Source organism: Papio anubis, chromosome 2 (genome assembly GCF_008728515.1).
Source record: "Papio anubis isolate 15944 chromosome 2, Panubis1.0, whole genome shotgun sequence".
NCBI lineage: Eukaryota > Metazoa > Chordata > Mammalia > Primates > Cercopithecidae > Papio > Papio anubis.
The window spans coordinates 18321726-18393814 of record NC_044977.1 but is presented as its reverse complement, the minus strand read 5'-3'; the positions used below and the strand labels follow the sequence as shown (position 1 = coordinate 18393814).

Here is a 72089-nt window from a genome sequence, read left to right as displayed (position 1 = left end):
CCCAAATATGTTTTCCAAACTCTTAGCTTTCTCTTCTTCCTCAGGAATACCAATTATTCTTAGGTTTGGTCATTTGACGTAATTCCAGACTTCCTGGAGGCTTTGTTCATATTTTCTTATTCTTTTTTCTTTTTCTTTGTTGGATTGGGTTAATTCAAAGAACTTTTCTTTGATCTCCGAATTTCTTTCTTCTACTTGTTTGATTATATTGCTGAGACTTTCCACGGCATTTTGCATTTCCCTAAGTGTGTCCATTGTTTCCTAAAGTTTTGATTGTTTTTTATTTATGCTATCTATTTTATTGAATATTTCTCTCTTCACTTCTGATATCTTTTTTTTCCCCTTACATTGGCCTTCATCTTTCTCTGGTGTCTCCCTGATTAGCTTAATAACTAACCTCCTGAATTCCTTTTCAGGTAAATCAGGGATTTCTTCTTGGTTTGGATCCATTCATGGTGAGCTAGTACAATTTTTTTCGGGGCAGCGGCGGCAGGGGGCGGGGGGGGGTGGGGTGGCGGCTAAAGAACCTTGTTTTGTCATATTACCAGAGTTGGTTTTCTGGTTCCTTCTCATTTGAGTAGGCTCTATCAGAGGAAAGGTCTAGGGCTGAAGGTTGTTGTTCAGATTCTTTTGTCCCCTGGCATGTTCCCTTGATATAGTACTCTCCTCCTTTTCCTATGGATGTGGCTTTCTGAGAGCTGAGCTGTAGTGATTGTTGTCTCTCTTCTGGATCTAGCCATCCAGCAAGTCTACCAGGCTCCAGGCTGGTACTGGGGGTTGTCTGCACAGTCCTTGATGTGAACTGTCTATGGGTCTCTCAGTCATGGATACCAGCACTCATTCCAGTGGAGGTGGCATGGGGGTGAAATGAACTCTGTAAGAGTTCTTAGCTTTGGTGGTTTAATGCCCTATTTTTGTGCTGGTTGGCTTCCTGCCAGGAAGTGACACTTTCCAGAGACCGTCAGCTGTAGTAGTATGGGGAGGAACAGATGGTGGGTGGGTCCCTAGAATTCCCAAGAGTATATGCCCTTTGTCTTCAGTTACCAGGGTAGGAAGGGAAGGATCATGGGTGGGAGCAGGGCTAGGCATGTCTGAGCTCAGATTCTTCTTGGGTGGGTCTTGTTGCGGCTGCTGTGGGGGATAGGGGTGAGGTTCCCAGGTCAATTGAGTTATGTTCCTAGGAGAATTATGGCTGTCTCTACTGTGTCATACTCGTTGTCAGGGAAGTGGGGGAAAGCAGTCAGTCACACGCCTCATCCAGCTCCCACGCAATCCAAAGGGCCAGTCTCCCTCCCTCTGTGTCCCCACCAATAGCACCAAGTCTGTTTCCAGGCAGTGGGTAAGCAGGCCTGAAAACTTGCTCCAGGCTACCTGCCTTCCAGCTGCAAAAGCAAGTATGGCTTACCTTCTTCCTCTGCCTGTGGAGTCTACACACCAGATTCATGCCCTCCCCTGAGTTCTGGTCAGGAGACTTCTTGATCAGTACAAATTGTTCCAAAGTTCAGTGGAGATTTTCTTCTCCCAGTGGCCTTTTCCCAGTACCTCTGACTACCCTTCCAAAGGACCCCTGTGAGGTCAGGCAGAAATGGTTTGCTAGGGGACCCAACAAGGTCACAGGGCTTTTCCTGCTGCTTCCGCTACCTCTGTATTTTGCTCAGCTCTCTAAATTGATTCAGTTCCAGTTAAGGTCAGAATCTCCTCCTGTAATCTAGACCTTTGGTTTCCCCAGTGGGGGTGTGTGTTCTGGGGTGGACAATCTTCCTTCCCACTTTTACGGCTTGGGCACTCACAGAATTTGGGGTGTCTCCTGAGTCCTGCAGGAGCAATCCACTTCCTTCAGAGGGTCTGTGGGTCCTCTCAGATTTCCTGATTTATTCCTGCAGTCGTTCTGGAGCAAAAATTCATGATGCGAGTCTCCACACGCTGCTCTGTCTTTCTGAGTCAGAGCTGCAATCTAGTCCTGCCTCCCATCCACCACGATCCTATGATCTTCCCACATTTTCTTTATTCATCCATTGATGGGCACACAGGTTGATACAATAGCTTCGCTTTTGTGAATAGTGCTGCAATAAACATACAAGTGCAAGACATTCTTTACAAAAATAGTATAGACAATCCTAAAATGAGTATATCCCTTTGATACACTCTTTTCTTTTCCTTTGTGTAAATGTCGAGTAGTGAGATTGTTGGAACACATGGTAATCAGATTTTTAGGATTTGAGAAACCTTCATACTGTTTTCTATAATGGCTGTATTAATTTACATTTCCCCTAGCAATAAGTAAGAGTTCCCATTTCTCCACACTTTTATCTGCACGTATTATTTCTTGTCTTTTTGATAACAACCATCCTAACTGGGATTAGATGATATCTCGTAGTTTTTATTTGCATTTCCCTGATAGCTAGTTATATTGATACTTTTTCATACACCTGTTGGCCATTTGGATGTCTTCTTTTGAGAAATGTTTGTTAAAATCTTTTCCCTACTTTTTAATGAGATTATTGGTTTTTACTGTATTTTTGTTTGAGTTCTTTGTATATGCAGGATATTGGTCTTCTGTTGGATATATAGTTTGCAAATACTTCCTCCCATTCCACAGATGTCTCTTCACTTGGTAGGTTATGCCCTTTCCTTTGCTGTGCAGAAGATTTTCAGCTTTTCTGTACCATTTCTTTATTTTTTTAACTATGTGTGCATTTGAGGTCTTAGCCATAAAATCTTTGTAAATATCCCGAAGTGCTTTTCCCTATGCTTTCTTCTAGTTTTTAAAAAATAAATTTGAGCGTTACATTTTCATTGTTCACATATTTAGAGCTGATTTTTGTATATGATGAGAGTATGGGGTCTAGGTTTATTTTTCTGCATATGGATATCCAGTTTTCCTAGCAATATTTATTCAAGAGGATATCTTTTCCCCAGTGTATGTTCTTGGCACCTTTGTCAAATATCGGTTGGTTGTCAATATGTGGATTTATTTTAATTTCTTTATTCGGTTTCATTGGTTTATTTGTCTGTTTTTATACCAATGCCATGATGTCTTGGTTACTAAAGATTTGTAGTATATTTTAAAGTCAGGTAGTGTAATGCCTAAAGCTTTGTTCTTTTTAATCAAGTTGCCTTGGCTATTCAAGTTATTTTGTGGTTCCATACAAATTTTCGGATTGTCTGTACTATTTTTGTAAACAATATCTTTTGTATTTTGATAGGGATTGCATTGAATCTGTAGACTACTTTGGGTAGTTTGGTTGTGTTAACAATATTAATTTTTCCAACCCATGAGCATGGAATGTCTTTCCATTTGTTTATATCCTATTCAACTTTCATCAATGTTTTCTAGTTTTTCTTTTTTTTTTTTTGAGACGGAGTCTCGCTCTGTCACCCAGGCTGGAGTGCAGTGGCCGGATCTCAGCTCACTGCAAGCTCCGCCTCCCGGGTTTACGCCATTCTCCTGCCTCAGCCTCCCGAGTAGCTGGGACTACAGGCGCCCGCCACCTCGCCCGGCTAAGTTTTTGTATTTTTAGTAGAGACGGGGTTTCACTGTGTTAGCCAGGATGGTCTCGATCTCCTGACCTCGTGATCCGCCCGTCTCGGCCTCCCAAAGTGCTGGGATTACAGGCTTGAGCCACCGCGCCCGGCCTCTAGTTTTTCTTATAGGGAATTTTCACCTCCTTGTTTACATTTATTCTTACTTTTTGAAGCTATTGTAAATGGGATTTCTTTCTTGATTTCTCTTTCATCTAGTTAATTACTGATGAAGACATGCTACTAATTTTTTCTTTTAAATTTGTATCCTGAGACTTTACTGATTTTTTTCACAGATTTAAGAGTTTTGTTGTGAAGTTTTAGATTTTTCTATATATAAGATCATGCTACCTGCAGAGAGGAACAATTTGACTCCCGCTTTTCCAATTTAAATACCTGTTATTTCTTTCTCTTTTCTCATTGCCTTTGCTGGACTTGCAGTGCCGTGTTGAATTAGAATGGGAAGAGTGGTGATCCTTGTTTTTGTTCTTAAGGAAGGGCTCCAGCTTTTCCTCATTCAGTATGGTGCTAGAAGTGGGTTTATCACATATAGCCTTTATTATGTTAAAGTATATTCCTTCTATGTATAATTTGTAGAGAGTTTTAATCACAAAGGGAATTTTATTAAATGCTTTTCCTGAATCAAGTCATATGATCAGTTGTTCTTTAGTTGTTGGTGTGATGCATCACATTTATTGATTTGTCTATGTTGAATCGTCCTTGTATCCCTGAGATAAATTCCACTTGATCTTAGTGCATTATCTTTTTGATATGTTATTGGATTTAGTTTGGTGACTTTTTAACTGCATTTTGTACTTATGTTCAGCAGGGATATTGGCCTGTAGGGGCCTTTGTATTTGTTTTATTTTGCCTTGTTTTGGTGGTGCTGTGTTCTTATCTGAGTTGTTATTAGGGTACTGCTTGATTCATAGACAAATGTATAAAGCATTCCCTATCCTTCACATTTTGGGGACTACTTTGAGAAGTATATACATGTCAGTTCTTCTATATATATTTGGTAGAATTCAGAAGTAAAGCCATCTGGTCTTGACCTTTTTGGTGGGGGAGTTTTTTTTATTGATTTGATCTCCATACTCATTATTGATTTCTTCAGGTTTTCTATTTCTTCCTGATTCAATCCTTGTAGTTTGTATGTATCCTGTAATTTATCCATTTCCTCAAGAGTTTTCAGTGTGTTAAGATATGTTTGTTTGTAATTATCTCTAACAATCCTTTGTAGTTCTGTGATATCAGTTGTAATGTCACCTTTTTCACTTCTGATTTTATTTATTTGAGTCTTCTCTATTTATTCTTGGTTAGTATAGCTAATAGTATATTAATTTTGTTTATCTTTTCCAAAAATATACTTTTCATTTTGTTTTCTATTTTGTTTAGTGTACTTTGCCCTTTATTATTTCTTTTCTTCTACTATTTTGGTTTTGCTCTTCTAGCTCTTGAAGTATGTTGTTGGTGTGTTTATTTGAAACATTTCAATTGTTTCAGTGTTGTAATTTATTGGTATAAACTTCCCTCAAAATTCTGCATTGATTGTATCCCCCTAGTTTCAATATATTGTGGTTTTTATTCAGCTTTTATTATAGGTTTGGGAGCACATGTGCAGGTTTGTTACAAAGGTATATTGCTTGCATGATGCTGAGGTTTGGAGTAAGAATGAATGCATCTCCCAGTACCCAAGATGAAGTTTCTCAGCCCTTGTTCTCTCCCTCTCTTCTCCCCTCTTGTATTCCTCGGTGTTTATTGTTCTCATCTTTATGTCTATGTGTACTCAATGTTTAGCTCCCACTTATAAGTGAGAATATGGGGTATTTTATTTTCTGTTTCTGCATTTTCATTTGCATTTGTTGCTAACATGTTTTTGATTTCCTTTGTAATTTCCTCTTTGACTCAGTGGTCATTTAGGAACATGTTGTTTAATTTCTATGTATTTGTTCAGTTTCCAGAGTTCCTCTTGTTAATATTGAATTTTATTCTACTATATTCTCAAAGTTACTTGATATGATTTTTATTTAACAATTTTTGTTGAAGTTTGTTTTGTGGCCTAACATATTGCCTAGCCTGAAAAGTGTTCCATGTGATCAAGAGAAAAATGTGTATGCTGTAGCTATTGGGAGAAATATTCTGTAAATATTTGTTAGGTTCATTTGGTCTAAAGTGAACTTTAAATCCAATTTTTTTTGTCAATTTTCTGTCTAGATGATCTGTCCAATATTGCAAGTTGGATGTTGAAATCTCCAACTATTATTTTATTGGAGTCTCTCTCAGTAGTTCTAATTATATTTGTTTTGTATATCTGGGTTCTGCAATTTTGGGTGCATATATATTTGAATTATTATATATCTCTGATGAATTCATTTTTTATCATAATATAGTGACCTCTGTCTCTTTTTATGTTTTTTTCTGACTGAATTACAATTTTGTCTGTTCTAGCTTCTCTTGCATGCTTTCTGTTTCCATTTGCATGAACTATTTTTCTCATCCCTTCACTTTCAGCATTTGTATATCTTTGCAGGTGAAGTGAGTTTCTTAAAGGCAGGATAAAATTTTTTTCCCCATCTATATTAGTTCATTCTTGCACTGCTGTAAAAAAATACCTGAGACTGGGTAATTTAAAAGAAAAGAGGTTTAATTCTCTCATGATTCTGAAGGCTTACAGGAAGCATAATGCCGGCACCTGCTTCTGGGGGGTCTCAGGAAGCTTGCAATCATGGCAGAAGGTGAAGGGGGAGCAGGCATCTCTCATGGTGGGAGCAGAAGCAAGAGAGCGGGCGGGGGGAGGGGAGATGCTACCCACTTTTAAATGATCAGATTTCATGAGAACTCACTCACTGTCATGAAGACAGTACAAAGAGGGATGCTAATAAAGCATTCATGAGAAATTTTCCCCCAAGATTCAAACACCCCCTACCAGAACCCACATTCAACATTAGGGGTTACATTTCAACATAAGATTTACTTGGGGACACCTTTCCAAACTGTCACCATGCATTTGGCCAGCCTATATCTTTTAATTTGGGAATATAAATTGTTCACATTCAAGATTTCTAATGATAGATGAGATCTTACTTCTGTCATTTTGTTCATTACTTTCTGATCATTTTGTATATTCTTTGTTCCTTTTTCTTTTTTATTGTTTACCTCTATAAAATCATGTTTATTTGTAGTGAAAACATTGCACAGAGGTACTTAGAAGGTGCTGGCAGGTATCTCCCGTTGTAGTTAGACTGAATCAATTCCCAGGCCCTCAGACAACATGTGTAGGTGGCAGCAGCAGTGGCAAGCTGGGCAGGTCTGTCAGGACCCCAGATGGAACATGATGGCATTAATGGTAGTGGGTGGGGTGGACCTGTCCTCAGGCACCTAGATGATATGCAGACAGGCCCATCCCCAGGCCTCCTAAAGGTGCATGGAGGTGCAAGGCAGCTCTGCTGCTGGCGGTGGGATTTTACAACAGCTGCTTGGTCTTGAGGGGTGTGTGAAATCTATCATGAATGCACTTTCTGAAACAATACTTGATAGTATTGTTGGACTGCCATGGACTCAAGCAACTCCTGATACTAGTCTCAGAGCCCATGAGGGCTGAGGAGTGCTATCATCAATGATAGACTGAATAAACAAAATGTGGTACATGTATACTATGGAATACTATACAGCCATAAAAAGGAATGAGATCTTGTTCTTTGCCAGAACATGGATGGAGCTGAAGGCCATTATCCTTAGCAAGCTAACGCAGGAACAGAACACCCAATACCACATGTTCTCACTTATAAGAGGGAGCTAAATGATGAGTACACATGGACACATGGGGGAAAGAACACACACTGGGGCCTGTCAGAGGGTGGGGGGTGGGAGGAGGGAGAGGATCAGGAAGAATAGCTAGTGGATACTAGGCTTAATACCTGGGTGATGGGGATAATCTGGTCAGCAAACCACAATGACACATATTTACCTATTTAACAAACCTGCACATCCTGCGCATGTACCCCTAAACTTAAAATAAAAGTTGAACATTAAAAAAAAGAAGCAGACTGGGTGCGGTGGCTCATGCCTGTAATCCCAGCACTTTGGGAGGCCGAGGCGGGTGAATCACAAGGTTAAGAGTTTGAGACAAACTTGGCCAACATGGTGAAACCCCGTTTCTACTAAACATACAAAAAATTAGCTGGGCGTAGTGGTGGGCGTCTGTAATCCCAGCTACTCGGGAGGCTGTGGCAGGAGAATCGCTTGAACCCAGGAGGTGGAAATTGCAGCGAGCTGAGATTGTGCCACTGCACTGCAGCCTGGGTCTAAAAAAACTAAACCAAAACAAAACAAAAAAGAAGCATAAATAAACTACAAATTGTTTCAAATGAGTGAACATTCCTATATTCTTCTAGATAATCAGGAAAAGCTTCATGGGATGGGTAACATTTCATATACACCTTGAAAAAAGATATCATTTCAGGAGTCTACAGTGGGAATGTGGACTGCTGGGGATCTCTCATTTATCTTTTCTCCACAGTCGAGAATTCCTCCTGGCTCCAAGTGGAGCTCAGCTGGGCTGACTGCTTTGATTCCCTCTACTTCTACTTTCTTCTATCATTGATGGAAATTTAGGTTGATTCCACATCTTCGCTGTTGTGAACAGTGCTACAGTGAACATACGTGTGCATGTTTATAATAGAACAATTTATATCACTTTGGGTATATACTCAGTATTGGGATTGCTGAGTCAAATGGTATTTCTGCCTCTAGGTCTTTGATGAATTGTCACACTGTCTTCCACAATGGTTGAACTAATTTACACTCCCACCAACAGTGTCAAAGCATTCTTTATTCTCTACAACCTTGCCAGAATCTGTTGGTTTTTTTGACTTTTTAATAATAGCCATTCTGACTGGTATGAGATGGTATCTCATTGAGGTTTTGATTTGTAGTTTTCTAATGACCAGTGATGTTGAGCTTTTTTTCCTATGATTTTTGGCCACATGTGTCTTCTTTTGAGAAGTGTCTATTTATGTCTTTTGCCCACTTTTTAATGTTTTTTGTTTTGTAAATTTGTTTAAGTTCCTTATAGATACTGTATATTAGACCTTTGTCAGATGTATAGATTGCAAAAATTTTCTCCCATTTTGTAGGTTGTCTGCTTACTCTGTTGATAGTTTTTTTTTTTTTTTGCTGTGCAGAAGCTCTTTTAATTAGATACCATTTGTCAATTTTTGCTTTAGTTGCAATTGCTTTCAGTGTCTTCATCAGGAAACCTTTGCCCATTCCTATATCCTGAATGGTACTGCCTAAGTTGTCTTCCAGAATTTTTATAGTTTTGGGTTTTACATTTAAGTTTTTAATCCATATTAAGTTAATTTTTTATGTGTTGTGAGGAAGGGGCCCAGCCTCAATTTTCTGTACATGGTTACCCAGTTATCCTGGCACCATTTACTGAATAAGGAATCCTTTCCCTGTTGCCTGTTTTTGTCAAATCTGTCAAAGATCAGATGGTTGTAGATGTGTGGTCTAATTCAGGCATTCATTGTTCTGTTCCATTGGTCTGTGTTTCTGGTCTTGTACCAGTACCATGCTGTTTTGGTTACTGAAGCCCTGTAGTATAGTTTGAAGTTGGATAGTGTGAAGCCTCTAATTTTTTAATAGAATTGCCTTTGCTAGTCAGGCGTTTTTGCAGTTCCCTATGAATTTGAAAATATTTTCTTCTAGTTCTGTGAAGAATCAAATGATAGGAATAGCATTGAATCTATAAATAGCTTTGGGCCATATGATCATTTTTATGATGTTGATTCTTCCTATCTATGAGCATGGAATGCCTTTCTATTCATTTGTGTCATCTCTGATTTCTTTGAGAAGTGTTTTTTAGTTCTTATAGAGATCTTTTACCTTCTGTTTAGATTCATTGCTAGGTATTGTGTTCTTTTTGTGACAATTTTGAATGAGATTACATTCCTGATTTGGCTCTTGAATTGACTGTTGTTTGGTGTATAGGAATGCTTATGATTTTTGTATGTTGATTTTGTATCCTGAGACTTTGCTGAAGTTATTTATCAGCTAGGATTTTTGCATCAATGTTCATCAAGAATATTAGCCTGAAGTTTTCTTTTCTCTTTTTTTGTATCTCCACCAAGTTTTGTTTTCAGGTTGATGCTGGCCTCATAGAATGAGTTAGGGAGTAGTCCCTCCTCCTCAAATTTTTGCACTGGTTTCAGCAGGAATGATACCAGCTCTTCTTTGTACATCTGGTAGAATTCACCTGTGAATCCATCTAGTCCTAGTCTTTTTTTTGATTGGCAGGCTATTTATTACTGACTCAATTTTTGACCTTGTTATTGGTCTCTTCAGAGATTCAGTTTCTTCCTGGGTCATTCTTGAGAGGGTGTATATGTCCAGGAATTTATCCATTTCTTCTATAGTTTCTAGTTTATGTGCATGGAGGTGTTCATAATATTCACTGATGTTTGTGTGTATTTCTGTGATGTCAGTAGTAATATCCCCCTTGTCATTTCTCATTGTGTTTGAGTCCTCTCTTTTTTTCTTTATTAATTGAGCTAGCAGTCTATCTTATTAATTTTTTTCAAAAAATCACCTCCTGGATTCATTGGGTTTTTTTTGAATGACTTTTTTGTGTGTGTGTCTAAATTTCCTTCAGTTCAGCTCTGATTTTGTTTATTTCTTATCTTCTGCTAGCTTTGGGATTTGTTTGCTCTTGGTTCTCTAGTTCTTTTAGTGGTAATGATAGGTTGTTAACTTGAGATCTTTCTAACTTTTGATATTGTCATTTAGTGCTATAAATTTATCTCTTAACACTGCCTTAGCAGTGTTCCAGAGATTTGGCACATTGTCTCTTTGTTCTCATTGGTTTTGAATGACTTTTGGACTTCTGCCTTAATTTATTGTCCCCAGAGTACTTCAAGAGCAGCTTATTCAACTTCCATGTAACTATATCATTTTAAGTGAATTTCTTAGTCTTGATTTCTAATTTGATTGCACTATGGTCCAAGAAATTGTTTGTTATGATTTTAGTTCTTTTGTATTTGCTGAGGAGATTTTTACTTCTGATTATGTTATCAATTTTAGAGTATGTGCCATGTGGTGATGAGAAAAATGCATATTCTCTTGTTTTGGGGTGGAAAATTCTGTATATATATATATATACACACACACACACACACACACACATACAGAATATATATTTGATTTAGTGCTGAGTTCAGGTCCTGAATATTTTTGTTAATTTTCTTTCTTGATGATTTTTAATTTTCTGTTTCAATGATCTATATAATATTGTCAATGGGGTGTTAATGTCTCCCATAATTATTATGTGAGAATCTAAGTCTCTTTGAAGGCCTCCAAGCACTTGCTTTATAAATCTGTGCTCCTGTGTTTAGTCTATACATATTTAGGTTAGTTAGATAATCTTGTTTAATTGAAACTTTACCATTACGTAATGCCGTTTTTTGTCTTTTTTGATATTTATTGGTTTAATGTCTGTTTTGTCAGAAATTAGGATTGCAACCCTTCCTTTTTTTCTGTTTTCCATTGGCTTGGTAGATTTTCCTCCCTTTATTTTGAGCCTATGTGTGTTATTGCATATAAGATCGGTCTCTTGAAGACAGCATAACAATAGATCTTGGTTCTTTATCCAGCTTGCCACTGTGTGTCTTTTAATTGGGACATTTCATGTGTTTACATTCAAGGTTAGTATGGATACGTGTGGATTAGATCTTGCCATCATGATGTTAGCTGATTATTTTGCAGACTTGTTAATGTTATTGCTTTATAGTGTCACTGATTTCTGTATTTCAGTGTGTTTTTGTAGTAGGTGGTAATGGTCTTTCCTTTCCATATTTAATGCTTCCTTCAGGGGCTCTTGTAAGGGAGGTCTAGTGGTAAACAATTCCCTCAAAATTTGTTTATCTGAAAAGGATCTTATTTTTCCTTCTCTTATGAAGCTTAGTTTGGCTAGATATCAAATTCTGAATTGGAATTTCTTCTTTTAAAGAATGTTGATATTGGCCTCCAATCTCTTCTAGCCTGCAGGGTTTCAACTGAGATGTCCACTGTCAGTCTGAAGGGCTTCCCTTTGTAGGTGATCTGGCCTTTGTCTCCAGTTGCCTTTAATATATTTTCTTTCATTTTGACTTTAGAGATGAGTATGTGTCTTTGGGGTGATCTTATTGTAAAGCATTTTACTGGGCTTGTCTGCATTTCCTGAATTTGAATATTGGCCTCTCTAGCTGGATTGGAGAATTTCTCATGGATGATATCCTGGAATATGTTTTGCAAGTTACATGCATTCTCCTCCTCTGTTTTAGGGACATCAATGAGTTATTCTTTTTTCTCTATTTTTGTCTGACTTTCTTATTTCAGAAAGCCAGTCTTCAATTTCTAAGATTCTTTCCTCTGCTTGGTCTATTCTGTTATTAATACTTGTGATTGTGTTATAAAATTCTTGTAATGTGTTTTTCAGTTCTATGAGGCCAGTTACATTTTTTCTGTACTATCTATTTCTTCTGTCACCTCCTGCATTGTTTTATCATGATTTTACAGCTTCCTTGCATTGGGTTTTAATGCACTCCTGTAGCTCAATGATCTTCTTTCCTATCCATATTCTGAATTCTATTTCTGTCATTTCAGCCATCTCATTCTGGTTCAGAACCCTTGCTGGAGAGGTGATGTGATCATTTGGAGAAAAGAAGACACTGTGGCTTTTTGAAAGTTGAGCATTTTTGTGCTGATTCTTTTTCATCTTTGTGGGCTTATCCACCTTTAATCTTTGAAATTGCTGGCCTTTGGATGTTTGTTTTTCCTTTTATGCTATTTGAAAACCTTGAAGGTTGGATTGTGGTATAAGGTGGATTCAGCCAACTGGCTTCATTTTTGGGTGATTTTAGGGGGCCAATGCTCAGCTCCCAACTCCTGAACTGTGTGCTCTAACTCTGAAGGACTAGTATTTGGCCCCAACTTTGGCTCCTCAAGGTTTGGATCCACTGCAGTTGGTGGGGGGTTGCTGAAGTACAGCTGTGACAGAGTAATAGTGGGTGCTGGGGTCCCTGCTTCCCTGCAGGTACTTACCACAGTGGCAGAGGACATGCAACTTGGGGGGAAGGTGGGGAGCCTCCCTCTAACTTTACAGTGTATGTAGTTCCATTGAAGGTGGTGTTGGTTTGGGGGCAGGGTGCGTGTGGGTGCAGGTCTGGGTGCTTTCTCTGTGCCTCAAAAGCAGGAGTGATCACTCAGGTTGGGGGAGGATCTGCTGTTCTCTTTGCAGTGTTAGTACAAGTGCAGGGTGCTGACAAGGCAATGGTTGCTGCCTCTGGGCCTGCCAAGGCTCCATCTGCAATGGTGGTTGGTAGCGGAGAGGCAAACTGCATTTCCATGTGCCAGTGGGGCAATGAGGTAAAACCCACCTGTGCAGACATGTGCCAGTAAAGTGATGTGGGGAGTTGCTGTGGGCCTGGAAGAAGCTGCAGTATAGGAAGGGAGTGGGCAGATTAATGTGTGGCTATAGTGGCCACCTCATTGGGGCTTGACACTAATCAGGCACAGTCCACCAGCAGAGAAGCTATAATATAGGCCCCCAGTACACCCGAGACTGTCCTGTAAGCAGACACGGCCAGGCTGTGGCCCTGGGAGAAGCCAGCAGACCAAGGGGCACTCGCGTCAGACCAGTCTCATCTGATGGGCAAGACTGCCCTGTGGATATCAGGTCTGACAATTCCCCTAGGTCTAAAGTCTCCTATGGGAGCAAGTCTAGCCTAAGGGCATGGACCTCCCTGACTATGCTTTGCTACAGATACTACTGAACCAAACCCTCTGGGCTTTACCTCTGCTGGCTTGCTGCCCTTGCCACTTTTTAAGGGGTCTCCTCCTGCTGGGGTTCCAGAGGCCCATGGTGAGGACAGGCTGCTCCTTGCCAGTTCATCTCACCCATTCCCCCAGAGCTGCTGTGGTCAAATAATGCAGTCCTCATTTTGGCAATGAGTATTTGTCTCTACATTTATCTAGTTGTCACTAAGTCCAATATAAAGCCTCTTAGCCACTATAGAGTCCCAGGATATCCATAATGTAAATGGAAATGTTCTCATTACCCCTCCCAGCCTAATTTCCCTGACCCAAGCCAATAGCATGTAGACCACATCCAATAAGCCCTTTCTACTCCCTCAAAATTTGTATCCTATTGTCACTCTCAGATGTCAGATAATTATTTTTATGAACATTTGCTAGCTCCTGATGTTTCTTATTTTGTCTGTGGAATTTATGCTTATTGTCTTTTACTGACCTACTGAACCAGATCTTCTTTTCTTACCAATTTTACTAATCTCTTTATGTTGCTTGATTTTCTACAATTTTCTTCTTTTATTGAACTATCACCCATCTTCTCCAGTTTACCTAATTCTCACTGTTGGAACAATAATAGGGTTTTCAGAATCTCAGAGGTATTTTTGTAGCTGATTTCAGTTCCTAAGGAGATAATTTAGGAAAAACAGCTATAGAAAAAGGCCAAGTTCCTTTCATGATCTCATTACATTTTCAGAAAGTTTTGCCACCATTTGGGTACCATTTCTAGGAATCTACCACCTGGCTGAAAAAGTTAGACTCAACAATAGCATCATTTAGTCATTACTTATGCAATTTATCATGGCCATGGACAACATCACAGCTGCTCTCAAATCAATGGCTGACCAATTCTGAGTAAGTCCCTTCTACTAGGTTGGTGCAAAAGTAAATTGTGTTTTTTTGCCATTACTTTTAATGGCAAAACAGCAATTACCTTTTGCAGCAAGCTGATATAACTACTTTTTTATCATAAAGGAATGCTGGATCTGATTGAATGCTTTTTCTGCATCTATTGAGATGATCACATGATTTTTGTTTTTAATTGCATTTATGTGATGTATCACATTTCTTGATTTCTGTATGTTAAACCATCTCTTCACCCCTGGGATGAAGCCCATGTGATCATGAGGTATTATGTTTTTGCTGTGCTGTAGGATTCAGATATTTAGTATTTTGTTGAGAATTTTTGCATCTATGCTCATCTGGGATACTGGTCTGTAGTTTTGTCGTTGTTGTTGTTATGTCCTTTCCTGCTTTGGGTAATACTGGCTTCATACAACGATTTAGGGAGGATTTCCTCTTTCTCCATCTTTTGGAGTAGTTTCTGTAGGATTGGTACCAATCATTCTTTGATTGGTTGGTAGAATTCAGCTGTGAATCCATCTGATTCTTGAATTTTTTTTTTTGTTAGCATTTTTTTAAGTACTGAGTCAATCTTGCTGCTTGTTGTTGATATGTTCAGGGTTTCTATTTCTTCCTAATTTAATTAGGAGGGTTGTATGTTTCCAGGAATTTATTCATTTCCTCTAGATTTTCTAGTTTGTGCACATAAAGGCATTCATAGTGTCTCAAATGATCTTTCATATTTCTGTGGTACTGGTTGTAATGTTTCTAGTTTCATTTCTAATTGAGCTTGTTTGGATCTTCTCTCTTCTTGGTTAATCTGGCCAATTGTCTATCTGTAAATTTTTGTTTCATTTATCTTTTGTACTTTTTTGTTTCAATTTCATCTAGTTCTGCTCTGAACTTTGTTAGTTTCTTCTGTTGCCTTTGGGTTTAATTTGTTCTCCACTTCCTTGAGGTGTGACATTAGGTTGTCAATTTATGCTCTTAAAGACTCTTTGAAGTAGGCATTTAATTCTATGAACTTTCCTCTTAGCACTGCTTTTGCTTTATCCCAGAGGTTTTGATAACTTTTGTCACTATTATTATTTAGTTTAAATAATTTAAAATTTCCATCTTGATTTCATTGTTGATCCAAAAATCATTCAGGAGAAAATTGTTTAGTTTCCAAATATTTGTACAGTTTTGACTATTTCTTTTGGAGTTGATTTCTAGTTTTATTCCCCTGTAATCTGAGAAGATACTTGGTATAATTTCAGTTCTCTTAAATGTATTAGACTTGTTTTGTGCCTATTGTATGATCTCTTTTGGAGAATGTTCCATGTGCTTATGAGAAGAATATATATTCTGCAGTTGTTGGGTAGAATGTACTGTAAATACCTGTTAAGTCCACCTATTCTAGAGTATAGTTGAAGTCCACTGTTTCTTTTTTCTTTTTCTTTTTTTTTGAGATGGAGTCTCACTCTGTCTCCCAGGTTGGAGTGCAGTGGCGTGATATCAGCTCACTACAACCTCTACCTCCCAGGTTCAAGTGATTCTCATACCTCAGCCTCCCAAATAGCTGGGATTACAGGCACCCACTACCACATCCAGCTAATTTTTGTATTATTAGTAGAGGCAGAGTTTCACCATATTGCCCAGGCTGATCTCGAACTCCTGACCTTAGGTGATCTGCCTCTCTCAGCCTCCCAAAGTGCTGGAATTACAAGTGTGAGCCACCATGCCCAGCCTAAGTCCATTGTTTCTTTGTTGACTTTCTATCTCAATGATACGTCTAGTGCTGTCAGTGGAATAGTAATGTCCCACACTATTATTTTGTTGCTGCCAATCTCATGTCTTAGGACTAGTAGTAATTGTTTTATACATCTAGGAGCTCCAGTATTAGGTGCATGTAAATTTATGATTGTAATACCTTCTTGTTGGATTGATCCTTTTATCATTATAAAATAACCTTTTTTGCTTTTTTTAATTTTTTTTTTTTTTATTTTTTTACTGTTGTTGCTTTGAATTCTGTTTTGTTGGATATAAGAATAGCTACTTTTGCTCTCTTTTGGTTTTTATTTGCGTGGAATATCTTTTTCCACCCCTTTACCTTGAGTTTATATGAATCCTTATGTGTTAGGTGAGCCTCTTGAAGACAGCAGATATTTGGTTTGTGATTTCGTATACATTTTGCCATTCTGTTATCTTTTAAGTGGAGCATTTAGGCCATTTATATTTAATGTTAATATTGAGATGTGAGGTACTGATCTATTCATCATGTTCATTGTTATCTACATACTTTTTTTTCTGAGTTTTATGCTTTCAAGAGGTTCTATTTTGGTGCATATCAAGCTTTTGTTTCAAGACTTAGAACTCCTTTTAGCATTTATTGTAGTTCTGGTTTGGTAATAGCAAATTCCCTCAGCATTTGTTTGAAAAATAACTATTTTTCTTTCATTTATGGAGCTAACTTAGTTTTGCTGGATTCAAAAATTCTTGGCTGACAGTTATTCTCTTTAAGGAGACTAAAGATAGAACCCCAATACCTTTTAGCTTGTAAGGTTTCTGCTGAGAAGTCTGCTGTTAGTTTGATAGATTTTCCTCTGTAAGTTACCTGATGCTTTTGTCTCTCAGCTCTTAGTATACTTTCCTTCATATTGACTTTAGATAGCACAATGACTATGTACCTTGGTGATAATCTTTTTCAATTAATTTCCCAGGAGTTCTTTGAACTTGTTGTATTTGGATATCTAAACCTCCAGCAAGGCCAGGGAAGTTTTCCTCAATTATTTCCTCAAATAAGTTTTCTAAATTTTAAGCCTTCTCTTTTCCCTCAGGGACACTGATTATTCTTAGGGTTAGCTATTTTACATATTCCTTTCATTTTCCTTACAGATTGGGTTAATTCAAAATCTTTTTATTTCAGCTTTGAAATTCTTTCTTCCACTTGTTCTAGTCTGTAGTTGAAACTTTCCACTGCATTTTGTAATTCCCTAAATGAGTCTTTCATTTTCAGAAGTTCTGACTGGTTTTTCTTTATATCTATTTCTCCAGAAAATTTTTATTTGTATACTGAATTTTTTAACATTTTCTTTATGTTGGTCTTCACTATTCTGTAGTATCTCCTTGAGTAGCTTAATAATTGACCTTCTGATTTCTTTATCTGGTATTTCAACAATTTCATTTTGGTTTGGATTCATTGCTGGGAGGATATTTTCAGAATGTTATAGAACATTGTTTTGTCATATTTATTACCAGAATTATTTCTCTCATTCTTCTTATTTGGGTAAACTATTTCTTCTAAATGTTCTTGAATTTATTTTTGATTTGGCTTTTTTTTTAAATTTCATTTTTTCTCCCTTAAGGATGTAACTTTAATGTTTATAGATTTTTTATGCTAATTCGGTTCGTGGTGGTGCTTTTAAGGGTGACTCTGTTTGAGTTCCTTGATTATAGTCTTTATATGATGGCTTCCTCAGATATTAGTTGTAGTAGCAACGTACTTGGTGTGCGGGCAAGTTTACTATCTCCTATAGAATTGGAATGGCAGAGGTCTGTTGAAGCTTATCTCATTCCCCCATGGTATGTACTTTTTAATTTATTTAATTTACCCCCAGTATTTTATTTACTTAGTTGATGGTTCAGGCTTCAGGCCAGTAGGGGAGGTGTCCCTGGGTAGAAACTGGTTGTAGCTAAAGCATGTGGGTAAATGCAATACCCAATGGTGTGCAAAGGTCCTAGCCTTGATGAAGGTGGCTGGAGGAGCTCTCAATTAGACACACTGAGGTCTTATCAAGGGGAAGGATGGGAGTCAATTCGGTTCTTCCACCAGGCCAGCAGCAAAGTTATCCACCTCCAAGACTCACTCGTGTCCCAAGAGAGGCACCTCTTTTCATCTGTAAGGATGTTGATATTCCAAATAGAGAGTAACTGTGACTCTGACTCTCATGCAGACCTGAACCTTGGGAGTGCTCCTTCTGTGGGAATGCAGCACCCTGAAGTGTTCTAGGAAGACTTTCTATAGGTGCACCCATGCTGAGCTCCCATAGGAGAGGCCCCAGCTGTGTCTGCAGTGGTGGACAAGGAAGGAAAGAATTCCCCTTCTCTAAGATCTTGCGTGAGCACCAAGGCTACCTGACTGTTGGAGTAGAGTTGCAGAATTTCCCTCCTGAGCCCTGCACCGCAATTGTGTCTCTGCTGAAAGAAACTTCCCACCAGTGGAAAAATCTTGGATTTAAGGCCTGCCATCCAGATGCTTTTGTCTCAGGTATTTTAATAACTCAAGTTAAGGAAATAATAGGATTTTTATAGAGATGCTCCTGATTCCATTGAGAACTTTGTTTTCTTTGCTTCAGGGTCCTTCAAGGTAGGTAGGGACTTCTTTATTATGAAACTAGACAATCAATTCAAAAGTAAGTGTGGGCTGTCTTGGCATTGCATGATTCCAATATGCACAGATTTCATACTAGTTGAACATAGATGAAATTACAGAAAAAAATAGCTGACCAGGGAAATGTTGACGTGGTTGCCTTTCGAGACAGATATTCACCCAGAAGAACTGGATTTTTTTGTCCCATGGTGTGTTCCATTGATACGGTGCTCTCTCCCATACCCTAGGTATGAGTTCCTGAAAGCCAGACTATAGTGATTGTTCTTCTGGGTCTAGCCACCCCGTGGGGCTGCTACACTCCAGGCTGGCTTTGGGGAAAGTCTGTAAGGGTTCTGGTGATGTTACCTTTCCTCAAAACCACAACAGTTGGCACCAGCACCGGCTGTGATGGGAGCGGCAGGGGAGTGATGTAGACTCTGTGAGATTCCTTGATTTTAGATAGCCTTACTGTGTTGTTTTTCTTGAATGTTGATTATGATGGTAGTGAACTGGACATGTGGACAGACTCAGACCTCCTGGTTGGCCAGTGTGTTGCAGGCAATGGTGGTAGCTGAGGTCAGATACCAGTTTTCTCATTTCCGGGCACAGTCTTATTCTATCTAGAGATGCTGTAATGGACTGTGTTGGCTGGCCTCCAGCCAGGAGGTGGCACTTGCAAAAGAGTACCTGCTCCTGTAATAGTAGAAGGATTTGAACTTGCCCTGCTTTGCCCAGAGGAGATATTCTGGTTTCTCATGTGATAGGCAGGGCCATAAAGCTCCTAAATGTTTCTGTCATTTGTGTTACACTACCAGGGAGGGTGGAGGGGCACAGCCAGGTCGGGGCTGTGCTCTGACTCTCCACATGAGTGGCCAGCTGCAGCCTCTCTGAGGGTCAGAGGGCATTTATCAGGCTGCTGGGGTAATGCTCCAGAGGGGAGTGTAACTGCCTCTGTTGCACAGAAGAGAGTTTGCACAGGGAGTGGAGAGTAGCAGGTGGCAGTAAGCCTCACCCAGATCCCACACAGTTGGCAAAGTTGTTCTGACTCCTGAAGTGTTCTGCTAGCAGCACTGAGCTAAGCTCCAGGAAGCCTTGGCAGTCGGGCTCCTGCACTCATGGCTGCAGTGTACTTCCCACTTGTCCCCTGCGTTCTGGCCAAGGGAGTTTGCTCCCACTCAATATTATCTCCCAGAATTCAACTGGGGTTTTCTTTCAACCTGTGACCACTGCCTGAACTACTTGGCTGACTTCCGTGAGTCCCTGTGAGATATAATAAGGAATGAATGGTTTCCCTCAGTCCATGATAGAGATTGGGAATGCCTGCAAGGTAATTTCCACTACTGCCGCTACTTTTATATTTCTCACTATTCCCTGAATTAGTCCCAGCTCTGGGTAGGGTTAAGGCCTTCTCTGATAGCCTGGATTTCAGGTTCCCTGCTGGGGATGTGTATCCTGGAGGCAGTCTCTCCCCTTCTCACTTTGGGGACTTAAGAGTTTTTTGGCTGTTTCACAGTGTAGGCTGTAGCCTGACGCTTTTTTCGAACAGCCTGTGCTTCTTTCAGTTTTCTTGTTAAGTTCCTGTGTTGCTTCTTGAAAAAAGTTCACAGTATAAATCTCTACATGCTATTCTGTCCTTTCAAGTGGGAGAGGTGTGCTAACACTGCTTCTAATCCTCCTTCTTGGAAGAAAAAAAAACCCAGCAGAGCAGCCTTTAATATTTATCATTCTGTTTTTCTTTATGGGTGTCTTCTCATTCAATGTCTCATCGATCTCACAATACAATTAGCAACCTTCACCAGGTACCAGCAGATGGTTTTGCTGGTCATAAATGAACAAACTGGAGGAGAAATAAACTTAAGGGAAGAATGCCTCTTTTTCCCTTAACAAACCATAGTCAGGCTTCTGAACCTTTTCTTAGGCTCACTTGTGTACTTTCTTGCAAAATCTACTTCTGGTAAATAATGCAGAAAGACAATTTAGCAAGAATCCCCCCATCCTCAATACCTGATGACCTTCTATATCTGATCAAAATTCTTTACTTCCCATTCTTGGTATCCAAATACTCCGGCTTGCCTTCAGCAAAAATCTTGTTAGGATTCAGGTTCTGTGGATTCAGTGGGCTATGATCATACCACTGCACTCCAGCATGGGTGACAAAGTGATTTATTGATCTCAAATATAAATAAATAAAAGAATAAATAAATCCTTTTAGATTGGTTCAACCAGAATTCCCCCTAGACTTGATGTCTCCTGTTAATAATTTTTCATCCGCTGGCCACCTCCTGCTTCTTGGCTATAAGACCTCCCTTTTCCCTACTGCATTTGAAATGAAGCCCAGTCCTACGCTGAGGTTTTTCTGCCCCTATGGCAATAGTCCTGAATAAACTTTATATTTAGCATTCTAACTTCTGTCCTGCTCTGGTTTTCTTTGACACTAGCTTAGTGCATAGCAAGATAGCAATTTCTCAGTCAATTTTTTTTTCATATTTGTGTATTTAATAAATAAATATTGTTTAGATGCTTGGAATCCCTATTTTTTGCATCATTTATGCAAAAAATACAGCATCTTAGTGCTTTGTTATTGCCATAAGCCCAACAATAATTTACAATTAAAGTAGTTCAGGTTGGTGGAACTGCTAATAACAAGCCAATGCCCTATTTAGATGTTTTATTACAAAATGTATCTATGTATATATGTATTAAGTATATATATGTATTGTATGTATATATTTATGTGTATATGTATTATTTGTTTAAATATCCATATGGACACGTAATATATATGTACATTTGTATTACATTAATGTATGTATGTATTATAAGTATGTATATAGGTATTATATACCTATATACACATTTGGTGATAGGCAAGTATTGTAAAATGTTAACAATTGTTTGATTGTTTAATTGGCTGGCCAAAAGAAGTATATGAATATTAATCATATACTTTTTTCAACTTTTCTGTAGGTTTGAAATGTTTCAAAATAAATTTGGAGATAAATGTCTTTGATCCATATCTCTTTTGAATCTCTGCCCTATTTCTCTGCCCACTTCACAGCTTAGATTTGTAAAATGTTTCCTCTCCTGATGCTTTTAGTTTGTGCTATATACAGTATGACTTAGTGGGTAAGACCATGGATTCTGGAGCCAGATAGCCTGGGTTTGGTTCCTGAGCTCTACTATTATATTTCTGTAGACAAGAAATTTCTCTGTCCCTCAATTTTTTTAAAGTAAGGTGATTAGAAATTAAAATAGTAATAAGAGTAAAAAATCTAATAAATTTGGTGAACAGTAAAGTGGATACCACTGAAAAGTCTTTTGAAAACTAAAAGATCACCTGAGGATTAATTTAAAATAGAATATAAAGAGACAAATATGAGTGATAGTCAATAAGCATGAATGTATCTGTTAGTATGTATTCAGTCATGAATAAAACATCTTTGCCAAATAAGCTTAAAAGATAAAAAGGTCTATTGCATTCTACAGTCAGAAGAGATGGTTTACTCCAGAGATTTTGGGTCTATTTCTGTGTGATTTCCTCAGCTACGCCCTCATTTGAGTATTGACTACATCCCCAGGCTGGTTTCCCTCTTGATGGTGAAATGGAATTGGCTCTGCTAGATTTCATATCCACATACCATAACATTCAGAGAGAGAAAAACTATTTTTTATGGATCTCTTTTCAAATAAGAAAACTTATTTTTTCAGGGAAAAAAATAACCTTTTCTGTCTCACTGGCTCCATGTAAGTCACAAACTCTTCCATCAGTAGATGTCTGGGATTCAGTGTTACTAAGAGTTGAGAGTGAATGACACAGAAACACACTATTTATTTATTTATTTATTTATTTATTTAATTTATTTTGAGGCAGAGTCTCACTGTGACACCAAAGCTAGAGTGCAGTGGCCTGATCTCACCTCACTGCAACCTCCACTTCCAGGGTTCAAGCGATTCTCCTGCTTCAGCCTCCTGGGTAGTTGAGATTACAGGGACCCACCACGTCTGGCTAATTTTAAAAATATTTTTAGTAGAGATGGGGTTTCACCATGTTGGCCAGGCTGATTTCAAACTCCTGACCTCAGGTGATCCACCCACCTTGGCCTCTGAAAGTGCTAGGATTACAGGCACAAGCCCAGATTACCGCGCCAAGCCCAGAAATACATTTTTTAAATTATGGCATTACAGAAAGGGAAAAGAAATCAATGCAGGTACTCTGTTTCATAGAACTTGAGAATGTAAAATGACTAATGACTAGCACTAAATATGAAAATACTATTGATTAGAGAATACATATTCTGCATAAATAATTTTTCAAGCAATCTCCTGAAAGAACTCAAAGAAAGTTAGAATCAAATTCAAACAAACAATTTACTTCTCAAAGATGATTCTGCTTAAAAAGGGACTAATGTTTGAGAACTTGGAAAGTGCCTGAGTTTGTAAAATTATGCTTTAGGATTCCAGAAATTTGCCAACAATAGTAAATGCACACTACTGTTATACGTACTGACACTTATTCCTAGTATTTGTTGGATTTGCTGAAAATTGTAACTAATTACACTCTGACACAATCTGAGACTTCATGAATAATTTAGTTCACTTTTGATGAATGCTAGTAGCTTAGATTTTGAAGTATATTTTACAGGAATTTCTCCTTTCTGAACATTTTGAACTCATATATCATTATTTTAAAATAATTTAATATTTTATATTCGAATTGGCCTTGTCTACTTCCTCACTATCCCTTGGTTTAAAATAAAGTATTATCAAGTTGAAATCAGTTTTCCAGAGGGGATGACACTTGTTTCAGAATGTTACAAAATTTTCTCTTCTTCACAATTTTTTTCATAACATTTATTACTTCCTTATTTCTTAGACTATAAATAAAAGGATTTAATAAAGGAATAACTGAAGTATAAAATATAGCAACAGGTATATCTTTATCTCCTTCATTAACTGCACCTGGTCGAGCATACATGAAGAGAAGGGAACCATAGAATATTGACACAGAGAGAAAGTGAGATGCACAAGTAGATAAAGCTTTGCCTCTTCCCTCCTTGGATTTCATTGTAAATATTGTGAAAAGGATGTAGAAATAAGAGACTAGGACTATAGTAATAGTAAAGATTTGAATTGACCCTGCCAAGATAAATAACACCAATTCATTGATGTAAGGGTCAACACAAGAAAGTCTATATAATGGAAGAACATCACAGAAAAAGTGATTGATTTGATGAGAACCACAGAAAGTTAACCTCAACAGAAACCCTACTTCAATCATGGGATGCAGGTTTCCAGCTATGTAGGCTCCTGCAGTCATCTGAATGCAGAGTGGCTTGGACATCATGGTGTGGTACTGCAGTGGGTGGCATATGGCCACATAGCGGTCATAGGCCATTGCCGCCAGAAGAAAGCAGTCTGTGGTTTCAGCAAGACAGAGAAAATAAAATTGTGCCATACATTCATACAGGGAAATAATTCTATCCTCAGAAAAGAAGTTCTCTAACATCTTGGGAGTAATAGCAGAGGAACAGCAGGAATCCATCAGAGCCAGGTTGCCAAGAAAGATGTACATTGGTGTGTGAAGACGATGCTCTATATAAATCAATGCAACCAAACCAATGTTCCCCACCATGGTGATCAGATAGATGGCAAAGAATACCACAAACAGAAGGGTCTTCAGCTTTGGATGATGTGTAAATCCTGTGAGGATGAACTCAGCTGTCAAGGAATGATTTTTCTCATTCATCTCCACCTTGTCTGTTGAGAGATGAATGAGGGGTTATGATATTGTAATTGATTGTAATTGAGAGCATATTACTGTTCCTTCAATTTTTTTTTTCCTTTTTACAACAGGTAGAGGAATTTCATTGTCATATTTCCCCTGCTGTTTCTAAATACATCCTCATGTACTTCTAGGGGACGTTTGTTCTTCTAAAGTGTCAGTGTCTATGACCTCAAGCTCTGACCCTTACGATTCACAAGGATATTTTGATAATTCCAGGGAAGATGCTTAAAGTGGAAATGGTTCATCTTTATAAATTTATGCAAGGATAGCATGAAAGACTAGGGGACCCATATCTGGTTCATTGTTCTCAAATAATCTCACTGTCAGTTTTGTATGGAAGATCCTCCTTAAAACAAATTTATGATACATATATAATATATATCATATAATATAGAATATATATTATATGGGACCATATATATACACACACACATATATATATCTCCAAGAAAATAATTTTTATATATTCTTCCAGTAGACTGAATGTCTAAAAAAAGCATATAACAGATATGTTAAATTTGAATCTTAGGAACTGCATAAAACTCACTAAAACTGAGGAGGAAAATATTTATCTTTAAAGAAAATTATCTTGGAAATTTAAAGAAATAAACATCCATAGATTATCACTTCTCTCATGCCTTTCCCCAGTGTCACACCCATTTTCATAAATATTGACTCTGTCCATTCTGTTATTCCTGTTGATTTTCTCTTAAATGCCTAAATCCTTCCTCCTTTTGATAAGGAATACTTTTTATATAATGCTACTTAAAGATTTAACCAATTGCTACAGGCCACACAGATTTCCATTTTCTGAATGGTAGAGCCTCTCTTATATACTTAACACAATTCAGAATTTCTTGCCTGTGTATACATTGCTTTTTAAAAATAAAAGTCTATACAATTTTCTTATATTGTAAGCATTTTGAGATTAGTTGTGATTTACACTTCTGTGAAAAGAGCTGTAAAATACTATGGGGGAAAACGTAGTATTAATTTCAATATTAGCTCCACCCTGATGACTTGGAATGAGTAAAGTTGCTGTATGAATTCTACCAATGTTCCTTAAGGATTCTTTGGTTTCTGCAGACTATTAACTTTAAAGAAAAGTCTATAAAGAAATATATAAAATCATTACATAAAAATTTAGATGTCTTTTATCTAAATTGACTCTTTTCTACCATTTTTCTGTTTCTTCAGAAAATTATATAAGATTTTCTGAAGTATACTATAGCAGATTAAAAGCTACTAAGTAAAAGCGAGCTTATGTTTATACTATAGCTTTCTAACACTTAGGAACAAAAAGAAAATACTTTAAATCTTAATAGGATTTTCGAAGTCAAATTTTGTTTTGCTTTGAAAGGCTATTTCCTATCCCTACATAGTGATTCATTAGGACGTACTGACTGATAATTCAAATCATATAAGTTCTATGGTCAAAATAGACTTATATTTTTATAATCAAAATATTAAAAGCATGGGCTATTTTATTAATTTGTTTTGAAATAATAAATGTAAGCCATGTAGTCAGTTAAGTTAGCAATCATTTTCAATGTACATGCCTAAATTATTTACCAGAATTTCTTTGTAACTTTACCTATGTGTTTTGAAATTCTATCTTACAATCAGAAAGTCAGACAAATTGCAGTATTGTGTTTCATCCTAGTTCTTCATAGCATTCAATTTTGAAAAGCACTAGAAAGATTAGAAAAAAGCTGAAATTTAAGAACAATACAAGATACTAAATAATTCAGAGGTACTAAATAATTCAGAGATGTATGGTTGCTAAAATTAGAAGTAAAAACAAGTTAGCACTTACCTAGATTTTCCTGAGAAGAGCTTTGTAAAAGTGCATTGTTTCCTTTGTGATGTAGTTTTCATAAAATTAAAGAATATATACCTTGGCCTCTAAAACATTTGGTATTAAAAGCATGAAAATCTGGGAGACCACTAGTAGGTCAGTGTTGATGATTATATCTGTTACACTGCAAAGTTAAAGTTTTCCACCAAATCCTAAAGGGATTTCTCTGCACTGACATCAGTGTATTTCTGTGGACTAAGTCCTAGAAATTAATTAAAGATGCCCTGTGAGATAATGAGGTAAAAACAAATGACCTTCACTAAAGTCTGTTTGATGATCATCTTGCTGATTCATATGAAACCGATCTCATTTTTACAATTTTATTCACTGTTCTGAACATACAAGATAAAACAGGCAGAAAATACTCTCAGGCTGGTTTGACCTGTTATTGGGGGAAGTGTGACTAATATGCTTTGTAGAAAATAGTTCGTATTTAAAGAGGATCGAAGAAAGTGTAGAAAGTGCAGCCGAGGTCATCAAGTTCTTCACTCTGTGAGGTGAATTTGTTCCCACATCCTACAATGCCCTCAGGCAAACTGATATTATTATGATTTGGCTCTCCATATGAATTACCGAAATTGCTCTACTGTCTTTTCTGCTCATACCAGCTGTCCTTTACCCTGTTGTTTCCTTCTTCACACTTTACTCTTCAATATATTATATATTTGTTAGGACATCTATAATCGGTCACTCCTGTCCCATCACTATCATTAGCATATAGGCTTAAAGGGAAGAGGTTTCTTTGATACATTCAATCCTGTATTTCAAATATCTTGAATAGTGTCTGGAATTCTTTTTTTTTTTTTTTTTTTTTTTTGAGTCTCGCTCTGTCTCCCAGGCTGGAGTGCAGTGGCGCGATCTCGGCTCACTGCCAGCTCCACCTCCTGGGGTCAAGCCCTTCTCCTGCCTCAGCCTCCTGAGTAGCTGGGACTACAGGCGCCCACCACCACGTCTGGCTAATTTTTTGTATTGTTAGTAGAGATGGGGTTTCACCGTGTTAGCCAAGATGGTCTCAATCTCCTGACCTTGTGATCTGCCCCCCTTGGCCTCCCAAAGTGCTGGGATTACAGGCATGAGCTACCGCGCCCGGATGTGTCTGGCACTCTAGTGCTAATTGAGCACTTGTTGAATGAAAGGGAGAAAAAATAATACTGCACTGCTCAAGAATTTGTAAAATTCTCCATTACTTTTCAAACCAAATCAATTTTTCTTATTTTGGTGTTCTAGATATCTCACTGTTTTCTGTATCAACTTGTTTTCTCCTCCTTATCTCAGCAAACTTGGCCATGTGTTCCCTTCCCTGTTCCTTGTGCATTTGCTTCAATTAATTTGCTAGCAATGTTTCTCTTATCTAAAACAGCTTCTCCCTCTTTTCCATCTCAATAGTTGAGTTCAAAGAAGATCTTGCAGCTTTCCTAATTTTTGAAATCAAATTGATTTTTCCTCTTCTTGAAATAGACAATACTTACCTGCTTTACAATATATTTCTCACTTAATAAGGTGTGAGGAGTATGACCCATGATTGTGTAAATCTTGATTAAATATCTTCAAGTCACAGACCAATTTATAAATCTTTCGGGCACTTCGTAGCAAACTGAGCTAGATCCTCAGATCCTCAATTCATACTTACTACCTTGATTGCTAAAATTTCAGTTTTATTTTCCCTTTATTAAGTACTTACAACATACAGTGCACTGGAAAAAAGACAATTGGCATAGGGGGACTAGGGTATGAACAGGGTGGGGATAAGAACTTCTTAGATAAAAATGGCTCCTGACAAGAAGCTCGTAATCTAGTTGGGAAGAAAGACACATAGATTGCTAACTAGAGGATAATTCAGACTGTAATACAAAAAAAGGGTAAATAAGTTTTTTTGTTTGTTTGTTTTTATTTTTATTTTTTTGAGACGAAGCCCTGCTCTGTCTCCCAGGCTGGATTGCTGTGGTGTGATCTCAGCTCACTGCAACCTCTGCCTCCTGGGTTTAAGCAATTCTCCTGCCTCAGCCTCCCAAATAGATGGGACTACAGCCGTATGCCACCACACCCAGCTAATATTTTTGTATTTTTGGTAGAGACAGGGTTTCACCATGTTGGCCAGGCTGTTCTTGAACTCTTGACCTCAAATGATCCACCTGCCTCGGCCTCCCAAAGTGCTGGGATTACAGGTGTGAACCACTGTCCCCCACCAAAAAAAGGGTAAGTAAGTTTTATAAAAATATAAAGAAGAAAGTGCATAGTGACCCAAGGAATAAAGAAAGATTTCTCAATGGAAGTGTCATTTGAGATAAACTTTGCAAAATAAGTAGGATTATAATAGGCAGAGAGAATGAAGAAGAGCAGGAGGTAAGGGAATCATATCACAAAAGTCTGGAATTTTGAAAGCACAAGAGCTAATCAAAAAATGGTTTGTAAACTAGGGTGACTGAATCTTACAAGTATGTTATATAGAAGGACTCATAAGCAATACAAGGGGAATGGGGAGTTAGATTAGAAATTGTTCTACTTAGATCCCTCAAATTTATGGTTTCTGCCCTTACCATTTCACTAAATTTTTCCTCTGAGTAAGGTCGCAATGAACTCTAAATGTCACCTCCAAAGAACATCTACCTATCTTCCTAACCAGGCTGTAGTGTTTAGAGCTATTGAAAGTCCCTTCACCTCTGGCTTTTGTGATCATACTCACTGGTTCTATCTTCCTTACTTTCTCATCTCAGTCTTTGATGCTGGGCCGTATTTCTCTCTTTCCCCTTAATGATACTTCTGTTCCCCTCTGTTGTATTCTTGGCCCACCTCTTTTATTCTAGAATTCTCCCTAGATTGTCTCATTTACTCTTATTTTTTAACTGTTGTATACGCTTGTGGCTTCACTAGAGGGGGGATTTACAACCATTTTTATTGTACATTCATATCAGTAAAATCATTTGGAGTACATCTTAAATATATACATTCTTATGTAAATATTAAATAGATGTCACTGTACTAAATTATTATGTATAGTACAGCACCAAAAATAAAAATTCAGAAAGTACAAGATTAAATAATTAAATTTTAAAATTTTATTTAGTAATGATACAAAATATTGTTTAACAAACACTATTATTAAAGTGATAACTTTATATTCAGCAAAATAAGTGTGATGATATGTGGCTTATTATTCTTAAAATCTTAGTCCAAAAGTGTAATGCAGTAATTTAAGGACTTATTTAAAAATTTTCCAAAACTTTTCTTCATGTCTGACACAGTTGTAAAAATCCTACTCATAGACACATCTGTCTAAATGGGAGAATAATGAGAGTTTTGAGTGGGTTCCAGGACAGAAAAGGGCTCTCCACGGTTCAATCTGTGGCTTAAGCAGTCCTTACATTTGGGCAATATGACTTAGCAGACCTGTGGTAGTAGAGATATATGAGGTCAGAAGAGATGTGGAATTCATGGAAAACTTTAAAAACTTAAATTGAGTCACGTTAGTCCTTTTGAGTCTATTTGAACAAATTGCAATTTATGAATCTGGCATCATCCAACCAAGGATTGTGGTTGGGGCTCTACTGGGGACGCTCAAAAGAAAAGTTTTATAGGATGAATAGAGAAGGAAAGAAAAAAAAAAGATCAGTTTGTTACAGCAATATAATTGCCTTAATTGAATTACCTAGGTGGACAATCCCTAGTTATGTAATTAGAGGTTATTTGATGGTTTCCGATTGGTTGAACTTAAGTTTTCCTTTCTCTAAGTTAGTCACTTAATGACAAACACATTCACATTACATTTTGGTTTGCTTCCCTGGGAACCCAGGTCTCAGGGTCCACCTTAGGCTAAAGGCATCCTATTAAGTTATTTTAATAAGCCCTCCCTTCTGATCAGCCTCTTATTTATTAATGATGGCCAAAACTTGGGTGTGTGTGTGTGACTGTCACAGTCGTGGCTGGTTGGCCTTTGTTTCAGCATGGAATTCATAAGTCATGATGTCAGGTTCATTGAGTAAACTTTTCTTGTGTTGTTTATCTTGTTTCTTGTTCTCACTATAACAAGATAATCTGGTGTATTGTTGATGGTTATGAGCTTGCATTTAATGTTCCTGAGAGGACACAGCATACCAGGGAGATTAGAATGGTTACTATTAGGAGAATAATGCACAGCAACTAAAGCATGTTTCTTAGCCAAGCCCCCAAAGAACCAAACCAACTACAATCAAATACATCAAAGAATGAACTAGAGGAGGATTTAACCTGTCTTAACGACATGGCTTGTTTATTAATTTTTTTTGTAATTGAATTTTTACAAAACCAGATGTGTTTATCCAGGTATAACAAGAAATACCAGACATTGCAGAGACGCCTCCTTGTTTAGCCAACAAGTAATCTAAAGCAACTAAAAAACAACTTGAGCTAGAGACTTTAGAGACTTTTGTTTGTCAGCTATAGCCTTCATTGTGGAATCAGTTGTACTAGCTAATGTGAAAGACAAATTTTATTTATACTACTTGAAGCCGTGGAAACACCCAGCAGGATTGATACCTGCTGATAAGTTCCTTTTTCATCTGTAGGCTAAGTTTAGAGGAGTGGACCAATGCTTACTTTCTGATATGTTATGATGTGACAGTTCACTAGTCTGCGTTGGTTTTTCATTCTCCATTTGTTAAGCCATGGAATGGCCCATGCATATGATTGCTTGTTAAAACTTACACAGATAAAAATGTGTACCCTGAAAGTGCTACTAAGAATTATTTATGGAGCCATTTGTTGGAATAAAGACATCGGCAATTTTTAACCAAGGACTGATACTGAGTTGTTACTCATTGAGAGGCTATCAAAATGTAGCTCAATAGGCATTTTTGCAAAGAGTTTTATTTAAGCTTTCCTTTCTGTTGCCTATCTCCCTTAGACTATTGTCAAAGGATCTGGTATTTCAATTCTGGGTTATGACAACAAGTAAGAGTTCCTCTGGTACCAAAAACAGGCAGACAGTATAAAAAAGTAGAAACGAATACCCCTGACGAAGATAGATTCAAAAATCCTCAACAAAATACTAGCATGCCAAGTCCAACAATACATCAAAAATATAATATACCATGATTAGGTGGGATATAGCCCAGTGATGCAAAGATGTTTAACATATGCACATCATGGAACATGATACATCGTATCAACAGAATAAAAGATAAAAAACATATGATCATTTTAATAGATGCCAAAAAGCATCTCATAAAATTCAACATCTCTTCGAGATAAAAATTCTTAGACATACAAGGGACATTACGTCAACCTAATAAAGGCCATATGTGACAAATTCATAGTTAATACACAGTTAACATTATACTGAATGGGGGAAAGCTGAAAGTCTTTCCTGTAACATCTGGAACAAGATAAGGATGCCCACTTACACCACCCTTATTCAAATGTTGACAAGGATGCAGAGAAAAGTGAACTCTTTTGCACTGTGGTAGAATGTAAATTAGTACATTCACATGAAATGTATGTGAAAAACAGTAGGAAGGCTTCTCAGAAAACAGCATTCCTACTACTGGATATTTCTTTAAAGGAAAAGAAATCAGTATACCAAAGGGATACTTGCACCCCCATGTTTATTGCAGCACTATTCATGATAGCCATGATATGGATTCAACCTAAATGTCCATCAAGGGATGAATGGGTGAAGCAAATGTGGTACATATACACAATGGAATACTATTCAACCACTAAAAAGAAGGAAATCCCATCATTTGCAGCAACATGGATGGAATCAGAGGTCATTATGTTAAGTGAAATAATCCAGGTGCAGAAAGACAAATATCACCTGTTCTCACTGATATGTAGAAGTTTAAAAAGTTCATTTTCATGGAAGTAGAGAGTAGAACGATAGCCACCAGAGACTGGGAAGAGTGGGCTGGAGGATAAAGAGAGGTTGGTTAATAGATACAAACATACAGTTAGACAGAAAAAAATGTTAGTGTTTGTTAGCACAATAGGGTGACTATAGTTAACAATAATTTATGATATATTTCAAAATAGTTAAAAGAGAAGATTTGACATGTTTGAATACAAAGAAATGATAAATACTCAAGGTGTTGGGCACCCAAATACCCTGGATTGATCATTACACAGTCTATGTGTGTAGCAAAATATCATATTTACCGCATAAATATGTACAATTATTAGGTATCAAGAAATTTTTAAAAAGACTTAATGTGTCTTGAACTCTATAAAGCAAATCAGCAGTGCAATCTAAACAGATGGTCAAATTTGGGATTCTGGTAAAATCAGTTACAGAATGGACTAGAACATTCTTTTCCTCGTGTATTGATTTGGATTTGGCATGGCAAACACAACATTCAGTTAAAATCTCTGCTATGAACTATAAAATTCCAATTATAGCATTATTTTGCAACGCACACATGGAAAGAAGTGAGAAGCAAAAGAGACAAGGAGATTGGAGCTTCATGAGGGGCCAGGGAAGAGGTTTTTGATCCATGATCTTTAAAAATCTGTTCACCTCAAGGATGCCATCTTCTTTTGGGGAGAGAGCTCCCTGGTCAGTTTTACTTTGAGATCTCCAGGTGGCATACAGTTCCAACAATCTCAAGGAACCCTTTTGAGCCAAGAGACTGGAACCCAAGTCTTGAGGTCCTGAAGCTTTACCGAAGTATGAGTGATGATAATAACTTGTTATGGTTCATTCCAATGAGACTAAAGAGCAGTCTTTATTTGGTATCATTTGTAAAAGACCCAGTCTTCAGATTCTATATTGTGGAAGGCCTGGTCATCAGTCAATGGTCACAGAAAGCTTCCTTTACTTGGTGGAAATGTTCTTGGCCAAAATGCATCAAGATGTTGCAATACCTAGTCATATAGAGTTTAGAAGTATAAGAGATACATAAGGTTCTATAATTAAGGGCACAGGTCTTCCTGTTACTATTGTATAAGCTGTTAGCATGTGCTTTTCAGTACAGATCTGATTGCAACTAAGGCCAGTGGTAAAAGTTTTGGCCAAGGCAATCCAGATTATTTTGTTAGTTTAGGCAACTTAGATTTAAGATATAATTTTTTCAATCAATTTTTCCAGAAGACTAGGGATGATAAGGACAATGGTAGTGCCATTGTACTTGTAAAACTTTATTTCATTGTTTAATAATTTTTCCAGAAAAAGAGTTCCCTTATTGCTGGAAATTTCTCCAGGAATGCTCCATAAGGGCTATGTATTCCCCAAAGTAATTTAATTTGCTACTGTTATGGAGCTGGTCTTTCTGCATGGAAAGGCTGCAACTCATCCTGAGAACAAAATACAATTAAAAGACTGTATTGATAAACCATTGAGAGTGTCAACTGCATGAAATCTATCTGTAGATGTTCCGCTGGTCTAGTGGGTGGTGGAGATGTTCCATCTGTAACTGGACCTTGGTTATAAACCAATTTTTCAATCGAAAAGCTATTATCACCTCACCAATACTCTTTTCACAATTTTGACCATTTTCTCCACACTATGGAGAGTTAAGGAGTATAGGGCTTTTAATAGCAGTAGTTTTAAAGACTTTGGGAGAACGAAGCAGTGGTTCAGGCTCTCAGTGAGTTCCTATTTAATATTTAAATTTCTTCCTTTTAAGAGCCAGTTTTGTTTGTTTTGCTGATTCAGGTTCATAGCATTGTTTATTAAAGAAATTATCATAGAATTTGGATCAATTTTGTGGAGTTCATTCAAACTGCTTTTCATTCAAACATCTCAGTGGTCTCAGTACTAGTTTATTTAGTACGAAAGACTTCTAGGGCATTTTCTCCTTATTCAGGTTCATTTTATGGGTGTGGCCTTCCATTTTAATAATAGCCATTTATGAAGGCAGCAAAATAGCAGAAAGACACTCATCTACTTGCGGTGCATTTTTGATGGGGGTTCCACCAGAGGTGAGAAACCCTCTTTCTTTTCATAGTATACCAAACTTATAAACCACACCAAAATATATCTCCTATCTGTAGAAATGGTGACTGATTTGCTCTTAGATATTTGACAGGCCCAAGTGAGAACTTACAGCTCTGCTGTTTGGGCTGATTTAAAGTGGGGAGAGAGTTACATTTTCTATTAGTTCATGTTGAGTTGTCACAGCATACCCTGCTTGGTATTTTCCTTTTGCATTTTTGGCATAAGATCCATATTTTGTTTATGGATTAACGCAGGATTGTTTAATAAAATGTCTTGTAAATCAATGCAAGAGGTCAACAACTGCAATACCATATTTATACAATTATGGTCTTCATCATTGTCAGAAAAGGGTAACAAGGTTAAATTGATCACAGTACTGAAACAGATAATAGAAGATGACGGGAGCAAGTTTCATAAGATGTTAGTTTGCTCATAGAAAAATGTCATAAGAGTGTTACTAGTTAACCGTTGTCAACCGAGTCCCTTGCTGGGAAACAGCCTGAGCTGAAGAGAGCTGTCTTATCAAAGTTGTATCTCTTCCTTGGGGACAGCTTGCAACCAATGACTATTCATGGGAGGTATAAATTCCAGGACTCCTAACCCTAATGCAATGGGTCTCTGAAGGGACATCCAAAATCCTCACTTCCCCACAGTAGCGGCTAAGGCTTTTGTTGTGACTACATTCAACTATTCTTTCCTTAATAAATATAGGTCTGAGGATATTTCTCAACAAGTTTTTACATGTACATCTCCATCTCAGAGTCTGTTTCATAGAGACTGCAGATTAAACAATTTGCTACACCCCAAAGAGAAAATTACAAGATCAGAAGATGCAAATTTATAACCCTCATATATAATCCATATATTAAAATATATCAAGTCACTGTACCAGCAAAAGATACTGTCCCAAACTAATAATGGCTTTCAAAATATATTATTCCCTTATCCCTGATAGAATAAGCTATCACTATGATCCTAAGAAAAAAGGCATTTCAAAACAGAAAAATAACAGACTACATCCACACAAAAATAATATTAAAATAGAAAATGAAAATCAAAGCATTCCATTTGATAAAATTTTTTTAAAGAATCTAACCATAGAGAGAAAACCTGACACAATGCCACGACCTGAATTCATTGTACTTAAGCATGTACTTCCTGATATGTAAAATAATCTTTTATGTAAATTAAAAAATTAGAACAGAGATGGACAAGAAGAAATATATAAAATGAGAACTGGCTAAATGTAAAAGATAAGTTGGAGAAACAGATGCAATTATTTTAAAAACTAATACTAAATTTTAAGATTTTTAAGGAGTAAGAGATTCTACAATTTATGTAAGGGTTGTTGAAGAGAGAAAATAAAACTACCAGGGGAATAAAAATAAACACAAAAAGTAGTAAAAATAATTAAAGTCAACCTGATCAGCCTATGAGATTAGCAAGGGCAATACACAACATATAAAACTGGACTTTCCAAAAAAGGAAGAAAATGGAGAAGAAATAATATTTTAAATGATAATCTAAGAAACTTTGGGAAATAACAGAAGACCTGAATCCTCCTATTGAAACACACTTGTCATAAATCATCTACAACAGTGAGCTCAAATATATATCCTAATGAAAGTGTTAGACTTTGAGATAAAGAAAAATCATCTGCACCTTCACATGGAAATACAAACTCACTTCCAAGGAAAGAAAATCAAATTGGTATCTGACTTCCTAACAGTAACATGCAAAGTAAGATAACTGCGGATCAATATTTTCAATAAACTCAAACACAATGTATGTGCCAAGAGTTTTACACCTAGCAAAGCTATACTTTCCAATTTATACATTTGGAAAGAATCAGAGAAATGGAAAATAGCATTAGAGCATCACAGTTATAATTATTGCAAACAAGAGCAGCCAGTGGATAAAACTTTGAGAAACAGGATATCTGTATAGTTTCAATGTATCGCCCCAATATGTTCATTAAATATTCGTGTGCTGTTATAATTTTTTCACAAATTATTTGATAGTTCTGTTTCTAGGTAATAGAGCATAGTTCCTATCTCCTTGAGTGCAGCCTGGATTTAGTGTCTTATATGTAATGAATGAAGTAGCAGACCCTTCTTTAACCAAGTGATACAGGCTAACAACACCGGTAATAAATCATGTTGATATCATGTACCTTCTGATATGGTACAGTGAGAAAGACACTTCCATTCTGTGATATTCTTCCCCTAAATCCCCAGTGAAAGACTAATCATGAACAAATAACAGACAAACCAAAACTAAAGGACATTGTATGAAATATGTAGCCAGTACTCTTCAAAAGTGTCAAAGGCATGAATGACAAGAAAAGACAGAGAAACTGTCATAGTTTGGAGGAATTCAAGAAGAGTTGACAACTTTGGCTTCCTAATAGGATCCCAAAACAGGAAAATGACATTAGTGGAAAAATCTCAAGTTCAAAATAAAGCCTGTATTTTAGTTAATGGTACTACAACAATATTAACATCTTAATTTTGATAAATGTGTCATGATTATGTAAGATGTTCAAATTAAGGAACTTGGATGAAGTCTACATAAAAGCTCTCCATACCATCTTTGTGACTCCTCTGTAAATCTTAAATCTCTGTAAGTCATTCATCATAATAAAAAAGTAAATGAAAAGTAAAAATAAAATAAAAAGAGGTAAAGAGAGGAAGCTAAAATAGAACAATCTCAGTGATTGTCATATAAGTACTAGTGGTAGTCAAAAATATTATTTAAAGCAGAGAAACCAAATATAGCATTATAAGTGCAGACACAGAAGACTGAGTATGTAATAAAGATGTTAATGTAAAGATAACTAAAACAAAAATACCAACTGTCTGAAATACTAGAAGAAATAAAAATCATATAAAACAAGATATAAATAAACAGTAAATATAACATCATTGATAAATATTAAATGAGATAATATGATAGAATTTGGATCAAACATGTCAGTCATTGAAGTTAATAAAAATGAATTCAACTAAACTATTACAAGAAAGATATTTTCAGACTTGCTTGGAAAGAAAAAATCCAGCTGTATACTTTGTACAAGAGATGTGGCTAAAACAAAGGAGAGTCAAAACGTTACAAATAAAGTGATGATTGAGATGTATCAGATAAAGTATTGGAAAGAACCTCTGTATCTATGGATATAAAAACACTTGAATAAATGCACAGTGGAGTACTATGTGAATGTTAAAAGGAAAATATTAATACATACTGATATGTAACAACTTACAGGTTATATTGTAAAGTAAAAAATAAAAATAAAAATAAAGAGCAAAAACCAAAATCAAGGCACGATATATGTTTGGATGCACACACACACACACACACACACACAGTCTTATGAGTAAGAAAGAAGGGGAAATAAGAGTGTATATATTTGTGTTTGGAATGTTTGTTTCTTTTTTAAAAAAAGAAACAGAAATTACAAACCAGAAAACTGTGAAAATTATTACCCATTGGCCTCTGGAAAAATATCTAATATCTCATCGTGAGGCAGAAAAAAAATACACACGAGTAGCCAAGACATTTTTTTCTTTTTTTTTTTTGAGACAGAGTCTCACTTTGTCAGCCTTGACATCTGCACCAGACAACAAGAAATCTATCAGAGACTACTAAGGTCATCTCAGAAGGACTGAGAAACCAACATGGTATTTCGGATTTGAGCTCCTACCGGTCAAAGAATAATAATTATAATTTATTAAGTTGATAACATGTGTTAAAATCTATGAATTCATAGTGATAATTTTGAAAATATTAATAATCTTCATAGGCTATTAGACAACACTTATTATTCTGAAAACTGACAAGTTTATTTATTCTGCTTTTTAATGTGGATTGTATCTATTTGGCACTCTCCGGTTTATATTCATTGAGAAAATAAAACTGAATTTGTAAAGAGTAAGAGAGAAAGAAAGACGGGAGAAAAAGAGGAAAAGAAAAGGAAAGACATGGAAAAGGAAAGAAAGAGTAAAAAAAGTAAAGACAAAACAGGAAAAAGTAGAGCTAGGCAGGGAAGGAGGACAGATGCAAGGAATCCAACACTATCTAGAAAAATTAATTTTTTAAATGCCAAAGATATTCATTCTGAGATGCCATTAAGCCTGGGATAAAGAAAATCTCCTTAATGTTTCCAGAGGGATAATTAAGAACTGGGAATGAGAATAACATGCAATTTCTCGAAAGTAACACAGCATGCTAGACTAGAAAAGTGCCTTCAGAGTGCAGAAGAAAAATTATTTCAAATTTAGATTTCCACACAAATTGAAATATAAATCGTGTGTGAACAAAGGCTGCCAAAGAGCCCATCAAGATTTCTTAGTAAAATGATGGAATGAACCATGAAGAGGAAGGTGGAGAGTTTGGGAACAGAATATCTAACAGGGAAATCAGCAAAAGGGAAGTCTCTGCTGGAAGGCTGAGCATTGGTCTAGAATGCAACCTGTCTGGACTGGAACAGGAGGACTGATAATGAACGAGGGGAGGTAATATTAAGCACCTTTTCTTTTCTTTTCTTTTTTCTCTTTTCTTTCTCTTTTCTTTTCTCCTTTCCTTTTTCTTTCCCCCTTTCTTTTCTATTCCTTTCCCCTTTCCTCCTTGCTTTCTTTCCCTTTCCCCTTCTCTTTCTTTCCTTGTCCCCTTCCCTCCCCTCTCCTCTCCTCCCCTCCCCTCCCTTCCCCTCCTCCTCTCCTCTGCTCCCCTCCCCTTCTTCTCCTCCCCTCCCCTTCCTCTCCTCCCCTCCCCTTCCTCTCCTCCCCTCCCCTTCCTCTCCTCCCCTCCCCTTCCTCTCTCTTCTCCCTCCCCTTCCTCTCCTCCCCCTCCCCTTCCTCTCTTCTTCCCCTCCCCTACCCACCCCTCCCCACACCTCCCCTCCCCACACCTCCCCTCCTCTCCCCTTGCTTTTGACCATGAGAATGCAGGTATTTCTTTATGATTTTGATTTCATTTCCTTTGAGTAAATACCCAGAAGTGGGATTACTGGGTCATTCGGTAGTTCTATTTGTAATGTTGTGAGGAAATTTTTACTGTTCTACATAATGGCTGTACCGATTTTTATTTTCACCAACCATGTGCAAAGGTTCTCCTTTCTCCTCATCTTCATCAACACTTGTTATCTCTTGTCTTTTTTATAATAGCAATTTTAACAGGTGTTAGGTGATGTCTCACTGTGGTTTTGATTTGCATTTCCTGGACAGTTAGTGATATTGACTGACCACCCTTCCCTTCTCCCTTCTCTTTCCTTTCTTTTCCCTTCCCTTCCCATTCCCCTTTCCCTGCCTTTCCTTTTTCCTCCTTTATTCCTTTTCTCTTTCTTTCTTTTCTTTCTTTCTTTCTTTCTTTCTTTCTTTCTTTCTTTCTTTCTTTCTTTCTTTCTTTCTTTCTTTCTTTCTTTTTCTCTCTCTTTCTTTCTCTTTCTTGTTTCTTCTTTCTTTCTCTTTCTTTCTTCTTTTCCTTTCTTGTTGAAATAGGCTCTTGCTCTGTCACCCAGGTTGGAGCAAAGTGGTGTAATTACAACTCATTGAAGCCTCAAACTCCTGGACTCAAGGGATCCTCCTGTCTCAGGCTATTGAATAGCTTGAGTAGCTGGAACTACAGGCACATCCCACCACACGCACTAATTTTTAAAATTTATTGTAGAGATGGGGTCTCACCATGTTGTCCAGGATGATCTTGAACTCCTAGCCTCAAGCAGTGCTCCCCACTTGACCTCCCAAAGTGTTGGGATTATAGGTGTGAACCACCACCCCTTGCCTGAGCACCTTTTCATACATTTGCTGGACATTTGTATGTTCTCTTTGGAAAAATATCTTTGGAGGTCCTTTTTCTGTTTTTAAATGGGCTTGTTTATTTCCCATTGACTCGTATGATTACGTATATATTTTAGACAATCTCTTGCTGAATCACGGTGGGCAAGTATTTTCTTCCACTTGGTAGTTTGCCTTTTCATTTTGTTCATCTTTTCTTTTTCTTTTTTTCCTTTTTTTTTTTTTTTTTTGCTGTGCAGACAGTTTTTAGTTTGATGTATTCTGTTTGTTCACTTTGTTTTCTTGCTTGAGATTTTGGTGTGATTTTTAAAAATAATCAAGGAGCTTATTTGGTATGTTTAAGGAGTTTTACAGTTTCAGGTTTTACATTTAAGTCTTCAATCCATTTTGAGCTGGTTTTTGTGCATGATGTAACCTAAGAGTCCGATTTTATTCTTTTGCATGTGCATATCTACTTTTCCAAGCATTGATCATTGTATAGATTATTCTTTCCCCAGTGCATATTCTTCATGCCCTTGTGAAGATTTTTGATTATATATGCATGGTTTTATCTGTAGGCTTCTATTCTTTTCCATTGGTCTATAAGTCTATTTCTTTAACAATAAAAATAGTGCTAGGGGATTCACATTTCTTGATTTCAAAATGAATAAACATCTATAATAACCAAAACAGTTTGGCACTGGTGTAAGGATGGAAGTGTAAATCCATGGGGAAAGAATAGTCTCCTCAGCTAATTGTGTGGAACAGGAGGGAATCTACATGTAAAAAATGAGTTTGGACCCTTATTTGTGAACACACAAAAATCAAATTTAAAATGGGGTAAAATTCCTAAATGTAAAAGCTAAAACTACAATGTGTTAGAAGAAACACAGATATAAATATCTGTGGCCTTGGATTTTGCAACATTTTCTTAAATATGACACCAAGAGCATAAGTGACATATCAAAAATGGACTAGACTTCATCAAAATTAGAAATTTTACCTCAGAGAATGCCATCAAGAAAATAAAAGACAACCAATGGAATAGGATAAAATATATGAAAATCATACATTTGATAAGGGAATTATACCTATAATTAATAAACAACTCTTACCACTTAATAATAAAATCACAAGTTACTCCTTTATAAAAATGTCAAAGGATCTGAGTAGTTGTCTTGCCAAAGAAGAGATGTGAATAGCCGCTAGTACATGACAAGTTGCTCAACATTATTAGCCATCAAGGAAATGCAAATCAAGACTACAATGAGATACCACTTACATAAACTCTAATGGCTATAATAAGAAAGACAATAACAGATGTCAAAGATGTGGCAAATTGGAAGAATCACATATTGCTATTGGGAATATATAACACTGCAGCTACTTTGGAAAGCAGTGAAACATTTCCTCAAGAAGTAAACTGAGTTGACATATGACCCAGCATTTTCACTCCTAGTATATACCCATGGGAAATGAAAACACTTTCTCATACATAAAATTCTACACAAATGTTCAGAGTAGCATTATTCATAATTAAAAATATTATTCTAAATTTTATATGAGAAAACAAAAGACTAGCAAAGCCAACACAACACTGAAGAAAAACAAGGTTGGAACACTCACACTACCTGATCTCAAGACTTCTATAGAGCTAAGGTAATCAATACAGCATGGTATTATTAAAAGGATATACACAAGTTTAAGATAACAGAATAGACAGACCATAATAGGCCCACATAATTATAGTCAACTAATCTTTGACAAACTAACAAAGGCATTTCAATAAAGGGTGATCTTTACACAAATAATGCTGGAACACTTGGATGTTCATATTCAAATAACATAAGCCTAGACATACACCATACACATTTCACAAGTGCTGACTCAAAGTGGATTATAAGTCTAAAATGTAAAACTAGAACTATAAAACTTCCAGAAGAAAACATAGGAGAAAATTTAGGTGCCCTTCAGTATGCTCATGAATTTTAGATACAACACCAACAGCATAATCTATAAAAGAAAAAAAAGAAAAAAATAGATAAGTTTAAGTTATATTAAAATTTAAAACATCTTATCTGAGAAAGACACTTTTATGAGTATCAAAAGAAAAGCCACAGACTAGGTAAACTTTAACAAACACATTTCTGATGAAGGGTTTGTATACATAATATAAAGTTCAACAATAAGCAAAGAAACAATCCAATAAAAAAAGGGTAAAAGATCTGAAAAACATCTGACCAAGGAAGATATAAAGAAGGCAAATAACATGAAAAGATGTTCAACATTATTTTTCATTAGGTAATTGCAAATTAACACAATAAGTAGATACTTAGAATGGTTACAATAAAAAATTAAATATCAATTATTGTCAAGAATGTGGACCAGCAAGAAGACACATATGCTCACTCTGCCAGCTGAGAGCACCTAGGAGTAATCATACTGTAGGAGGAGACAGCACATCTATCACCCAGATCTTTCTAGTACCATCCTCCAATTACAAAAATCCAGGGCTTCTTAAAGAAATAGCTGATACTGGGAATACTGCAGGAAATATACGAGATATACTAGCAGTCAATAAAAAAGTGCTAAAAATAAACCAACAAAAACACATCCCATATACACAATTATGGGTGTTTGTCAAAAGCACACAGGAGGCGAGGGAAATAGCTTCAGTGGCCAAAGCTGGAATGATTTGAGCTACACAATCAGTAAAGTAAAAGTAGAAGGAGGTAGAGCAAGATGACCAAATAGAGTCCTCCAGTGACTGTCTCTCCACACGAACACTAAATTAAACAACTATCCACATAAGAAAGTACCTTCATAGGAACAAAAAATTGAGGGAGTGACCTTAGTACCTGGTTTAAACATAGTATTAAGAAAGGAGGCACTGAAGAACTTAGGAAGTAAAGACCTGCATTGTCTATACCACCCCTCCCTCAACTGCAGGCAGCATAGCATGGGAGAGAGAATCTGTGTGCTTGGGGGAGGGAGAGGGCAGTGATTGTGGAACTTTGTGCTGGAACTCAGTGCTGCCCTGTCACAGTGGAACACGGCACGGGGCAGAATTCTGCCAGCTCACACAGAAGCAGCATTCCGACAAGCCCTGAACTAGAGGGAGATTCCCTGCTTCAGCGGTAAAAACTAGAGTTTTGGCTTCACCATGTGCTTGCTATGGTGGTCTGGGGCCTGGAAAAATTTGAGTGCTAGTCAGGCCACAAGGTCTACAGTTTAGGGTAAGCTCTGGTGATACACTTGTCTTGGAGGCAGTGGACATATGGTGTAACCAAGTGTGACACCAGCTGTAGTGGTCAAGGGCTCTCCTGTACTACCTCTCCCCAACTCCAGGCAGTGCAGGCTCCAAGACAGACTCCTGCTGGCAGATGGAGAGGAAAAGATGTGGAGGACTATGGCCTACAATGTGGATACCAGCTCAGCTCCAGTGAAATAAAGCACCAGGCAGATTCCTGAAGCTGTGAATTCTAGGTCTTTGCTGCTGAATGACATTTCTAGACCCACCCTAGGCCAGAAGAAAATTCACTGTCCTGATGGGATGAACCCAGTCCTGGTGGAATTCACCACCTGCTGACTAATGTGGTCTAGAGCCTTGAATAAATATCAGTTGAAGGCAGGTAGTAGTGGCTGCAGACCCAGGTGCAACCCTGCACAGTGCCAGCTGTGCTGGCCACAAAGGTGCACCCATCACCCCTCCTCCAACTTTAGGCAGCCCAGTGTGAAGAGATACTCCTTCTGATTGCAGAAATAGAGAGAAGAGAGCAAGAGATGTTTCCTGGTAACCCGGCGGATTCTCCCTTATCTTATCTGCAACCCCCCAAAATGTGAGACAGGTCTCAGTTAATTTAGAAAGTTTATTTTTCCAAGGTTGAGGATGCACCCGTGACACAGCCTCAGGAAGTTCTGACGACATGTCAGATGGTCGGGGCACAGCTTGGTTTTATATATTTTAGGGAGACATGAGACAGCAATCAATATGTAAGAAGTACATTAGTTCCATCCAGTAAGGCTGATACAGCTCAAAGCAAGCCCCCCACCCCCACCCGTGAATATTTTAGTTCTCCATAAGTCCCGACAGTTTTTGGTCCATTCTGATGTCACAATCTCCAAAGTCATCAGAAACCTGCATTTAAGAGCACCTGTTGGAGTTTTATAGCTGATTATAAAACTACCTTCTAAAGAGGACCAAAGCAAGACAATCATGTCAAGAACACTCCAAGAACAATTGTCCATGGATTAAAAAAAGTTGTAAGGCAGCCATAGTCAAAAGACACAATTGACAAGGAAATTTGTTACCTCTGTGGTTCACAATAATTTTAACATAATAATTATGATTATTACTGATAATGTACACTAAGTTATAACAGAATTACAGGAGTTTCCTGTAATTTTGGAACACATACTGATAACATATTTATACAAATACAGCCCAAAGAAAACCAAACACCATTTCATATTTGACAATGCTTCCTGTATGATTTTTATACCCAGTAAGCCAAACTATGTCATTTTTTTGGACTTTAAGGAACCTAATGTCTTAAAAGATTAATTAGGTTACAAAAAGACATAATTTATAATTTTATTTTGGAAAGTTTGTCAAATATAAAAGGTTTTAAACACTGGATATTACAAAATAAGTTTACAGGTCATTGTAAAGTAATTTAACCAAAGTGATAATTCAAGGATTTCCAAAAAAATGAAAACTTTCATTCTTTGAGCAAGAAGGCTTAATTTTCTAACTAAAAATTATAATTAAAAACAGCATGAAGCCAATTACATTTGTTTTTCAAAATTTTGTAAACAATCAATAAAATTTAATTTTGATTATAAAATATAACTTCCATAAGCTTCTTATAACCTTTATTAAGGAGTTGGTTAGTGCTGCAAGAAAACCTTGTTCATCTGACACGGGAGTCCATATACTGGTTTTGCATCAGTGTGCCTTCTATACTAATGATTGATTTGCAGAGAAATGGAACTTATTTTATCTTTCAAAATTGGTCCTTACAATCGTATGCTCCCACTTCCTCTGCAATAGTCCCTGGCCTGGGCCTTGAGGAATTAAATAGCTTAAATTATTTTGCCTTGTGTCTCAGGAATGCAGTTTATTTTGACTGGCGTCTTCTATGGAGCCTGAAGATGAGGCTTTAATTACTGTTAGTGTTTAAGATTTAGCAGGACTCTGTTTCCTTTTTAGACCCAGGAGTTAAAGCCCTGTAACTCAATGTTACAACGGCTTAAAAGCACATGCAGGAAAATACATGGATGTAATAACCTTAATTTTAAAAAATTATCTCAGTTTTTATTTTCCTAAGCAAAGCAAAACTGACCATACAACACTTTTTCTTATATAAAATTATTTTTCCTTAAGCATGCCTATAAGATTAAGAACATAGCCACAAAAGGGTAAATCTAAGAGTTACTGGCCTTAAAGATGATGTAGAGAGAGAGATGGGGTAGAAAGTTTATTTAAAAAATAATAGCGAGAACTTTTCAAACTTAGAGAAAGACATGAATATCTAGGTACAACAAGGTTAAGGAACCTCAAAAGATTCATCCTAAATAAGACTACCTTAAGGCAGATGACAATCAAATTCTCAAAGATCTAGGATAAAGCAAAGACCCTAAAAACAGCAAGAGAAAAGAAGCAAATAAAATATAGAAGAGTTTTGATACATCTGGCATCAAGCTTCTCATAGGAAACCTTACAGACTAGAAAGGAGTGGGATGAAATATTTAAAGTGATGAAAAAAAATTCCAACTTAGAATATTATGTTCATTAAATTATCATTCAAACTGAAGGAGAAAGAAACCCTTTCCTAGACAAACAAAAGCTAAAATATTTTATCAATGCCAGACCTGTCTTATAAGAAAATTTAAAAGGAGTTCTTCAATCTAAACAAAAAGTACATTAACAAGCAACAATAAATCATCTGAAGGTATAAAACTCACTGGTAATAGTAACACATAGAAATACAGAATTCTCTAACACTGTAATTGTAATATGTAAAACTATGTATACCTGTAGTGGGAAGACTAAAAGACAAATCAATAATAAAAAAGAAAAACTACAACAACTTTTAAAGAGATAGACTAGAAAAAAATATATAAATAGAGATAACAAAAAGTCAAAAGGCAGGGGAAATGGAATTGAAGACGAGTTTTTTACTTTTCTTTTTGTTTTTTGTTTGTTTGTTTGTAATCACAGTTAAGTTGTCATGAGTTTGAAATAATTGGTTATAGAATGTTATTTGCAAGCCTCCTGGTAACATCCAAAAATACCTATAAAGGATATGAAAAAAATAAAAGCAAGAAATGTAAACATGTCACCTGAGAAAAATCACTTTCACACAAAGCAAAATAGAAATAAATAAATAAAAATGAGAGGACCATAAAAACCCCTAAAAAACAAATAATAAAATAACGGTGTAATTCTTACTATCAATAATAAAATTGAGTATAAATAGTCTAAATTCTTCCAGAAAAAGATGTGACTGAATAAATAATAAAAACAAAAACCCAAGGCCCAACCATATGCTGCCTACGAGAAATTCACTGCACTTGTAAAGATACACATAGACTAAAATTTAAGAAATGGAAAAAGATATTTTATGAAATAGGATCCAAAAAAGCAGGAGTAGCTATATTTACATCAGATAAAATACATTTGAAGACAAAAACTATAAATAGAGACAAAGAAGGCTATTATTTAATGAGAAAAGGGTTAATTCATCAAGAGGATATAACAAATGTAAATATATGTGCACCCAATGCTGGAGCATTAGAAGCAACAAAGAAGATATCATTCAAGCTAAAGACAGATATAATAATAGCTGGGACTTCAACACCCTACCCGCAGAATTGGACACACCATCTAAACATAAAATTAGCAAAGAAATATCAGATTCAACTGCACTGTAGATCAAAAGGACTTAATGGACATTTACAGAATATTTTATCTAACAGCTTGCAGAATACATATTCTTCTCCTCAGTACATGGAACATTCTCAGCTTAGACCACATGTTAGGCCAAAATACAAGTCTAAATTTTTTTTAAAGAAATCATATTAAGTATATCTTCTGACCACAATGGAATAAGACTAGAAATCAATAACAAGAGGAACTTTGGAAACTATACGAACAAATGAAAATGAAACAATGTGGTCCTAAACAACCATTGAGTGAATGAAGGAATTAAAAGGAAACAACTTAATGATGCATCTTAAAGACCTAGAAAAGCAACAGAAAATCAAACCAAAAATTATTAGAAGAAAAGAAATAAGATTGGAGCAAAATAAATGAATTTGACAATAAAAGAATAAAAAAGATTAATGAAACAAAAATTATCTTTTTTCTAAACTCCCAAGGATGTGAAGAAAAGGCAATATTGACTCAAAGTCTACCTCTATCCAGAAGAGCTGAATGAATTTGGGCAAGATACTCAGAATTTCAAGATATGAGATTTCTACTGAGGAAATGTATAAGAATTAAGGCCCAACTGGTAGTTGATACATATAAAAAGTCTAGTAGTGCCTAGCAGATAGGTGTATAAGTTAGTTTTCTTTCATGTTTGTACTCTTAAGTGATGAATAAATATTTTTGTTTAGCTATTAGGAATTTCACTACTTTCTGCCTCACTTATGCATGGCAAGCATCTCTGTCTTTCTGTGAATGTTTATGAACACAGCAACAACATTCATTGAAATCACTGCATGTTGGTAGAATTTCTAACAAAGAAGACAAGAAATAATACTAGGGTGAAAAACAACTTGATTTAATCAATATAGTCAGAAATGGCACTGTCATATATGATGAGCAATTAAGCAAACTACATGAAAAATTTAAATCCATAAGCATTTCAGCATAAATAGACTTATTTTCAACCAGAGATAGAAAAATCACCATTGTACAGATACTCTATTTCTTAGAACTTGAGAGAAAATTTTTAAAATTTTAATTAAAACATTTAAATTTAAAAATTAAAATTTCCATCACTAAATATAAAAATTTTCTTCATTAGAACATAAAAATCCCATGTGAATCCATATTCAATATAATCTTTTGAATGAATTCAAAGGAAGTTGAGAATAATAGTTAAACATATGATTTACTTCCCACAGATAGTGTTGATTTAAAAGGGATTAATAGTTTCAAACTTAGAATATGACTGATTTTGCAAGATCCCAGAAAATTTTCACAAATTTTGAATGGAATTAACTTATATATACTGACTTCCATTCCAGTATTTGTTGAAAATTATAACTACTTACAATGTGACAACTATTTACTAGGGTAAGTAATTGCACTCTGAATCCATTTGTAACCTCAAAGTAAGTATTTAGAAGCAAGATGGTGGAATAAGAGGCTTCCTCGATCATCATCCTTTCCCAACGACACAAATTTAACAACTATCTAACAAAAAAGCACCTTCATTAGAACAAAAAATCAGGTGAATACACACAGTACCCGGTTTTAACTTCATGCCACTGAAAGAGGCACTGAAGAGATAGAAAAAACACTCTTGAAGTGCCAATGCTACCCCTCCCTCCTCCACACCCCTCTCAAGGCAGTGGCCTGGTACAGAGAACATTGTTGTGTCTTGGGGAGAAGAGCGAAACTATTGGGAGGCATTGAACTCAGTGATGACCTGTTATAATAGAAAGCAAAACCAAATCAACTCAGCTGATGCCTGCCCACAGAGAGAGCATTTAAACGACCACTAGCCAGAGGGGAGTCGTGGATCCCGGTGGTCAGAACTTGAGTTCCCACAAGCCTTGCCACCACAGGCTGAAGTGCTATGGGGACCTTAATAAACTTGAAAGGATGTCTAGGCCACAAGGACTGAAACTTGGAGGCAACTTCTAGTGCTGAACTTGGCCCAGAGCCAGTGGAATGGGGTGGGGGTTACACAACCTGCTCAGACACCAGTCAGGATGGATAAGGGAGTGCTGACATCATCACCCCTCCACTAACCCCAGGCAGCACAGCTCATGGCTCTAAAAGAGATTCTTTTCTTCCACTTGAGGAGAGGAGAGGGAAGAGTAAGGGGGACTTTGTCTTGCATCTTAAATACTAACCCAGCCACAGCAAATTAGTGCACTGGTCAGAGTCATAAGACCCTTTTTCCAGGGCCTGGTTCCTGGATGACATTCCTAGACACATCCTGGGCCAGAAGGGAATCCACTGCCTTTAAAGGAAGGATCCACCCCTGGCAGCATTCATCATCAACAAACTGAAGCGCAGTTGGGCCCTAAATGCCAGCAGCGATACAAAGGTACACATCAAAGGCCTTGGGTGAGACTGTGAGACTTGCAGACTTCAGGTGAGACTCAACACATTTCCAGCTGTGGCAGCTATGGCAAGAGTTTTTCTGCTTGAGAAAAGCTGAGAGAAAAGTAAGGGGATTTGTCTTGCAGCTTAAGTGCCAGCTTGGCCACAGTGGGGCAAAGCATGAAGTGGGCTCTTGGGGTCCCTGATTCTAGAACTTGGTTCTTGAATGGCATTTCTGGACCTGCCCTGGGCCAGAGAGGAGCCCACTGACCAGAAGGGCGAGTCCCAGGCCAAGCAACATTTACCACAAGGTGACTTAAAAGCCCTTGGTCCTTAAGAGAATATCAACAGTAGTCTGGCAGTATTCCCCATCGGCCTGTGGTGGTGGTAGCCACAGGGTGAGGCTCCTCTGCCTTAAAAAGGGGAGGGAAGAGTGAGAAGAACTGTGTGTTGTGATCTGAGTGCCAGTTTAGCATCAGAACAACAGAATACCAGCTAGACTTCTAAAGTTGTTGACTCCAGTCCCTGACTTTTGAACAGCACCTCTCAACCCTCCCGGGGCCAGCACCTCTAAAACTCTCTAAGAGCCTAGGGGAACTCATAACCCTGAAGGGAAAGACACAGGCCTGGCTGGTGCTGCCATCTGCTGATTGTAGAGCCCCAGGACCTTGAGCAAACAAAAGTGGTAGCCAGGGGGTTGTTACATCAGGCCTTGGGTGAGACCCAGGGCTGTGCCGGCTTTAGGTCTGACTCAGCACGGTCCTAGTGGTGATGGTCACAGGGGTTCTTGTGTCACCCTATCCCCAGCTTCAAGTTCAGAACTGAGAAGGAGAGAGACTCCATCTGTTTGAGGAAAGCAAGGGAAGAGAACCAGAGTCTCTGCCTGGTAATTCAGAGAATTCTTCTGGATATTATCCAAGACCATCAAGGTGATATCTCTACAAGTCTGCAAGAACCACAGCATTAGTGGGCTTAGAGTGTTCTCTAAAGCAGATAAAACTTATATCAAAACATCCATGTCCTCGCAGATATCTGTAAAGCCTTTTCAAGGAGTACTGGTACCAAGAAGCCCAGACTTGTAAAGACTACAATATACCTAACTCTTCCATGCTCAGACACTGACAAACATCTAATAGCATAAACACCATCCGGGAAATCATGACCCCACCAAATGAACAAAATAAGTCACCAGGGACCAATCCTGGAGAAACAGATATGTGACCTTTCAGATGAGAATTCAAAGTAGCTGTGTTGAGGAAACGCAAAGATATTCAAGATAATGCAGAGAAGGAATTCAGAATTCTATCAGAAAAATTTAACAAACAGATTCAAATAATTTTAAAAAGCAGAAATTCTGAAGCTGAAAAATGTAATTGGCATGCTAAAAATGCATTAGAGTCCTTTAACAGCAGAATTGATCAAGCAGAAGAAAGAATTAGTGAGCTTGAAGACAGGCCATTTAAAAATGTATGGAGGAGAAAAAAGTAAAAAAAGTAAAAACAATGAAGTACACCAACAAGATCTGGAAAACAACTTCAAAAAGGCAAATCTAAGAGTTATTGACTTAAAAGGGAATAGAGAAAGAGATGGGGTAGTTTATTGAAAAGGATAATAACAGAGAACATCTCAAACCTAGGGGAAAATATCAATATCTAATTACAAGAAGGTTATAGAACACCAGGCAGATTTAAACCAAACAAGACTACCTCAAAGCACTGAATAATCACATTCCCAAAGGTCAAGGATTAAAACAAAAGATCCTTAAAAGCAGCAAGCAAAAAGAAACAAATAACATACAATGGAGATCCCATAGGTGGGGCAACAGACTTTTCAGAGGAAACTTTAGGACCACGAGAGAGTAGCACGACATATTTGAAGTGCTGAAGAAAAAAAAGTTTTACCCTGGAATAGTGTGTCCAGTAAAAATATCCTCCAAACAAGAAGGAGAAATAAAAACTTTTCCAGACAACAAAAGCTGAGTTCATAATGGCAACTTTTAAAGTATTAATGTTTTCACGGTCGTTAGGGAAACACTTATGATTCTGAAAACTGGTAACTTATTTATTCTCCTCCTTCTATGTAAATTGTATCTGTCTTGTACACTCAGAATTGCCTTAATTAAGGAAGTAAAGCTTTGAATTTTTAGAGAGAAAAAAAGGGAGGGAGGAAGGGAGGAAAGAAAAGAGGGAGAGAAGACAAGGCAAGGGAAATGAAAAGACAGCTAAGCAGGGAAGAACGAGTGAAACAAGACTCCACCACTATCTAGAAAAACTGATGACAGCATTGCTGAATTTTTTCATTCTGTTACTTCATAAAGTCAGAGATAAAGAAAATATTCTAAATATTTCCAGGTAAACAATAGAATGGGAATCAGAATAACATGTAATTTCTCCAAAGCAACAGATCATGCTAGAATATAAAGGAAACATAACTTCAGAGTTCAGAAGAAAAAATATTTATAACTTAGAATTTTAAAGAAATCAAATTATTATCATATGTGGAAAACAATTGCCAAAGAACAGTCAGCAAAAAGAGGGAATGAACAATTAAGAGAAAGATGGAGAGCTTGAATACTGAGTTATTTAACACAAGAAATCAAAAAATAAAAGTCTCAGTAGGACGGCTGAACGTTGGGTCTAGAGAGCAAATTGTCCAGACTGGAGCAGGAGGGTGGAGGCTACCAGAAAAGAAGTCTCCAGGGTAAAAAAAGAACTCATGATTATTTAATATGGTTGATCAATTTAATGGATACATAATGGATGTGAATGAGCAAATAGGAATATAAAGTTTTTATTAATTTTAAAAAAATTGACAGGTGTAAAGAAAATGAAATGTAAGCATGGTAAACTAGTTCTTCTATTTGCATGTCTCTCATAAAAAGTGGTTATTGAACTATAAAAGATTTTGTTGGGGCCGGGCACAGTGGCTCACGCCTGTAATGGCACTTTGGGAGGCTGAGGCAGGCAGATCACGAGGTCAGGAGTTCAAGACCAGCTTGGTCAACATGGTGAAACTCCCGTCTCTAGAAACAAACACAAAAAATTAGCTGGGCACAGTGGTGCGTGCCTGTAGTCCCAGCTACTCAGGAGACTGAGGCAGAAGAATCACTTGAACCTGGGAGGCAGAGGTTGCAATGAGCTGATATCAGGCCACTGCACTCCAACCTGGCCAACAGAGCGACATTCCATCTCAAAAAAAAAAAAAAAAAAAAAAAAAATTATGTTATATCATCAAGGCTAAAGGGAATGGGAGGTGTTTAATAAATAACTTAATATTCATTTATCATAATGGGAAATTGATTAATATAACTAAAACTGATACTAAGAAATATAAGGATAAATTTTCAGAGAAATCGTTATAAAAATTAGAAGGTTGTTGTGGATGAAACACCTAAGTCATGGTGGGCAAGAAACTGTAGTTTTTGGAATTCACCTTTTAGTACTATTTTTAAATTGTATTATAAATATATATTAGAAAACAAATATAAAGGAGCAAAAACACAGAGACGAGTTTGAAGCTATTGATATTGTTCAGGTGAGAGATGAAATTATGTACAGGTGGTGTAAGTGGAGAGATTTGGCACATTTAAGATATGCTTCAGAGACTAAGTTGACAGATATCATGAAAGCTTGGTTGTGATAGGAGAGAGAGTTGCATGGGGTTCTCTTAATTTCTGCCTTGCCCGACTGGTTAGAGGATGTAACCATCATAATGGAGAAGACCAGGGGAGGACCACGTTTAGTGGGAAATTCAAGACTTGTGTTTTCATCATGTTGAATTTGAGATGTCTTTGCAACATTCAAGTAATTATGTGAAGTAGGCAGTTGCACATATGAGTCTGGAGAGTAGGGTGGATATCAGAGCTGGAAATATACATTCTGAGCCATCTTCATATTGATGAAATTAAAAGCCAAAAAAAGATGAGGTCACATAGAAAGAAAGAATAGAGTGAATAGATATTTTATATATAAATGTTGTATAACCCTAACAATAGACGTTAGGTAGAAGCAGAAGAGTCTTCCCCAATTATAGCTTATAGCTTTTTAGTTTGGTTGCCTTTAAAATGCCCATCTTCCCTCCTGAGACAGAAGTGTAGGAACTAGAACAGTCTTGTTTTTGTTGTACAAACGGGCTAGAAATAGACCTCTCTGTGTATGCATGTACATGTGAATGTATGAGCGCAAATGTACAAAAAGGAGGGATAAGGAATCAGTAAGAGAAGAGTTTGTCAATAAATGCTTCAGGGACTACCAGTTAGCTATAAATCACATTTTAATTCTCACTTTATAACATTATAAAATAAATCCCAGTTGGATACTGTATATTAAAAATCAAACTATGAAAAATGAAGGAAATACAAATTTTGTCTATAAATATATATCTAAATGACAGGGAGATATAAATTTTAACACAAATGGAAGAGATAGTTACTCAGTTGACCTAGGGCTACTAAACAATCCTTTATTTCCTTGTTACTTGTGATGCTCTTCTTATTTTATATGGGAGTTTACTTTTGAACAATCTGATTTGTTCTTTTGGTTTGTTTATTGATTCTTGATTTAAAACCAAACTGTTGTCATTATTGGAATTTTATCATATATTTTAATGTATAACACACAAAGTCTATTTTTTTATTTTCTAGAAAAATCCAGAATAGGAAAAAATTTTAAATTCATTTTGCCAGGTTCCCAAAGAAGTTCTCCTGAGTGTTTATTTGAATTGAATTACTTTGTAAATAATTTTTAGAGAAATGGCCAAATAAAGTTATACCTTTAATATGCCATATACGAAATAAATTCCAGGAAGAATCGAGTCAAGGTGCAAAAATTTAGAATATCAAAAAAGGAAGGAGGAGGAAAATGAGGAGGAGGAAAATGAGGAGAAGGAGAAGAAGAGAAATAAGAAAAGGAGAAAAAGAGATACTCGTTAATAGTAGACTTTGGATTTAAAAAAAAAATTCTGGATGAAATGCATGAAAGAGATCATAGAAAAAATAAGTAAATATGAGTGTATTAAATTAAAATGTTTATAAATATCAGAAACAAATACTAACACTATCAACCCACAGAGGAATTATTTGCAACAAATAGTTGTGATGACTTTTCTCTGAAAACAATGATATAAATAAGAAATAAAAAAGACAAAGCAAAAATGACAATTCATAAAAGTAAAAATGGTCAATAAACACATAAAATATTGGTACAGTTTACCATTACTCAAAAAGAAAACAATGTCATTATCAATATGTTTTAAAATGTTTGATGAGTGTTTAATATGTAACCTGCAGTTTTATAATACATAGCAAAAAACATAGTTGATGCCTTCAAGAATGAAAAGGACCTTAATTATGTTTCTGGTTAAAGCAGACCTTAGTCTACTCTGTCCAATTTGTTGTAAGTCGCTGTTAATTATTCTGCAAAATAGAATATTTTGTGAGTGAGCCTCTTTGTGTGTGTGTATGTGTGTGTCTGTGTCTGTGTATGCCTGTGTATGTGTGTGTGTGTGTTCCTTTTCATTTTATTTTTTTCATTCTTGGAATCTTATCTAAATAAAACTTCATTACCTTAAATATAAATTACTGCAGGTAGTTTGCTTCTAGTCTTTTCCACTCTAAAGTAATACATATGTGTCTGTCAGGTCAGTTTTGTGAAATAAAACTACTATTTCACTTTTCTGCCAGGAAATTTTAAATGTTTCAAACACTCTACATATGATTGGATATAATGTCTTCCATTAACTAGGAAACATAATCAAAGAAGACTCTTCTACACATTTAAACATTTAACTTTCATGCTATGTTGATTAATTGAGGTTTTGGATAATACTCTCTGACAATTCCATGAGTCATGAAAGGTAGTAATAACACTTACCAGTGAGTTTCCCCTGATTCATTCTGGTTGTGGAATTTGGATAAAGATTTGTCAAACAATTTTGAAATTCCATTGATATATTTTTTAAACAAACATAGCCTAACGATTTAGAGGCTTACATTTTGTGTAAAATAACATATTAATTTTTCTGTGTTCCCTGTTTATGAAAGCATTTTAATAAATTTAAAAATCAATTTGCTATAGAGCAAGTTTGTTCAAGAATGTTATAATTCCTCATAATTTTTTTAAGAACGTTTATCACCTCCTTATTTCTCAGACTATAAATAAAAGGGTTTAGTAATGGGATTACTATTGTATAAAATATTGCCACCGGTATATCTTTATCTCCTTCTTCAAATGGTCGAATATACATGAGAAGACAAATGTAAAATATTGAGACAGAGAGAAAGTGGGATGCACAGGTAGAAAATGCTTTACCTCTTCCCTCCTTGGATTTCATTTTGAAAATAGTCAAAAGGATGCAGAGATAAGAGATCAAGACAGTAGCAATGGTAAAGATTTGAATTGGTATTGAAAAGATATATATCATTAGTTCGTTAATAGAAGGATCAGTACAGGAGAGTCTATACAGTGGAAGAATATCACAAAAAAAGTGGTCAATTTTATTAGACCTGCAGAAAGTTAACCTTATCAGAAGCCCTACATGAATCATGGAATGCAGGTTTCCAGCTATGAAGGCCCCTGTGGTCATTTGAATGCAGAGTGTCTTGGACATCATGGTGTGGTACTGCAGTGGGTGGCATATGGCCACATAGCGGTCATAGGCCATTGCCGCCAGAAGAAAGCATTCTGTGGTTTCAGCAAGACAGAGAAAATAAAATTGTGCCATACATTCATACAGGGAAATAATTCTATCCTCAGAAAAGAAATTCTCTAACATCTTGGGGGTAACAGCACAGGAACAGCAGGAATCCATCAGAGCCAGGTTGCCCAGAAAGATGTACATTGGTGTGTGAAGATGGCGCTCTACATAAATTAATGCCACCAGACCAAGATTCCCCACCATCGTGACCAGATAGATGGCAGAGAACACCACAAACAGAAGTATCTTCAGCTCTGGATAATTGGTAAATCCTATGAGGATAAACTCAGCTGCTAAGGAGTGATTTTCCTTAGCCATTCCTGGCTTCTCTGCAGAGACATAAATTGTAAAGAAATTTAATTGAGATTCTAAAGCAGAATGTTTCCAATTTTCTCCCTATAACTTCCCTGTATACAAAAGGGAAGAAAGTCTCCTTCACATCATCCTGTGCCATCTCCTGAACACTAGCACACTCACTGTAGGTCACATCAAGTGAGAAAAAAATATATCATGGATTGTGCACACAGGGCTTGTCTGAAAATACCTGTGTGAATTCCTAGGGCAGGAAAGCTTTATCTGCATGAATTATCCTATGGTGATGTAAAATTTATGGTCAGTACATATAATTTTCCATTTCCAAAATTAAAAGACATTTTCTTATGGTATCTTTTCCTCCAGGAAAAAAATAAACAAGTTTTAAATCATATCCTATTGGATCAATGTGATGCTTAAAATGAATTACTCTTTAGGCATTTTAAATGTTTACATTTTAAAAACTGCACACAAACACAGTGAGTTTGAAGAATGCTTTTGCTAGCTTAGTAACCCTTTCCAGATAAGGTCACCAATGCATATTTTTAGAAATATCAGGCTGGGCGCAGTGGCTTATGCCTGTAATCCCAGCACTTGGGGAGGCTGAGGCCGGCGGACCATGAGATCAGGAGTTCGGGACAAGCCTGACCAACATGGTGAAATCCCATCTCTATTAAAAATACAAAAATTAGCTGGGTGTGATGGTGCCCACCTGTAATCTCAGCTACTCACAAGGCTGCTGCAGGAGAATCACTTGAACCTTGCATTCAAGGTGGAGCTTGCCGTGAGTCGAGAACTTGCCACTGCACTCCAGCCTGGGCAACAGAGCAAGACTCCGTCTCAAGAAAAAAAAAAGAAGAAGAAAAGAAAAAAAAAAAAAAAGAAATATCTACTCATCCTTTTAGAGAGGATAGGAATATGAAACATCTATAGGTGTTCTTAATAATTGTATTGGATAACATTTTTATGTTCATTTCAACATATTCTAGATACTATTCCAATCTTGGTATGACAAATTTCTCAAGGAGCTACTACTCTTAATTACTCACTTATCCTAATACTTTCTGTATCTAGTTTTAAGAGTTTTATGTGCATGTCTAACATTGTAAGATTTGGTTGCAAAGCTTCCACTCACAGTGTGAATATTCTTCATGGTAAATATCTATTTTGTCTTTTCTCAAACATCTCTCATAGAAACTAATGTCTTCATTTTCAGTGAGTTCCATGGAGGCTCTCCATTTATTTACTTAAGCTTTACATTTATTTAAATTTACAAACTCATTATCTACTCTTAACTGGCTATATATTTATTTGAGTTTATTGATCACCTGAATTTATTATATAGTTATTATAATTTGACAACTATAACATTAAAATATTTCAGTTGCAGAAAAAATATGAGTTTTAAGGAATAATAAAGTTAACTTTCTTTTCTTCTAGAAGTTTCTAAAGGTCTTTAGTCACAGCATACTCCAAATAGACAATTTTGGAGAAAAGCCTACAATAGTTAATTCAAAGTGCATTTTTTTTTTTTTTTTTTGAGATGAAGTTTCACTCTTGTTGCCCAGGCTAGAGTGCAATGGTGCAATCTCAGCTCACTGCAACCTCCACCTCCCGGGTTCGAGCAATTCTCCTGCCTCAGGCTCCTGAGTAGTTGGGATTACAGGTGTGAGCCACCATGCCCGGTTAATTTTGTATTTTTAGTAGAAACGAGGTTTCACCATGTTGGTCAGGCTGGTCTTGAACTCCTGACCTCAGGTGATCCGCCTATCTCGGCCTCCCAAAGTGTTGGGATTCCAGGCATGAGCCACTGTGCCTGGCCAATGCATTGTTTTAGAAACATATTTTGGTTAGGTTTTCTCTGTTTCTTACTTTTGTTTACACCAAATTTAAAATTCTGGTTTTCTATTCACTCACGTAATATAATGAGGTTTTCTGGAGTTTCATCACTAGAGGCTTGTAATCAAAAGAATACAATAAAATGTCCTTTATATTTTAGGTCTGTAACTCTTTTTAAAAATCCTTCAGAATTATATTTTGGAAAAAACTTTGTAAAAATATAAAATACTGCTTTTTATCATTATTTTTGTAATACCTAATGGAAAATCAATAGAAAATATTTATCATGTGGACTACGGAATAATGGATTTTATTATCAATAATTATTATTTTATATAGATGATATATCAGAATATAATGAATAAAAACTCATTTTCTCTTCTCCAATGTAAAATATAATTCTCAACTGCATAAAAAATTAATTCTACTATACATCCCAGAATTATTGTACAGGTCATTGTCAGCTTTATCTGTATATTTGCTGATAAAATTATGGTACTTTGAAGGGGAACATCACACACCGGGGCCTATCATGGGGAGGGGGGAGGGGGGAGGGATTGCATTGGGAGTTATACCTGATGTAAATGACGAGTTGATGGGTGCAGCAGACTAACATGGCACAAGTATACATATGTAACAAACCTGCATGTTATGCACATGTACCCTACAACTTAAAGTATAATAATAATAAATAAATTTAAAAAAAGAAAAAAAAAATATAAATAAATAAAATAAAATTATGGTACTTTGAACAAAGAATAGGTCAGACTTATCCACTTACTGTGCGTCCTGATGGCTTTCTATAATGTCTTCACTTTAGAGACAAAGAAAGTTATTAAGTGGCTAGAATTTAAAAACAATGAAAATAAAAACAATGAAAAATTTTAATACTATAATGTAAGTAAGTTAGAAATCAGTCCTCATATTTTGAGTTCACTGAGAAACATTTTATAGTAGTTGACTGGTCACCTGATGTTTTTTCTTTGTAGGGAAATTAAGAATAAAAATATTGGATTTTAAATCATTAGGGAATAAATTATAAAAATCTGGGACACTCCTACCAATAGGTCTGTGACAATAATTATGTGTCAGGCAAAGTTAAAGTTTTCTATTCTAAAGGGAATTCCTCAGCCTTGGCATCAGAGTGTTTCCGCAGATACTCTAATCTGATGGGCATGGTTCCCCCAGAACCAGTAAATCAAACAGCATGTAAAGATGGATGCATTTTGAGATTCGGAAGTTAAATCAAAATGGCTATCACTAAAAACAGCTTAAGGTTCATCTTGATTTTTCACACACTCGGAATCTCTCTCTTTCTCTTACACACACACACACACACACACACACACACACACACACCCCTACCTTGATTAACTGAAAACTATGATAGAGAGAAAAAGATTTACATTGATCACTTGGGGTAGAAGTTAGAGATTTGAAGAGAAATTTGTATTTGCGGACAAGAGGCAAAACGTGGCAGGAGCATCCAGGGTTGTGTTCCTTTCTTTTGCTCCCAAAATTAATCTGGCTAAATCTTGTATATTCATCCTCTGAAATAAGTCTGACATTATGTTCTTTAGTTTCGCTTATGTGTCATGAGGTAACTTTAAAAAACTTAATTGAGCTATGAATAATGTACAAAAAGCTGTACACATATAATATATACAACTAGATAAATTGGGACATAAAAGCTGTACACATATAATGTATACAACTAGATAAATTGGGACATAAGTATAGATCCATGAAACTATTACCAGAATCAATGCTGTCATCATAAGAACTTACTTGTTAATTGGCCTCCTAGCCCCATCTTTTCTCTAGTGTGTAGATATGCTCTTATGCATTAGAAATGTTTTTGGCTCCTCATTAGTCTTCAAACCAACTTTTTGTCCTTTATCTTGGTACTCCAAGGGCTCCATACATAGGGCTTATATCACTTAAGACTTTATTTTCTACCATTCACCTTTAAAAATCCATCTCCAGAGACATGCCCATCACTTATCTATTCCTTGATGCGCTAGAGTTTAACCTTGACCTCAGAATATTTACTCAGAATCTACTCTTCACATGAAATGCCCTCTTTGATTTCTTCTTCTATCCAAATCCTACTCAATTTTTATGAGATCTGATTCCCATTATGAAGGCATCCTCAACTTTCTGATCTGCAAGATAATGACGGTTTGCGTGATGCAAAGAGCTCTTAATTGTGCTTCACTCCTATGCTCATTCAGCTGTTTTTTCATGTGCAACTTTTGTTTATTCTCAGATAGATTAATTTTTTTTTTTTTTTTTTTTTTTTTGAGACGGAGTGTCGCTTTGTTGCCCAGGCTGGAGTGCAGTGGCCAGATCTCAGCTCACTGCAAGCTCCGCCTCCACCTCGCCCAGCTAATTTTTTTGTATTTTTAGTAGAGACGGGGTTTCACCGTTTTAGCCAGGATGGTCTGGATCTCCTGACCTCATGATCCGCCCACCTCAGCCTCCTAAAGTGCTGGGATTACAGGCGTGAGCCAAGATTAATTTTCTTTTAGGTTTTCCACACTGCAAACCCCTCATAGTTCCAGATAATGTAGGCCCTAGGTGAATGCTTATTGAATTGCTTGCAGAAATTTCAAGTAAATTAACTTCAACATTATAGAGTGACTACAATAGAGAAGTCATGGAGTCAGACATTGGGCAGGAGGGGTATGTGGTAGGAGTGAGGTTGGGCAGAAACCTGAATAGATAGATAAGAAATAATCCTGCCCTCAGGGAGCTCCCAATCTAGAAAGTAAAATCACTTATACAACGATATAATACAGAAACTCAGGCTGAGTTAAGTATTACAAACTTAACTACAAACAAGGTATATGGGAACACAAAGAAGGACTTAGAGAACTGAGGGACGCCCTTATATAAAAATGATATTTCTCATGATTCCTGAAGGATAAATTAAATTTCAATAGGCAAGAAGAATGTGTGGCAAAGAATTACAGGTTGAAGGAGCAGCATGATTAAAAGCAAAAGCATGGAAACTTGAAAGCACAAAGCATATTTAGTGAATGGAGAGTGAACCAGAGTAGCCAGAGTCTGGGCTCATGACAGGAAGGAGTTGGAGGTTCTCATCGCCACTCCCTCACTAGGATCACTACTCAACTTCTAATTACCACACCTAAGCATTTTTTAAATTATTATCTTAATTAATTAATTTTATGATTTGGCACCATTGACCACACTCTGAAGCATATTTGCTTTTCAGGCTTCTGTGATTTAACACGTGTTTATTGCTACATCTCTGGCTATTCTTTCTCCATGTTTTCTCTTAGATCCTCTTTTATTCCTTTCCTCACACACACAAATTCCTTAAAATAAAAGTACACCCTTGGGTACTTTTACAAAATTATGGTACTTTGTTTTAAATACTAGTCACTAATTTAGAAAAGGCTTGCCTGATATTTAGCCAATAAATTACCATATACTCTGATGTCAATCAGTTGTTTTGTAAGCAAATTAAAATGTGCTGAATTTTTAAATTTGAAAAATAAATTCAAATTTATCTTAAAATATGTGGAATATTTTATCTTAAAATATGTGGAACATTTTAATTTTGGAAACATTTTGTTTCCAAATTTTTTAAAAAATAAGCAAACATGAGAGTTTTTACTATGTTATATAATTTTTGCCCAGAGTATTATATGAGGATATATAGAAATATCCTAAACATGTTTTCAAGATTTTATCTGTGTTGCATGATTTCATATTGATAGTAGTTACAGTTCACTTAGTTAAATATCAAACTGACATTAAAGGACAAAATAAAGGTTTTAATCATTTAAAAATATGTGTTGAATAGCTACTTATCATCAGAGAATGGATTAGCACATTTAGAAAACCTATCTTTTATTAGAAGAAAAATATATAATTCATCCTAAATCCAGCAATTCTTTTAAGTGTTGACATGATTCCCAGAGAACCTCTGTGTGGCATGTGGTCACTCATTATAAGATATCATACAGTTTCTAGTATTTTAAAGATCCTATTTATTTTTAAAAACTGATCATATCAGTGACATGCATTTCATACTCTCCTGGTGTCAGTTTCTTTGCTGTAATACCTTGCCTATCAATGATGAAAATAGTTATTTTCAAATGGAGTGATACCTCTACTTGTTCTATTCATTGATTCATCATGAAAGTTTTTTAATAATAAATAAACACATTTTACTTTGTTGCCACATTGCTTTTCTGCATTATTTCCACTATTTTTTAGTCCAGTGCAGGTATTTTTACTGAGTAAGGAGGAATAAGCATTTCTCCAGTAATAATGCTTTAATTTTCACTTTAAATAACATGAGTTGTAACCTTTTTAACTTGAAAATTTTAATTGATACATAATATTTTTACATAGTTATGGGACACATGTGATATTTTCTTACATGCACAAAAAATACCTAATGATCAAGTCAAGATTTTTAGGATAGCCATCACCCTGAGCATTTATTTCAATGTGTTAAGAGCACTTCAAGTCCTCATTTCTAGCTATTTCAAAATATGTAATACATTGTTGTCAACTATAGCCACCCTATTCTACTATTGAACATTAGAGCTTATTCATTCTATCTGACCGTATGTTAGTATCCTTTAATCAATCTCTCTTCATTCCCTGCATTCCCCAATCTTTCCAGACTCTGGTGACTACCATACTCTCTACCTTTATAATATCAATGTTTTTTAGCTCCCATATATGAATAAGCACATACAATGTTTCTTTTTCTGGGTCTGGTTTATTTTACTCAACATAATAAGCTCCAGTTCCATCCGTGTTACTGCAAAGAACAGATTTTCTTTCCCCTTTATGACCAAATAGTATTCCATTGTATAAATATACCACATTTTATGTAACCATTCAGCCATTAATGGACACTTAGGTTGATTCCATAGCTATTGTTAATAGTGCTGCAATACAAATGAGGGCATCGATATCCCTCTGATATACTGATTTTCTTTCCTTTGGAAAAATACCCAGTGGTGGGATTCCTGGATTGTATGGTCATTCTATTGTTAGTTTTTTGAGAAACCTCCATACTGTTATGGAAAACAGTTCTAATGTACATTCCCACTGACAGTGTGTAAGACATCCCTTCCTCTATATTTTTGCCAGTATCTGTTATTTTTGTCTTTTTGATAATGATGATTCTAGCTGGGATAAGATTATATCACACTGTGGTTTTGATTTGAATTTCCTTGATGATCAGTGATGTTGAGTATTTTTTTTATATACCTGTTGGCCATTTGTACATCTTGTTTTAAGGATGTATTCAAATTCTTTGCCCACTTTTTAATGGGATTTTTTTTGTAGGGTTGTTTGAGTTTCTTGAATATTCTGGATATTATTTCTTTGTTGGATAGTTTGCAAATATATTCTCTCATTCAACAGGTTATCTCTTCACTTTGTTGATTTGTTCCTTTGCTATGCAGAAGCTTTTTACTTAGACGTGACCCGTTTGTCTATTTTTGATTTTGCTGTCTGTGCTTTTGGGGTTTTGGTCATAAATCTTAACGTAGACCTATGTCCTGGAGTGTTTTTTCTTTGCTTTCTTCTATGTGTTACCTTTAAATTTTTAATCATTTTGAGTTGGCTTTTGTATATGATCAGAGATAGGGGTCTAGTTTCATTCCTCCGAATGTGAATATCCAGTTTTCCCAGGACCGTTTATTGAAGAGGGTGTCCTTTTCCTAATGTATGTTCTTGGCACCTTTATTGAAAATCAATTAGCTCTAAATACATGAGTTTAATTCTGGTTCTCTAGTTGGTTCCATCCATCTATACATCTGTTTTTTATACCAATACCATGTTCGTTGGTTATGATAGCCTTGTAATATATTTTGAAGTCTGGTAACGTGATGCCTCCAGTTTTTACCTTTTTTCCTCTCAGGATTGCTTTGGCTATTGGGGCTCTCTTTTGGTTCCATACAAACTTTAGAATTTTTTTTTTTCTATTTTTGTGAAAAATGTCATTGGTATTTTGATAGGAATTGCATTTAAGCTATGGATTGCTTTGGTTGTATGGTAATTTTTAACAATATTAGTCTTTTTAACCCATGAGCATGAGGTGTCTTTTCATTTATTTGTGTCCTCTTTAACTTTTTTCATCAGTATTTTTTAGTTTTCTTTGTAGAGATCTTTTGCCTCCTTGGTTAAATGTATTTTTAGGTATTTTATGTTTCTTACAGGTATTGTTTATGAGATTCCCCTCTTGATTTCTTTTTCAGTTAGTTTGTTACTGGTGTATAGAAATGCTGCTAATTTTTGTCTGTTGAGTTTGTATCCTACAACTTTACCAAACTCATTGATCAGATCTAAGTGCTTTTTGGTGAAGTCTTCAGGGTTTTCTAAATATGGCCATCTACAAAGAAGGCCAATTTGACATCCTCTTTACAATATGGATGCCTTTTACCTCCTTCTCTTGCCTTATTGTTCTGGCTAGGACTTCTAGTACTATGGGTTTTTAAAAATTTTTACTTTTACTTTTTATTTTAAGTTCCTGGGTTCATGTGCTGGGCTTAGTATTATGTGAAATAGGAGTGCAGAAAATGAGCATCCTTATCTTGTTGCAGTTCTTAGGGGAAAGGCTTTCAGCTTTTTCCCATTCAGTATGATGTTAGCTGTGGGCTTGTCATATATGGCCTCTCCAGACAAAGCTGTTTGACTTGGTTCCCTCTCCTTCGGTACCTCATGTGTTTCCTCCTGTCACTTCTCTGCTGAATTCCAGCATTATGTCTCAGATATGCTATTTGAAATGTAATTATCTACTCGCTATTTAAGTTCTTTATTTTGAAGGAGGCTGCTGAGCGGTGCCTCCAGTCAGTCATCATGAAGTCCCTCCTGGGCTTCTTAACATTTTATCATTTAGTGAAATTAAATTTGTAAAATCATTAAATTAGGGCATAATGATAATTGGCATTTATCAAACATTTGCATTTCTCTAGGCACTCTTGTAAGAAATTAAGTTTACTAACTCATTAACGTTTATAATAGTCTGTATAGTAGGTTACATTCGAGTTCTGTAGATGAGGAAGCAAATGCACCGAGGTGTTAAGAAACTACCTCAAGTTCCTTACCTACTAAGTGAAAAAAACAGTATTTGAACCCAGTGGGTTTTATTCCAGAGTCCAGAGTCTGTGCTCTTAAGCACTATAATATATTATTTTTTTGTTAAATAGCATTCTGATTCTGAACCTACAGTAACCTTTCTAGGAAACCAACCTCTTGTCTACAATAAACAGCCTAGAAAGTCACCCAGCCATAAATCAGACTGGCAGGAAACCAGATTACCATTTTTAGTAACAACTCAGGAAGCTACACAATAACTTCTGTAACGATCAGCTGGAAATGATCAGGATTGATTAATAAATGTCAGCTTTCTAATTTTTGTTTTCACTTCCAATTTAGGATGATCTGGACAATACCAAATATGCACCCCTCATCAGTCACATTACATAGGCTGTCCCAATCTAGTTAGCATGGCTACAGCTTCCCCATGGCAACAGCCTCAAATCAAGGCACACATGAAATCTTCCTTTTTTTCCCACTCCCTGTCTGCATTTGAGTCTCTGGCAAAACGCAAGTGATAGTGGCTGACTCTCTTGCTATAGCAAGCTATGAATATATAGCCTTTGTCTTCCTCACTTATTCAGTTTTAAAAATTATTTCCATAGGACAATCACTAATGCTAGGAGACATTAGGAATCTATTTTGTATCTGGCCTAGGCGTAACCTAGAGAATAAGTCCCACGACTAAATTTGGTTAACTAAAAATAATCAGTTGGACCTTATCTTAACTGACTGATGGTAATACTTTTCCTAAATTTTCCACCTAGGCATCAGTTATTGTCTTGCCTGGCCAATAAATAGTTGAGACCTTTCTCTTATTTAGAACTCTTACAGCCAACAAAGCCATGCTAGTCTCTAGGTGTGTTGCATATGTCCTGGTAAATTATCACTTCAAGCTCTCAGTAAAATATGAGTAACCGGAAGATTTGTTTTATATACATGGAAAAGGCAGGCAATATCAACAAAATAAACATTTTGCACTGGAAAGCATTGAAAGGCCATCTGATTACAGAAAGATATTGTTGCGGGTGTATTCTCAGAGGATAAACAAGTAACCCTTCGGTAGCAATTGCAGTCTGAATTTAATCAGTGAGTCTGATTTCTAAAATTGTTTATGCAAAAAAAAAAAAAATTGGCTCTGTTGAAGCATGTAGATGCCTTGGAGTTAATCCTTATTAGAAAGCACATGGGGTGGTAAACAAATCTGACAGATGAAAAGATTAACAGCCATGGCAAATTTTTAAGAATGCAATTAATGAGTCCAAAGAGTTTAAAGAAATAAGGCAGCTTAGGGAAGATGAAAAAGCACTAGGAATTATTTTCCAGGCTTTACCGAGTTATAATTTATGAATAGTAAATTCATCCATCTTAAAAGCACAATTTGGTAAGTTTTAGAAACTGTGCGCAGTTGTGCCACTACCATAGTCAAACTTTAGGACATTTTAATAATCTTAAAAAGTTCTCAAGTGCCTCTTCGCCATTAATCTGTGCCCCTAACCTGGTTCCAGGCATCCATTAATCATGTCTGTCACTATAGATTTGCCTTTTCTAGAATTTTATAAAAAATGGAAACATACGGCTTATAGTCGCTTGCATCTGGCTACTTTTATTTAGCCTAATCCTTTAAAATTCATCCATATTGCGGAATGTATCTGTAGCTTGTTGCTTTTCCTTGCCGAGGACGACTATCCTTTATCAACCAGATTTGCTGGAGCACGTCTCCTTTTTCAGATGGCACCATGATAAGCTTTGTCAGTAGAGGGCGCTGGAGGACAATACAGGACAATGGGGCTTCTCTAGTTTTCTCGCACTTCCTCTTCTTTTTGCTCCAGTAACCGAACTACCTGTGGCATGCAGGAGGAATAGTCATTGACACTCACCCTCCAACAAATGTTGTTGCTAAAATCATCTCCAATAGGTTTACCAATTGACAATCCTGGCCCACAGCGTCTTCTTTGCTTGCTTCAGCCAGCTGACTTTAGAAGAGCTCTGGCACAAGGGGGCCCAGCAAACTTCGCCGTACAGTAATCTGCAGGTCCTGCTTTCTCCAACAAGGTCTGGATCTTAACGGTGGGAAGGAGGTTTTGCTTCTAAGTTTGTCTCTTCTTTGGACACTTTTTCTCAACCGTAGACTGTTCTTTAGCTTTCTCTTTTAACTCCGTCCTATCTCCTGACTTCTCCTCTGTTTTCTAGCTGAAAACTTACTGATTCAGATTTGGTGCCGGAATCTGTCCAAGATGATAGACTCCTGAATATGGGATCATGGGACAGATTTGGCCCTTGGTCTAGAGCCGCGTGCTGACACTGAGATCTTTCATAATGGCTGGTTTATGTTTTGTTTTGTTTTGTTTTTTGTTTTTTGAGACAGGGCCACACTCTGTTGCCCAGGCTGGAGTGCACTGGCACAATCCTGGCTCAGTGCAGCCTCTACTTCCTGGGTTCAAGCAATTCTCCTGCCTCAGCCTCCCGAGTAGCTGGGATTACAGGCATGCACCACCACACCTGGCTAATTTTTTTTTTAACATTAATAAGGTACGTGTTTATTTATTTATTTTTATTATACTTTAAGTTCTAGGGTACATGTGCACAATGTGGAGGTTTGTTACATGTGTATATATGTGCCATGTTGGTGTGCTGCACCCATCAACTCGTCAGCACCATCAACTTGTCATTTACATCAGTTATAACTCCCTGTGCCATCCCTCCCCATTCCCCCCTCCCCATAATAGACCCTAGTGTGTGATGTTCCCGTTCCCATGTCCAAGTGATCTCATTGTTCAGTTCCCACCTATGAGTGAGAACATGCGGTGTTTGGTTTTCTGTTCTTGCGATAGTTTGCTGAGAATGATGGTTTCCAGCTGCCCATGTCCTACAAAGGACACGAACTCATCCTTTTATAAGCTGCATAATAGTATTCCATGGTGTATATGTGCCACATTTTCTTAATCAGTCTGTCACTGATGGAGATTTGGGTTGATTCCAAGTCTTTGCTATTGTGAACAGTGCCGCAATAAACATACGTGTGCATATGTCTTTATAGCAGCATGACTATAATCCCTTTGGGTATATCCCCAATGTCACGATGGCTGGAGTGGTATGGTATTTCTAGTTCTAGATCCTTAAGGGAATCGCCATACTGTTTTCCACAATGGTTGAACTAGTTTGTCCTAACAGTATAAGCGTTCCTATTTCTCCACATATCCTCTCAGCACCTGTTGTTTCCCTGACTTTTTTAATGATTGCCATTCTAACTGGTGTGAGATGGTATCTCATTGTAGTTTTGATTTACATTTCTCTGATGGCCAGTGATGAGCATTTTTCATGTCTGTTGGCTGTATGAATGTCTTCTTTTTGAAATGTCTATTCATATCCTTTGCCCACTTTTTGATGGGGTTGTTTGTTTTTTCTTGTAAATTTGTTTTGAGTTCTTTGTAGGTTCTGGATAGTAAGCCCTTTGTCAGATGGAAGTAGATTGCAAAGTTTCTCCCATTCATGTAGGTTGCCTATTCCTCTGATGGTAGTTTCTTTGCTGTGCAGAAGCTCTTTAGTTTAATTAGATCCCATTTGTCAATTTTGGCTTTTGTTCGCGGTTTAGCACGGTGTTTTAGACATGAAGTCCTTACCCATGTCTATGTCTGAATAATTACCTAGGTTTTCTTCTAGGGTTTTTATGGTATTAGGTCTAACATTTAAGTCTCTAATCCATCTTGAATTAATTTTCATTATAAGGGTAAGGAGAAAGGATCAGTTTCAGCTTTCTACTTATGGCTGTAATTTTCCCAGCATCCTTTATTAAATAGGGAATCTTTTCCCCATTTCTTGTTTTTCTCAGGTTTGTCCAAAGATCAGATGGTGTAGATGTGTGGTATTTGCAGAGCTGTTCTGTTCCATTGGTCTGTATCTCTGTTTGGTACCAGTACCATGCTGTTTTGGTTACCGTAGCCTTGTAAAGGCACTTCATTTGAGTAGCTTGATGGGGATGGCATTGAATCTATAAATTACCTTGGGCAGTATGGCCATTTCACAATATTGATTCTTCCTATCCATGAGCATGGAGATGTTCTTCCATTTGTTTATCCTCTTTTATTTCACTGAGCAGTGGTTTGTAGTTCTCCTTGAAGAGGTCCTTTACATCCCTTGTAGGTTAGATTCCTAGGTATTTTATTCTCTTTGAAGCAATTGTGAATGGAAGTTCATTTGATTTGGCTCTGTGTTTGTCTGTTATTGGTGTATAAGAATGCTTGTGATTTTTGCACATTAATTTTGTATCCTGAGACTTTGCTGAACTTTCTTATCAGCTTAAGGAGATTTTGGGCTGAGACGATGGGGTTTTCTAAATATACAATCATGTCATCTGCAAACAGGGACAATTTGACTTCTTCTTTTCCTAACTGAATACCCTTATTTCTTTCTCTTGCCTGATTGCCCCAGCCAGAACTTCCAACACTATGTTGAATAGGAGTGGTGAGAGAGGGCATCCCTGTCTTGTGCCAGTTTTCAAAGGGAATGCTTCCAGTTTTTGCCCATTCAGTATTATATTGGCCGTGGGTTTCTTATAAATAGCTCTTATTATTTTGAGATACGTTCCATCAATACCGAATTTATTGAGAGTTTTTAGCATGAAGGGCTGCTGAATTTTGTCAAAGGCCTTTTCTGCATCTATTGAGATAATCATGTGGTTTTTGTCTTTGGTTCTGTTTATATGCTGGATTATGTTTATTGATTTGCATATGTTGAACCAGCCTTGCATCGCAGGGTCGGAACCCACTTGATCATGGTGGATAAGCTTTTTGATGTGCTGCTGGATTCGGCTTGCCAGTATTTAATTGAGGATTTTTGCATCAATGTTCATCAGGGATATGGGTCTAAAATTCTCTTTTTTTGTTGTGTCTCTGCCAGCACACCCGGCTAATTATTGTATTTTTAGTAGAATGGAGTTTCACCATGTTGTCCAGGCTGGTCTCAAACTCTTGACCTAAGGTGATCTGCCTGCTTCAGCTTCCCAAAGTGCTGGGACTACAGGCATGAGCCACCATGCCCAGCTGATAATGGTTGATAATTTATAGCACAGTAACCTCACAGTTAATCAAGCTAAACCTGTAGTAGCAATTGAAGCATGTGCCTTGGAAACCCAACTGGTCCATAATATCTTCAAGTACTGTGGTGTGGGATAGATTCTGAGTGCACTAGGGTGCTTAAGAAATAAAATGGCACATACCGGTCTTTGCCTCTTAACTGAAATCACAGTCTGATGGGATGTCAGCAAGAGGGCACAATAGGAAGCCCTAGACCCTCCTCATGAACACACAGATTCAACAATACACAGACCAATTTCCTTCGTAAGAAATCCAGAGACTAGTTGAGAGGTTTCTGTAGCCCAGGCAAGCTTAAAACTGCCACATTGAAGCCAGTAGGAAGGTTCAAGACAGCCTCTTGCCATAATCCCTGCCCCTGGCACAGCACTATGATTAGGGAGAAACCTCCAGCTCCCAGCTTCTCCCTGGGTAAGTAAGATAAGAACTATACTACATGTTCAATTTTCTGATTTCTCTGGGGGCTGCTCGAGGCACTAACCGTTGGTTTTTTGAAAAGACAACCCAACTGATAAAACTTTAGCTAGACTTACTAAAAGAAGAAAAAGGGAGCACAAAGACAAATAAAATGTAAGTGAAAGAGGAGACTTTAAAACTGATGCCACAGAAATACAGAAAGATCATGAGACTACTGTGAACAATTACACACCAATAAACTGCATAACTTAGAAGGAATGGATAAGTTTCAACAAACATACAACCTACCAAGAATGAGTCCTGAAGAAATAAAAAGTCTGTACAGACCTATTACAAATAAAGAAATTGAATCAGTAAATCAAAACTGTTTTAACAACGACAACAACAACAAAAAACAGAACCAGATGGCTTCACTGATTAATTCTACCAACTGTTTAAAGAATAACTAATGCCAATGCTTCTCAATCTTTTCCAAAAATCAGAGGGAAGGAAACACTTCTAAACTAATATCAGACCAGTGTTACTCTAATACCAATCCAGACAGAAACAATACAAGAAAGAAAAGCTGCAGGCCAATGTTGCTGACAAACATTGATGTAAAGCTCCTCAACCATACAATAGCAAACTGAATTCAGTAACATATTTCAGGGACCATACACTGTGACCAAGTGACATTTATCCCTGGGATGCAAGGATGGTTCAACATACAAAAATCAATTAATGTGATAAACCATACCGATAGAACAAAGAAGAGAAATCACACGATCATCTCAATAGATGCAGAAAAACCATGTGACAAAAGTAAGCATTGTTTTCAGCGTAAAAACTTTCAATAAACTCAGGATAGAAGGAAATTACTTCAACAAAATAAAGAATTATAATGAAAAGTATATGAAAGATCCACAGCTAACATCATACTCAGTGGTGAAAAACTGAAAGCTATTCCTCTAATATTGGGAACAAGGAAAGGATGCCCACTCTCCTCTTCTATTCAATATAGCAGTAGAAGTCCTAGCCAGAGCAATTAGGCGAGGAAAAGAAATAAAAAGCTTCCAAATTAGAAAAGAAGTAAAATTATCTCTGTTTGCAGATGACATAATTATATAGTATAAAACGCCAAAGATTATACTGAAAACCTTTTAGAACTAATAAATGAATTCAGAAAGTTGCAAATTACAAAATCTACATAAAACATCAGCTGTATTTCTCTATACTAACAATGAACTATCTGAAAAGAAAATTAATAAAATAATCTCATTTGCTATAGCATCCAAAATAATAAGACAATTAAATATAAACCTAACTAAGAAGATAAAAGACTTGTACACTGAAAGCTACAAAACATTGATAAAAGAAATTAGACACAAATAAAAGGAATGATATCTTGTGTTCATAGATTGAATGACATGATATTTTTAAAATATCTATACTATCCAAAGTTATTTACAGATTTGATACAATCTCTGTCAAAATCC

At 36.6% G+C, this 72089-nt stretch overlaps 2 protein-coding genes across 2 annotated transcripts; both read right to left on the bottom strand.

Moving 5' to 3' along the window:
* Positions 1-22630: 22630 nt before the first annotated feature.
* On the bottom strand, positions 22631-25491 carry LOC101018025 (olfactory receptor 5K3). Its single transcript, XM_021933963.2, has one exon. It carries the CDS (start codon positions 24303-24305, stop codon positions 23334-23336), a length of 972 nt encoding a protein of 323 aa, XP_021789655.1. The 5' UTR covers positions 24306-25491; the 3' UTR covers positions 22631-23333.
* Positions 25492-54439: 28948 nt separating this feature from the next.
* Positions 54440-56793, bottom strand: LOC101017670 (olfactory receptor 5K4). The gene has a single exon (XM_003893840.5). The coding sequence runs from the start codon at positions 56177-56179 to the stop codon at positions 55229-55231; it is 951 nt and encodes a 316-aa protein (XP_003893889.3). The 5' UTR covers positions 56180-56793; the 3' UTR covers positions 54440-55228.
* Between the last annotated feature and the right edge of the window lie 15296 nt (positions 56794-72089).

What these genes read in the sequence shown, in the direction of transcription:
- LOC101018025 (XM_021933963.2), bottom strand. Translation starts at nt 24,305, where the DNA reads ATGAATGAGAAAAATCATTCCTTGACAGCTGAGTTCATCCTCACAGGA.
- LOC101017670 (XM_003893840.5), bottom strand. Translation starts at nt 56,179, where the DNA reads ATGGCTAAGGAAAATCACTCCTTAGCAGCTGAGTTTATCCTCATAGGA.